Raw genomic sequence first — 72,089 nt, 5'->3', positions numbered from 1 at the left:
CAATTTTACTTTTATGCATTTACCCAAGAGAAATGAAACTTGGGTCCACTCAAAGACTTGTACACAAATATTCACAGCAACTCTAGGCATAATAGCCAACAACTGGAAACAACCCAAAACAATTGATCAACAGGTGAAGGGATAAACAAATTGTGGTATATTCATACAATGGAATGTCACATAACATCAAAAAGGAATAAACTGCACATAAACAACATGGATGGATCTCAAAATTGTTACACTGAGTTATAGAAGATGGACACAAAAGAACATGTACTGTGTGATTCTATTTACATGAAACTGTAGAAAGAACAAATCTAATCTACAGTGACAAAAGCAGATAAGCAGTTGCCTGAGGCTAAGGGTGTGGGGAATGGAGAGAAGACTGACTGGGATGGGGCACAAGGGAACTCTTTGGGGAGATAGAAATATTCTGCACACTGACTGAGGCAGTAGTTACACAGGTGTATAAATCTGTCTAAACCTGTTGAAATGTACACCTAAAGTTTATGGATTTTATTGTTTGTAAACTGTTCTTCAGTAAAGCTGATCAGAAAAAAAAAAAAAAAAAAAAGCAGCAGCACAAATTGTTGTGATCCCAGCATGCTCAAACACTTCTCTTCACAAATCATTTGTGGATTGCAATCACAGCTGTTCTGTGGTAGCCTCTGGAACTGGATTACAGCCAGCAAACATGCTCCCAGATGCTGGAACATCAGTCATGCTGGAGAGGTCATATTTCAGGTCTTTGGGGGATTTGATATATTCCCTGACCTTAAACAGACCGCTACCACCTACAATGGAATACTGCATTCTACAGATAAAGAACTGGAGAATGATCTATTATCTTACTCTCTTATACAGTTTAACATCAATACTTTTTCTCCTGTTATCAGACAAAATACAAGGCTATAGGAAAGCTATGCAAGATAAAGATTAAAAATGAGGAAGTGTACCCAGATTAAAGGTGGCTGATTACCTCCAAGACAAGTCATGCCAAAGAGACAATCTCCAAATTCCAGTAAGAACAGCTATAACTCAAGCTCCGTGGCTAACTGAGCTTCACCAATGCACACAAGAAAAAACTTAGCAGTTCTCGAGACAAATCTGTTCCAAGAACTCCCTACTTTCTCCTTGCTACACTCAGCAAACAAGCATCATCCAGAGTCAACAATTTGTCTTTGACTAAATAGGCTTTATTCTTTAGTTATTACCATTTTATCCTCTCAAGGGTGAAGTGATGAAGCAAAAATCTTTGCTAAATAGACCATAAAGTTTGTCACTAGTCCAAGGATTAGACACATCAACAACCTAGACAACATTACCTGTTTTGTTTTGTTTGTTTTTTTTTTAACTTACATGAGATCTGGCCTGGGGCCAAGAAAATGTTATTAAATTGGCACAGCATTAGGCCATGGGAGGATGGCATTTAAGAGAAGAGGGTTGGCAGAGAGGTTGATTAAACGCTTACTGTAGGCTTACTTCCCTAGAATCCAAATACCTGAAAATTCACATAACAGAATTTTTTGCTCTTTTGTTCAAAGATGTCTGATGTTCATACTACAAAGGCAAAGGTATTTCAAGAGAGTAAAGTGGTGTCTGAATCAAAGGAAAGCTTAGATTTGGTATAATTTAACATTGAATATATTTATTGTGCTCTAATTCTTTGAAAAACTCACGTTTTATGATAGTAACTCTCCACAAACCAGAATATTCAATTGATTAATCTAGGAGCTCCTTACAAGCAGGAACTATATAACTCTTATTTCATCCCAATACCTAGCACAGTGCCAAGCACAAAATGTTCATTCAGTGAATTTTAATTGAAATAAAATGAAAACATGCAATATGGTTCAATCTGTTTAAAAAAGAAAAGAACTCCATATATATGTTCATATATTCATATAAACATGAAAGAAATATGGCAAGATGCATGCCAAACTTTTACAAAAAACTACCTCATGGATTTGAGGCAATAAGGAGAGAATTTAACATTTCCTTTAAAACATAGCACAGTAGTCAAGATCATACGCTTAGTAGTCAGACTAGGTTCAAATCCCAACCCTACCACTTTTTATGTGTGTCACTGGGCAAGTTCCTAACCTCTGTGTGCCTTGTTCCCTCAACTGTGAGTGGAGATCATAAGGCTTCCAACCTCACAGGGTTGGGATGAAGATTATCTCAATCTTCAGATAATATAATACACTTCAGAGTGCTTAACACTTAGCAACTACTTGATTAAGGTTAGCTATCATTAGTATTTTGTTTGATCTCTTACAGTGATCAAGGAGTACTTTGGAAATAAAGGGAAAATATTTCACAGCAAAAATAATTTTAAAGGAACCAAAGTATAATACAAGAAGGAAGAAGAGGAGGAAGGAAGCAAAGGAGGCAAATGGGGAGGGGGAGAAAAAACAGCCATTGGTTTCATCCTGAAGAAATTTTGCCCTGAGCCCTCCAACTTGCTCCAAGGATGGGCTGGTTGCTCCACGCTTCCTGCACAGCTATCGTCTTGGATTTTGCTTTCACCTTCATCTTTAGGATTTCTTTTGTCTATCACTTATGTCAAATCACATTTTCCTGGGTCCCAGATTTTCACTTCTCTTTATACCTTCTCATTTTGGTAAGTCATATTTACCATTACCCTCTTAAGAAGGGGTGCATGACAGTTAAGCTTTTTGAGATACAGCATGCCTGGAAAGGTCTTTATTATACACTCATGCTAAATTATGTTTGCATGATTAGGTGTAAAATTCTACAGTGGAAATAATATTCCTTCAGAATTTTAAGACATTGTCTTTTAGCTTCCCGCAGTCCTATAGAGAAGTTTGATACCATTTTATTCGTATTCTTTGTTTCAAACTTCAGTTTTCTCTCTGAAAGCTTTTAGGATCTTCTCTTTGTCCCATGTGCTCTGAAAGTTCACAGTGGCTGGACTTGGTGTTTTCATCCCTTGTGTTAGGCACTCAGTGGACCTTTTGGTCTGGCAACTCATGCCCTTCAATTCTAGGAGATTTTCATAAATTATTTCTTTGATAACTTCCTCCTTCCTCCTCTCTGTTTTTGCTACTCTTTCTTTGGAATGTTGTCTGTTTCTGTTATTGTTGTTCTCCATTGTTGCCTATTTTCCATCTCCTTATCTTTTTCCTTTATATTTTGCAGAAATTTAAACCATATTTTCCAAAATTTCTTTACAGTTTAAAAAAATAGCTTCTATAATACTTTGAATTTCTGAGAGCTCTTTTTTGTTCTCTGTATGTTCTTTTTTACATGGCATCTGTAGGCTTGCTTCACAGATGTAAAATATTCTCCTGGATCTTTGAGAATATTAATATAAGGTAGTTGTTTTTTCTCCGGTTTTCTTCTCCCTGTATCTTCTGTTTCCTCCAATTAATATTTTTGTTTTAGGTTCTTTCATATTAAAGGGTTTCCTCAAACATCTGGCAATCCTTCTATGTCTGTTCATATTTAAAAGTGGGGCACTAAAAAGTTGATTAGATGTGCCTGTTTATTGTGGGTTTTCCTGGAAGATGATATGGCCAGACCATGTCACTGGGGACTCACTGGTGTTAGTATCTCTAGGTCTTTTCTCTTGAGCCGGCTAGAGTTTCCAGAAAAGTACCCTCCATTTCCTGCCTCAAAGAAGCTTGAGCTCTGGGGGCTAGCAGGGAAAGAGAACCAATACTCTCAACACTCAGCATATAAACTTTTAGTTGATACAGCACCAACCTACAACAGTTACTGGTGTTCCCAGGCCAGAAATCCATTGTTCCAAAGAATAAAGCTCTAGTCTTTTTTGGGACGGCGATGATCAGGAAAGGCAACTAGGGTTCCAACTGCCTTAAAAAGACTTACAAATTTGCCTTCTCTTTAATCCTGCCTTCACCCACACTTTTTGATGTACCTTGTGCTTCCAAATTTCTGGACCATTGAGTTGCTTGGAGATAAAAAAAAAAATTTAGACGCTCTTAGGATCTCTTTTGCTCTTGGCTTATAGTTTAGCTTTTACAGGGATGTGCTAAATAAGTTATCATTTATCATGTACTGTCCAACTTGTAGTTTTCTCCTTTTCCTGTCTTGCATGGGGTTTTACCTTTTAAAACATAACTTGGCTGCCATTTTAGTGGCATTTCAGAAAAGAGATAAATGCATGTACCCAATCAACTTTTCATTCAGAAGTCACCCACAATGTTATTTTCAAAGGAAAAACTTCAGCAGGATTCAGTGTTGGATTGTCTATAAGAGGTGAAGAAAGAAATCAGATATAAGTCCAAGATTTCTAGTCTGGGTGATCAAGAAAATGTGATATCGTTTACAGAGACAGAGAAAACTGGAAAGGGAACAGATGGGGTAAAATGTAGCAGATGATTCTGTTGGTTTAGACATATTGAAACTGAAGTGATGGGAAACATTCAAATGGAGATGTTATGTAGACAATTGGAAATGCACTCATGGAGCATGGGGAAGGGTGAAGGCTGGATATGTATGTTTGGGAATAAACTGTATTTAAGTCTGTTAAGGTAAGTAAGAGTAGGAAAATATTGAAGAAGTAAGTGCTTAGAAAGAATAGCAGAACAAAGACCTAGCCTTGAAGAATATCAAACAACAGGGAAAAGAAAAAGAAAGGAAGTTTCTCACTGGGGAAAAAAAACAGAGATATGGTTAGAAATAGAAAATAATCAGTATTGTGGGGTAATGTGAAACCCAATAACACTGTGCAAGCTTGGACAGCCACCAGGCCAGGAAGTGGCAGAGTCCAGACAGAACTTCAGGATAGAGTAGGAGGCCAAAAATGGGGTCTTTAAGGTATTAATATCATAACTAAAGCTGAAGAATATGGACTCTAATGGGTCCTGTAGCACTAGTACACTAGACTAAGGGAAAAGGACAGATGAGATCAGAATCCCACAAGTCCGTCAGCACAGAGGCCAAGAACTGATGAGTTCATCCAGGCCAGTGTGCTGGGGAGGAGAGAAGAGCAATAACTGGTGAAGATTCCAACAGATAGGTGCTGAGCGTCTCAGAGATACAGGTACAGTGTTCAGAGACTCAGGCATAGGGGAAGTCAGGGTAAGTTGCTGAGACAGAGAAGGAAACACAAAAGCAGGAGCTCAGACAATGAGTTACCATGGTCAGAGGTGGGACAGCAGCAGTCAGCTTAGGTGAATCTTAAACTGCTGAAGAGGGTGGGAGGGAGGGAGATGCATGAGGGAAGGGATGTGGGAACAGATATATATGTATGACTGATTCACTTTGTTATAAAACAGAAACTAATAAAAAAAAAAAAAACTGCTGAAGTAGGATCTCTGAATAGCCTCCCTACTAGGAACATGCCTTAATCCTCGATTTGAGCTGAGCTGAGCTAAAAGATGAAAGCTAAAATAAAGACAACTAATCTATTAAAATTTAATATCCTATAACCCAGTAAATCCATCTTGGCATTTACCCTAGAAAAATACTCACACCTCTGTCCAAAGAAGCATATTCAAGGATGATCATTAAAACATTGTTTGCAATAGCCAAGACACAGAAGCAACCTAAGTGTCCATTGACAGATGAATAGATAAAGAAGAGGTGGTCCCGTGCTGTGGGGCAACTAAGCCCACGTGCCACAACTACTGAGCTCGCACACCTCAACGAGAGAGCCCCTGCACCACAACTACAGAGCCCATGCACCCTGGAGCCTGTGCGCCACAACTAGTGAGAGAAAACCACACGCCACAACGAGCAAGAAGCCCGCGCCGCAACGAAGATGCCACGTGCCGCAACTAAGACCCAACACAGCCAAAAATAATAAAGAAAGAAGAGGTGGCCCATATATACAATGGAATATTACTCAGCCATAAAAAAGAATGAAGTAATGCCATTTGCAGCAACATGAGTGGACCTAGAGATTATCATACTAAGTAAGCCAACAAAGACAATCATATGATATCACTTATATGTGGAATCTAAAACAAAAAAAGATACAAATGAACTTATTTCCAAAACAGAAAGAGACTCACAGTCAGAGAAAACAAACCTATGGTTACCAAAGGGAAAAGGTGGGGGAGGGATAAATTAGGAGGTTGGGATTAACATATACACACTACTATATATAAGATAGATAACCAGCAAGGACCTACTGTATAGCACAAGGACCTACTCTACTTAATATTTTGTAATAACCTATAAGGGAAAAGAATCTGAAAAAGAAAAAACATATATATATGTATATATATATATATCTGAATAACTGTGCCGTATACCTGAAACTAACATGACATTGTAAATCCACTATACTTCAATTTTTAAAATTAATTAATTACTTAAAGGGAACTGGATCTAAATTAGGGGACAAAAACAACATTGTTTGCAATCAAAGAACATGTCCATCAATAAAGGCATAATTAAATATGTGTATCCATACTGAAATAATACACAGCAATCAAAAATAATGAGGTAGTTCCTAGTGACTGACATGGGACAATCTCAATACATAATGTTGAGTTGCAGGGGTAAAAAAGTGGCACAATATTATGAAATATCTGAAACTGTTCATGTTTTTGAGAGAGAGAGAGAGGTCTGACAAATGTAGAGGGTCCTTCAGGGATGACACCAGCCACTGTAGATCATTACATGTTAACATAGTCCATACTGCAGAGATGCTGAGTCAGGGAAGAAGTAAGAAAAGGCAAATGGGTTTGGGTGGAAGGAAGTCATCACCAACCTTCATGACAGCACTACAAGCTGAGCAGTAGAGGTGAGAAAAAGACTGCAGAGGGAGGGAGATGATGGGTGATTAGTGGGAGTGGTCACTACACCTTCTAACTTTAAGGACAGGAGAGGAATACTGAAGCTGGCACAGACAGAAAGGTGCAATGAAGAATTTTTAGGCTAAGGGCAATCTGGGCATATTTGAAGTTGGAAGGGGAAAGCCCTTGGAAAGAGAGAAACTGCAGATGTTGTCGAGAGCACAGGACCAGAGGGCAGTGGGTTTGTCAAATGTTAGGGTCTGAAAGGAACCTCAGAGCCGCCTTGCCCCCTATTTTATAGTTGAGGAAATTGGGTCTAGGGAGGTGTTGTGGGTAAGATCATGGTTTGGAATCCAGACTCTATCTCTTAGTAGATTAGAAACTGCTTTGAGCCACCAATTCCTTATCTTTGAAGTAGAAATAAAAGCTGCCTATTTCATAGAGTTGTAAAGCTTTATTTCCATCATCATCATTATTACTGTTATTATTACTTAACACATAAAGATTTACCATGCCTGTCACTCTTCTAGTGCTTCACACGTATTAACCTTCTTAATAACACTGTGAAATAAGAAGCATTTTTATTCCCTTTTTACAACACAGAACTGAGGCATGAAGAGACATTAAGTTACACAGCTAGAAAGTGATAGAACCAGGATTCAAAGCAGGCAGCTGGCTTCTCAGTCTAAGCTCTCAATTATTCACCTCCTGCCTCTCAATCAGGTCATGTGACAAGAAGAAACGGCCGCTGTTCCCACAGAGGAAGCCAGGACCCAAATGACTCAGAATGAGAAATTCTCAAGCATAGGGGCCTCATGGCCCATAGATCAAACCCTGTCTCAAGGGATATTCCAAGCTCTTTTGTTCTATTGGAATGGGCTGAGACAAGTATTGCTTAATACAGGGGGATCATGATTCACCATTTGGTAGTTTTTCCAGGTGTGTGGAGATATTTTACTCAGTTTGATAGTTGTAACACAATTGATTTTATATCTTCCATTATGGTACCCCATCATGAGTGTTCAAACACATGACAGAGTAGCTGCAGACCATGCTGGCTTCCATCAGGCCAGTCCACCAACTCAGTGGCAGCTGGAAATCATCTCCATTTAAAGTGGCATTAACATATATACACTACCAAATGTAAAATAGCTAGCTAGTGGGAAGCAGCCGGAGATCAACTCCATGCTTTGTGTCCACCTAGAAGGGTGGGAGGGAGACGCAAGAGAGAGGAGATATGGGGATATATGTATACATATAGCTGATTCACTTTGTTATACAGCAGAAACTAACACAACGTTGTAAAGCAATTATACTCTGATAAAGATGTTAAAAAAATAAAATAAAATAAAATAAAGGCTGCAAAGTGTACTGGAACACTCCTTCCCCTTCTAAGTGAGGAAGTCTCCCTCTCAACATAATGGGTGTCCTCATCAGCAGACTTGATGAAAGGGCCAGAGATGGGAGTAAAGGTTGCAGCTGAGACCTGGATGCAGCAATGGATGCAGCACAGACCACACACGGGAAGGGAGTGGTCCTTCAGCTTTCTGGGTAGGGGGCATGCCCCAGTCCTTATGGTATATTCCCTCCAACACGCATCTTGGCTTTTAAAAAGCAGCTTCTGGGGCTTCCCTGGTGGCGCAGTGGTTGAGAGTCTGCCTGCTAATGCAAGGGACACGGGTTGGAGCCCTGGTCTGGGAAGATCCCACATGCCGTGGAGCAACTAGGCCCGTGAGCCACAACTACTGAGCCTGCGCGTCTGGAGCCTGTGCTCCGCAACAAGAGAGGCCACGATAGTGAGAGGCTCGCGCACCGCGATGAAGAGTGGCCCCCGCTTGCCACAACTAGAGAAAGCCCTCGCACAGAAACGAAGACCCAACACAGCAAAATAAATAAATTTAAAAAAAAAACAAACAGCTTCTGCATCCAAGATTTTCTTCAAATGGAGGGGCTCAAAATGCTTCACTGGAGTCTTCACGATGCACGTGACAATAGGGACAATTATAGATCAATAGCTGCAAGACCCAAAATGGTCACTGCTGTCTATTTTGTGCCTATAATAAAGCTCATTAGGAGCTTAATGAGAATTTAAGGATTTTTTTCTTTATGTTAATTTGAAGACCTAGCACTAATTAAAAACCCAGAATTCTTTCCCCAGAGCCTAGTGCAGAGGAGAGGGAAAGTCCAGTAATATATCCATTCTTCCAATAAACACTTACACGGGCCTGTTATGTAGAAGGTTCTGGATTAAGTATGTAGACAATGGAGGTGAGAGATGGTACAAAGATGAGGGTAGGGTAGACATATCCCAGTGAATCCACGCCCTGGGACTCTGGATGAGTGACTTGGTCTCTCCAGGCTTCCATTTCCTCACAGGTAAAACAGGGACAGTGATGGGACCATCGTTGCCAGGTTGTTGTAAGAAATAAAATAATGCATAAAAGAAGTTTTATAGAAAACAGAAATAGAGTTACAGATGTAGAAAATAAACTTATGCTTAGTGGGGGGTAAGGAGGGGAAGGATAAATTGGAAGATCGGGATTGACATATATACACTACTATATACAAAAGAGATAACTAATAAGGACCTACTGTACAGCACTCAATACTCTGCAATGGCCTATATGGGAAAAGAAGCTTAAAAAGAGTGGATATATGTATATGTATAACTGATTCACTTTGCTGTACACCTGAAACTAACACAACATTGTGAATCAACTATACACCAATAAAAATTTAAAAAACAAAATAGAAATTAAAAAAAGTTTTGTAGAGTCTCTAGTACATAATTGAAGCTCATTATATGCTAGTTATTATTATTGTAAATAACAAAAAGCAGATAAGAATCACATTAATCATGATATCCATAAACATGAAATTCAGGGTTTTGAATAGGAATATACTTTGAAGGGTTTGGTCCCCCCTACAAGATTAGAAGTTTCAGAAAACATTTGACAAGAACGAAAGCTATAAGTCCTCCCAAAATAAGGACTACCCATCTCTTCAACGTTACCTAAAGTGCAGCCCATCTCTAGATTGCTACATGTGCTAACCCCACTGGGTCTTGCAGCTGGCCACTCTCTGTTCTGGATCTGACTTTGTGGGCTTGTTTTCTAGGGCCCTGTCCCTCCAAATGCAATAGCAGTCCCCCTGGATCTTAATCTTCTAAACACCACCTTCCCTGTTCCCCTGCCCACACGGCTGCCTATGCCAGTTTTCCACTGTTCACACTGCATCCTCATTCAGCCTTAAAATCTTTTTTTCTTCCTTAAAAACTTGCTTCTTTCATGCAAACTCTTTTCCTGCCCTCCAGGAACAAAAGAAGATCAGAAATGTGACCAAAAGTCTCGACAACTACTCTGCTCTCTTAAAGATCTTTCCACGTGTCTTTTGCTGACCTGGCAAGATTAGGGGGTGAGAGAAAGTCTGTTAGGAATCCCTTCCAGGTGGGGTAGCCCAGCACTCACATGCTCCAAACTCATGTGCTTGCCCTTTAGGGCAAACCACATTATTACTGATTGCATCTCACTTTTTAAGAGCGGAGGGGTCCGTGAACTTTTTCCCTGGACCCAGATGTCAAGCGATAGTGCAGGAAAATGGGAGGCCCTGCCAGAGGGGACTGCCTCAGGGGCCCCAGGGGAGCAGCGGGAGCAACTCAGCCTTGGGCTCTCCCTGTAGAGTTCCAGCCCCCAGGACACATCTGGATGTTGTAGGGCAGCTCACCAGGCCAGGCAGAGTTAATGAGAGCGGAGTGTGTGGGAATGTCATCAAATCACTTGGTGCTTTGGGGTTTATTCTGGTGCTCAATCAGATCTGATTGCATTAATAGGCCCATTTAACATAATTGGAAGTGGAAGCTGGCAGTTTCTTGGCTTGTTTGGGGCCTGTGGTGGCTGGCATGAGAGACGAAGAGGGGCCCAGTGTCATCTGGAATGAATCTGGGCAAGTGCAGGAAAGGGGGAGGGGCTGCCCCTACTACTCGGCAAGCCCTGGAATGACGGCAAGAGGCACGCTGGTATCCTTGGCCCCAAGCCAGCCCCTCCTGTCCTACCTCCTGGGACTCAACCTCTGCAGCCCTCGAGGGTCTCATTGTTATCTCCACCTGAAACCTGAAAAGATCAGGTCTAGAGAAGTGAAGACAGCCTGGCTCTTCTCCATTTCTTTTCAAACAAAGGCCAAGGCTGTCTGAAGTCTGAGACTCCTCTGTCAGGTCAGGCTGGCACCTTGGTGGGATCAGATCTGGCATCACCATATCTAGTTTGAAACTTTGGGGTTGAGACAGTTCTACTGTATTATGGTTAAGAGCACGGGCATTGAAAGTATCACCCACAGACGACTCACTGATTGTAAGCGGCATCCTGAACCCACTGATTAACCTTAGCTCCCAGCCTCCCCGTGGATGCAGTATGCTGTGTACCGGACCAGCTAGAATCGGGGTCACTAAATGATGGAACCTGCGTCTAACGAGCCTTTAGACCTAACTCCCGGTTTACAGAAAATCCAGGGACTGGAGGGACAAGTTAAATGACACCAGGAAGAAACAATCAGATCCAGAATATGCACACGCCACGGGACAACTCATTTTTTTCAGCAAGTTAGTGGCATGTAAAAGGCGGGGAGATTCCTTTAGATGAAAAGATTTGACATTTTAGGGATATAACAACCAGGAAACAAACAAAAACAACAAAAACAAAAACAGAACAATACAAAGGGCTGTGGAGTCAGACCAGCAGGGCTTACTTACATCTGGTCTTTGCCACGTATAGTCATGCGGCCTCAGACAAGTTGCTGAACTTCTCTGAGCCCTATTTCCTTACCTGCGAAAAGGGAATAATGCATTCTACTTCACAGGGCTGCTGTGAAGATTAACTGAGAAAAGGCACAAATGCTTTTAGCATGGTGCATGGGCATACTGAGTACTCCAAAGCAGCAGCTACTAGTATCATAGCAGAGATCCGCGGATGAACTGAACTGATCCTGGGGCGTAGGCGTGGCCTACTGGGCCTCCCTACTTACCGCTTAGCAGCTGCTTTACTTAATGATGTCTGACCCATCCTACCGGAAATATCACCTCCCAAACACAAAGCCCCCTCATACACTACCTGTTCCTGAGTTGAGGCTGGAAAAGGCACCAGAGGGCTGCTTGTGTAGGAATATACAAGAGCCTGTGGAGCAGACGGTGCCCCACCCCAGTTCTGGGGCCTTTACCATTTCAGGGCACGCTGCCAGCACGCATCACTCTGTCCCAGGGCTTTCTTTCTTTCTTTCTTTCTTTTCTTTTCCCCCCTAGGGCTTTCTTTGACTGCTAGAACCCGCCTTGACCTGAGGCATACGGCCAGCTGGAAGTGCCAGGGAATGAACAACCCACCCTGCCCTCCCCTCAGCAATTCTCCATCAGAGACAGACAGGAGTGGAGGTATAAATATCCCAGCTCCCTTGCCTCTCTGCTGGGATATCTCTGAAGTATGTGTTCAACACTGTTTCCCAGAAATCCACAGCAGGCCTAAGGTGTACTCAGCACAGTGGAACAAGCTAAATTATACAGCCCCTCTTATTAGCTTTTTTCCCTCCCTGAATTAGATCCCCACACACCACCCGTGAGTTCTAGGACCACTCCCAAATAAACCGCTTATGCTGGAAGCTTTGTCCGAGGGAACGCAAACTAAGACACCACATAAATGAGTTTGGATTTTACCCTAAGGGCAGCAGGAAGCTGTTGAAATACTCGCTAAACTGCAAATAGTCGTATGGTTCTAGAGATCCAAGCTCTGGCCCAGTCCTTGAATTTTCACTACCAGTGCTAGATGTTTTATCCAGTAAGACTAACAAGGGCTGTGTCCCATTCATGTGAGATACTCCCCACGTAGTGCCCGTCACAGTGGACTGCCTCCACCTTCTCCTCCTTGACAGCATCCTCCCCACTCTGCTTCTCAACAGAAGCAACAGGCACGGAAGCTGGAGATAACCCGGATCTTGTTACGCAGAGCTCGTGCATTGTAGACACCATGGCTGCAAACAGGCACATGGAAATTAACTGCTGCCTTCCGCTTGGAGATGTCTGAAGTTTAAGAGTAAAGTCCTGCAGAAGACATCACGCCAGTTGTAGCAAGAAACATCTGGAAGGGATGCAGGTCTGAGGAAGTATCTGGTGCCCGGGGACCTACCTTCCTCGGGATAACAGAGAGAGCCCTGGAAAGACCCGTGGGAAACTGCACTGTTCTAATAAAGAGAATCCTAAGCCCGCTGTCCTACTTTGACAGCAGTGCCCACAGGCATGCTGATGAGACCAGAATAAGCCATGAGCAATAAGATCAGGCAGCTGGCCAGCGTGCTGTCAAGGCTTTGTATACAGTGCTTGGAACTACTTCAGAAAGAGTGGATATTATGATGGAAGATCCTTGCAAAAATCTTTCCAGTGGAACCTAAGATAATCCCCCCAACACTTCTGGGTAATAATTTTTCCCTTCTCGCGAGAAGCAGATGGAATAAACAGACTAAGTTTATTGTTCCATTATTCTACTGTTGTAAAGCAAGACACTCCATGATTTGTATCTCGGCTACAAACTGGTAGCAAGGAAGTAAACTTAAGATTAGGAAATCCTTTGCCTCTATCTCTTTGTTTAGCAATCATGCCGATTTGTTTTCTGTTTATATTTTCAAAAAAGAAAGAAAGAAAAGAAAAGAAAGGCCAAAACATGCCTTACAAGAGCCCCTAAAGAGATCATAGAGTTAAGACTGGGTGGCATCATGGACATATAATTTCTGCCCCAAGGAAAGTAATAAAGGAGGTCAGGGTGGTCACTGGACTGCATTGGCAGGGGCTCAGCCCCAGGTAACAGGAAGCCCTCTCTCCTCACTGCACCGCCCAGTGACCTAAGCCAGATCAGGGTTCCTGGGACACCTGGACAGGTAAAGAGTCTGTCCAGAGAAGTGAGGGTGCCTCTCAGGATTGCTGGGTATCACATTTATTAAAAGTAACAAAAGGGGGAATGAGGGAAAGGGAAATCTTTAGGGAAGGTCTCTTTATTTGGTGTCCCCTAAATTTCATCTCATTACAGTTAAAAAAAAAAAAATCAAGGTACAGAGTTTCCCAGGACAGGGAGACATCCCTGATTTGGGCGTACCCCAGAGTAAATGCACCTTAAAACACATGGCTGACAACTGAGATTTCTGAGCTGGGTCACTACTCTGGCCGGGTAGCATTTAGTTTGATGACACCAGCTGAAGTGACACTTGGGACCACTTTGGCCCACCCTGAACTTTGGGACATCTGTTTCACCACGCTCCTCTCTACCCTGTTCTTATGCACCTTGAAAGATAGAAAGAATCCCACGTCTTCACCTCTGGGTCCACAATTTTAATTTCTCAAAAACAGAGGAACTCCATAATTTGTTTTTAGTAGACATTTGCAAGAGTAGGCTTTTTGCCTTAAGGGGGAAAACAAAATGCATGTTAATCGATTTAGGCCTATATCCTGAGTGACTCTATCTGGTTTAGACCAGATAGAGACCATGTATTAAAGGTTAAATTTCAATGTACATTCTTGAGACAAACATCTATGGATTAACAGTTAAAATGTAATCTTATTTCAAAGAAGGAAGAAGAGAAAAAAGATTTTCTAAAGATGTCTTAAAAAGGATTATTATAACCAAAAGCTGATATTCTCCCAATGAGAGATAAAATATACAAAAATTCTTTGACCTAAGTTAAATCCACTACCAATGCATTTTAAGAAACTCATACACTGGCTGTCTTCAGAGCAGCAGGTATGTGATGGTTTGGTTTTAGCATTTAATTCAGTGATGCACTTGTAGATTGCATTTAAAGTGTAGAGATATAAATTTGATTCAACTGATCTCATTTAACAGTTTATACAAGAAGCCTCAATTCACATTTTTTCCATTTGCTTTGCTTTAGAATTTCCAAACCAAATAGGTCTGGTTGGACTGTCACCCTCACACCAAATGTATGGATAAATATAGAGGGAAATAATCACTGGGAGGAAAACTAAGGTTTGGATCATACATCAGCTCTGTTTAGTTGGCATCCAAACACATAATTCACATGGCTGAAAAGCCTCTTGTGATTGCTTATTCATTACAGATCAATTGCAGAAAAGACTATAACTTTATTAAATGCATAATTTAGGAATCCTGTAAACATTTAGGATTTAAATCCCACTTACTGAATGGCCAATGCATAGTAATTAACCCATGTGTGAAATTAAATCCAAGCCTAAGGAATATTTATATACACGTTGTTTTTAATCCTGTCGGAAATCTTTCCAAGAAAATACTACACTGAAGGATCAAAAGGCAATTTAACCAACCTGACTCCAGATCACCACCATCCTATTCCAGGGAATATCACCTTCGCATTCACCATCTGCTTAATATAAAACATCCAAATGGATATGCCCATAACCCATTAAAAAAAGAAATTCATTTGTCCAACATTAGGTTGTATAAATTTTAAAATTTACTACAGATTACTATAAACAGCCACTGAGCATTTGTATGGTTTTCTATTTGTCTGTAGCTTCTTAGAGCCTACTGCTACTGCAGTCACCACTTGCTGCTTGATTCACATAGTACCTGGTGAGCTACCTGTGGGAAATCTACCTTTCTTCATGGCAGCCTCTTAATCTCCAAGAGGTGGGGGGACAAGAGAGTGTGGATGACCCTGGGAAGTCCATCAAAACTATGGCAAGTGCTATCAAATCACAATCCTATGAACAATGTAGGTAATGTCTCCACACAAGAAAAAAATGCTCTAGTCTTGCTGGCTCTGAGGAGATACTGTCGTGTGAATCGGGCTGGAAAAGGTTGTAAGGAAACTTAGAGGGCACCTAACCTGCTCTCTGTTGCCCAACTCAGCTCTCTGTATTCACATGCAACATTTTCTCTTATTAGAGAACGGGAAAATCCACCTATCTCCTATGAATGTACATTGAGTTTCTATAGAATTTAAATTCACTAAACAAGACTCCTTAACAGTTTTGCTCAAGTTAAGACTGAACCAAGAACAAAAGCAGAGATTTCTGGCTGCAGAAAGCAGCTTTGTATTATAGCATTTGCCTCTCCTTCCTGTCTTTAGATCTAATGCTGAAGAGGAGGTGAGGGACAGGGTTAGTAAGTTCATGGGAACTGTGTGGTCAGGTTGCCCACGGAGCCGCCTGAAGTTGGGGCTTCCATACCTCACATGTGGAAATGGCACCCTTGGCTATGGGTCCCTGCCCCTCTCCATCTCCTCCGGCACCTCACCACCTGCTCTGTTCTCTGTGCCCTCTGCCTTAATAAAGTTCTCTCCGGGCATTATCTTCAGCTTTAGAAAAGTTTAATCCCTTCTCTGCCTCATCTTAATAGATTTATATACTTATATTCTCATCTCATATTCAAGAATTCTGAGTATTACAAATAACATATTTAATCATCTTTACACACTATCTTGCATATTCATAACCAGTCTTGAACTGGGGAAGAATCATTATAAAGCATCACTGACAGTCTGAGGAGTAGTCAAGGTTTTGTGAATGAGAGCTTTTTAATGTTTTCCAACTCTTGTGGTTAAGAAATTGTATCTTATATATAACTCCATAGGTGAGATTAACTTCTCCTTTTCCTCTTTTAATGAAATTGAAATTATTTTTCTCTGTCACTCTTAAAAACCCTTTTAGCACATGATGACTTTTAAAATATTAGATCTTAAGCATTGTTTGTTTTCCCAGTTAAATAGGCCCAATTAATTTACCCTTCCCTCACTGGTCTTTTCCATACTTAGGTATAAACTCCTTTAGACAGGAATATGTCTATTTTAATGGATTATGACCAATAGGTGATAAGGACTATCCTATTACATGTAGCAGTACTTCCTCAGGAGGACAAGTGTATTGGCTAATGTTTACTTCAAGCTTGCTGTATGTCAGGTACTATTCTAAGAGCTATAAGTGGAATTAATTGATTCATTCCTCATTAAGTATTTTTATTAACCCCATTTTACAGATGAGAAAATTCAGGTATGGAATGGTTAAGTAATCTGCACAAGTTTCAAAGCTTGGAAGTGGCTAGTGATAAATGGAAACAAATGTGGTATAAATCTTCATTTCTTTCATCGTTTCCTCAACAACTAACCAACTTCCTCTACAGAGGCTCATATTCTCTACAGATATGTCTCTTGAAATTAAATAATGATAAGGCAAAAAACGAGAACTGAATCTTTCTCACTGGTCCAGATCCATGAAGTCCACAGTTTCCAGTATAATTTCTAGTTCATTTGTCAGTTTGCAATACTTTTGCCTGCCCTTAGAAATACTTAAACTGATTGTATCCAAAAATAAACCTGACTAGATATTGTTCAAGTATTTTAATCTTTATAATTAAACTAGTCTCTAGTTACCAGAGGTAGTTTTGTTTGCAGATACTATTAATATATGATTATTTCTTACAAGTCTTTCTGCCACAGAGAAAATTGTGTGTAAAATGCAAAGGGAATAAGTAGGAGAAAATTAAACTCAGGCTTCTTTTTAGAAGACCTCTATTGGCTTACAGGAATTTCCAAACCCATATTAGCATCTTAGAAAATGAATTTTACAAAAGTGAAAAATACATTTCTTTGAACTTCTCTCTATCCCTGTATGGACATGATGAAAACATAAGCAATCTGTGGTCATGAACAATTAAAACTTGAAAGTGAGTTCTGTTTCTAAGTGTCAATATGAAGAATAAAATAAAAATCACCATAATCCCAACATTCAAAAATCACTGCTCAACATTTCAGCACATTGCTTTTCAGTCTTTTTTTTTTTTCAATTTTTTTAAACATAATAAATAGGCTACCTTTGAATAGGCTATCTTTGAGTTTTACTTGAACTATTTATTCAAGAAGTTTGTCCCCTCATCCCCAGGAAAAAAGTGCTATTGTCTCCCTGCCCTCCTGTAATGTATTCATCTCCTTCAAAGGCAATTCAAATTATTGACAGAAAAATTATTTTAGCTACTCTGCTGTTTTCTTTCCTATTTGGAAGATAAATTCTTCAATTAAGATTAAAGATTAACAAAGCCCTAGATGATTAGTTCCTGTCATTTCCAAAGGTGACTTAGCTCTTCTCAGTTGGTAATTCTTATAGGTGATGTTTAAAGGTACACACAATGAAAGGGTCCAATTTAAGACCTCTGATCCCCTGCTCTCCATCTCTGTTAATGGCCTTCCTGGTGTTAGAGATTTGTTTAATGATCAATAGTGGTTTCTCTTTCTACCACTGAGTCTTTCAGAAAGTAGCATAACCAAGTCAATGTTTAACTGGATTCTTTGGGTCTGAAATGGCAAAGTAGGAGTTGAAGGGCAGTCTCCATGGAAACCAGCCTCCCAGGAAGTGGCCAAAGTGTTAGTGTGTAGTGAAATAAAGCTACACAGATGTTATGAAGGAAACGACTGCTTTAGAGCTGGGTTAACTTTGGAAATCCCTTGATTAAAACAAGCTATATTAAAGGCCCCAAACCACTAACCTCATGGTTTTACACTGAGTGTCTTTAATGTGAAATGGGCCTGAGCCACTCTAAGGCTCACCCAAGGGTGACCAAGGTAGCACCTTTGCAAAACAAAGAGGAAGAGACTCCCTCAGCCGGCCCTGTGGACTTTGTATTCACTGAGAATCCAGAAGAAAAGAGTTCATATTCATTTGCAAGACTGCAGGAACGGAATAAAGCTTTGGAAGGGCAGTTGCCACCTCTAAGAGAGACCTGGTATGGAAGATATTCTGCAGGTAAATGTAAAACCCAGAGTGAGATTTGTGGATTTGGGCCGAGGAGTGCTATTGATAGATTTACCTGTCTACCTCTATAATCTCTGAAAGTTTCTAAATTACTGAAATATTAGAGAACATCCTTCAAAGGGAGACAATGTTTGTCAGTTGTAAGTATTCTGGGCACATTAGAATAGGTGTGTAAACTGTGTACTAAGGGCTTTTCACCATTCCACATGAGAAGGAAAAAATCATTTTGTGTCAGCTTGGTTTATAGTGCTTTGGATGTTTATACCTAGCTTTGCCAGGCAATTAAAATTCTATAGATAAAGATGGGATAATTAGGACAATCATATGTTTCAGTTAGATTCTAAATTTAAATCATTCTCTTCAGTACTGTTTCGTGCATCAGGCTTTGTTGTTTTGCAAGCAGTACTTTAGGAGTGAATCCATTGTGATGTGAATTTGGAAACCACCCCAAACTGAATCGATTTATTGCAGTACAGATGAGCGGATGGGGCACCCTCTCCCCAGCCCCTTATGCTTCATGGTCATATGCAAAACTAAGAGAATTTTTCCTATTATGATTGGAAGCTCTGAGCCAGAAGTGGCTATAAATTCTCCTGGGATATTTTACAAGACATAGAATGTTTTATGACAACCATGATGATACTTAAACAGATGATACTTAAACTGACATTCTAACTTGGGAAGAGATACATGCATATATATATATATATATATATATGTATATATTATATATATATACACACACACATATATATGCATGTTGTTTTTTCTTTTCTTCACATTCTGGATTATTAACACAAATAAGTTCCCATTATTGGCCATAAAGCCATATATTCCCTTTCAGCACCTAGTAGATCTTACCTAGAATGATTTTCATGGCTACTTTCTACAGAACTGACAGCATTTGACTAGTTCTATACGGCCTTTTTTTTTTTTTTTTTTTTTAATGTTTTCAACTTCCTAAGCATGCGAGTAGGAATATTCCTCTTAGTTTCACTGAATAATTCCTTTTTTACCCAAACCTTCCATCTAGAGTTTTAAGATTTTGGTAACTGACAGGTAAAAGCTGATTCTAATGTGTTAAGAGTCCCATCTGGGAAATGTTCTTATTTTTGAAATTGCAAAATCTCATTAAAAATAAATAACAACGGATGGTAAGCATTCTGAACACTATTTTCAAGGGGCCCATATTCTAACCCCAGCTCCACCAAATACCAAATAGTATGACTTTGGTCAAGTTACTTCATCAATATTCTTCACCTATAAATCAGGGGTAAAAGTAACACAGCCTATGCCATTTCAGCAGTATCAAATTAAATAACGGGGTGATATTATTCAAATCATGGCATAAAAATAAGTAGTCACATTGCTGAAAAAAATTTTGCTGAAAATATTTACATTTTTAAATCCAACATGTTTTTGGTCTTGCTCAATATACTGGCATCTCTCGAAAGAAAATAAGGACATAGAGAAGTTCTTAAGGTGATCATTCAAATGTCTTAAGGATAGAAACACATAATTACCCATGGATTTTTCCATTTAAAATGCACAGTGGCACTATAGGATAGTCTACACAAAAATCTAGAAATCAGAATGCTTCCAGATTGTTAAGAGGAAAGGACAAGAACATCATTCATGTAGCGTTGGTCATGGTAGTAGTCCCAAGGGCCCAGGATAATCAAACTGAAAAATGAAATCCATATGGATCTCTTGAGCTTCTCTGTTTCCTAATGAGGCTTAACTCTGTAGCCCTGGATTATTTTATCAGGAAAGAATACTGATATGTTGTATTATAGTAGCAACTTGTGGGAATTCATTTCCCTAGTTGGGGGGACTATTTAATTGGGAACATTCAATGCTAAACATTGCATACTCCTATTACACACTCAAGCTCCATTTCTTTATCATCTCTCTGTCTAATACCTATCCATCTATTTATCTATTTTATCTGAAAAGAGAACTTATTTTCATTTCTTACAGCTATATGTTTTCAGATTTCCTATTTACTTGAGGGAGATTTCATGAAATTAAAACAAATCAATAAGTTTCTATTTTCCAAGCTAAATTCTATGTCTGAATAACACTTGCACTCAATACGTTGTTAATTGTGCAGCTCTTCTTCTAAATATTAATCTGGGGAGGAAATGATGAAAGCAGAAATTAAGTCCTGTGTCTAGGCTAATATTTTATCATTTGCAGTTATGTAGGGCCCCTGCTTTATGTGTTTCATTTCCACATTCAACCTATCGGTTAGACATATAGAACTGAAGATACAAAATTGTGTTAACAAACTCTAATAACTAATGACCAGTCTAATTTAATAGTAAGTTGTTTTTAATGGTTTGTTTTTGTTTCTCTCCAACCCTTCAAGGACCGAGGGCCATGTATTTTGACATCCCACTGGAACAGGGAGAAACAAGTATTATTAAAAGGCATCCACCTCGAAGACTTCAAGTAAGATGCATTTAAAAGGCTTCATAAGGAATTTCTTGGATTTAATGGTAACATCCCTTTTTAACTATAATCATAGAAGAGGGATATTGACAATGACTAAGCTAATGAGAATGACAGTGTTGTTAAAGAGAATGTTGTCAACGCAAAAGCCATATTTCTTTAGGATTTCCTTTTGTAATGATTTCATTTTTAAGACCACCACCAAAAGAAAGAAGTATAGTACTAAAGACATAAATATAATGGGGCACAGAGGACCTGAATCTTGCACTTATTAGTTGGATGACTGTAGGGAAATCACTGTAATAAATAACAACAGTAACAACCACTACTACTATTCAATTACCACCTATTACAAGTCTGATACACTCTAAGCAACAATGATCTACATCATTCATTTAATCCTCATACCCCTCTATGAGAAAGGAAGTATTATCTTTGTTTCGTACATGTGCTTCAGAGATTAAGTAACTTGCCCAAGGACAACAGGAGCCACATATCAACCAGGCCTCCAAAGCCTGTGCTCTTAACCATCAGCATAGATGATCTCAACAACCCTTTTATCCCTAACTTTTCATTGTTTTAAATGTTAACTAGTTGTCTAAATTGAGGACATTGGATTTCAAGGCAGCAAAGCAAGAGCTTTAAATACATTCACCTTAATAAATATTTAATGAATTCCCTGTAGAGAACTATAAATTTTAAGAACTCTCATCCTAGAAGGGGAAAGAGATCTGAGTGGGTCCTTAAAACTGAGCATCAGCTAAAAGGAAGGTTTGGGGCTCTCTTGTGAGCAGGATTTATCACTGACCTTTGAAAAGGGAATTGGAACTAAACCCCACCTGCTACACAACTCACCCAGGTGTCTGGACTAATCCCAGGGGTATTTGAGCTCATTTGTTGGGGATTATTTCTTTTAACGTTAGTTTTTATTTACCTGTCTTCTCCAGAAGCTCACAATCATTATTTGAAGTGATTATATCTTTTGGTCACACAGAAAAAGTATCTTTTCCCAAAATATTAGAAACCTCAAAATATTGCTTAGTTACTGGAAAATAAAGTGTAATTCTATCAAATTGATATCTAATTTTTAAATTTTTGAGCATATCTCTAGCTAAAGTGGCAATTTAAAAAACTTATGTTTTATTCCTAAATCAAAGATATCCTTTCAAAGGAGTTCATTTAATATATATTCTTGTGAAGACTCTAAGCTGGATAACTCAAATAGAAGATATCACTATAACCAGTGAAAAATATTTGTGTACCAGCCTATAGTTCACAAAGTACTTTTTTATATCTATCAACCCTAAATAAGCTAAAGTCAGGCTTTGATTCTCTCAAGTCAATCAAACTCAAAAAGAGAAATTTGGTATTTCAGAGTCAAAGACTGCATTCCCCACACCTCAGCCAACCACCTTAAAAATGAAGAATCAAGATGAATTATTTGAGCATAAAAACAACATCTCATTCAGTGTTACATATTTAGTTACTAACACTTAATATGTATCCCTCAAAAGTTTATGAATAAAGGAATGAATGAACAGATGAATGAATGAGACACATTATCCCTGGTGGGAAAAAAAATCAAAGTGAGCTCCCTGCTATTTCAGATCTGTAACATCACGGTATAAGAAGTCAAATGGACGAGCCAAAGCAACAAATGTGATAAATTATAAGGATATAGGGGTGTTTTAAGGAACTCAAAAGCTGGGAGGCATCTAGACTTCAGGGAAGAGCTATGTCTTGGAACCTGAGAGGCAGAAGAACTCTCTCTGTGCATTTGCTTTAATCTCTCCTTGCAGGTCGACTTTCTCTGGTCCTCAAGACCGCTTGGTGAAATATGGCCACCTTGAATTTGCATCTTATAATTCCAGCCAAACAGACTAGTCTGGCCCTCTTTGGTCTAATTCAAAATTCCTGGGAGAAAAGATGCTATTGGCTCAGTTTTGCTCATGATTCTAGCTCTGTTCCAATGAGCTATGACAAGAGAATATGCTCATGCAGTAGAAATGTGGGCAGGGCAGCCCTCCCCCCACCACCAAATGCCACTTCCCACCAACTGCCACTCCCCATAGATTCTAGAGGCAGCTCCCAGAGAAAAGGGAAATCACTGGGAACTTGGCAGACGCTCCCAAAGATATAAACTATAATTATCTTCACAAATGAGGCTCAGCACATTTCCTACCAAAAATGGGTTTTTGAGAGAATAATAAATTCTGGGTTCCCATGACATGCTAATTAATAGCCTAACCTCTGCCAAAGAAAATTCTAAAAATATTTTTAATTATTAAACCAAATCTAATTGCATCCTAAATAATTTGAGTTTCATATTTGGCATACTCCACTTCCTGAACATCTACTCCTCAAGTAAACAGCAGGTCGTGAACTAAGGTTCTCCAGCTCAGAGTGGCTAAGATCTGAGAAGCTCTGCCAGGGAACTCTGAATCAAATGTACTTGCCCCATGTTGAAGAGTTGATCATCACCGTCCCTTCTGGATGATTCACCTTCTCATCCAACCATCTCAGGTCCAGCCTAAGGTGGAGACGGTCCCCCACTCCCACTGCACCCCATGTATAGAGTTTCCTCAGGTGATCCCCTTGGATGACTCCCTCATCTCCAAAGATTTTCTTAAAGCTCACTTTCCCTGTAAGGCTTATATGACAGCCTATTGACAACTGTAGCCCTTACTCTGGCACTCCTGATCCCCTTGACCCTTCACTGTCTTTTCTCTGGAGTGCTTATTTCCATCTAACACACCAAGCAATTTGCTTATGTGTTAAGTTCATTGTGTGTGTGTGTTTTTTTTTTACCACCTGCACACTCCACCTCAATGCTAGAATATAATCTTCACAGGGGCAGGGATTTTTGTCTGTCATCTTCACTAATATCCAAGTGTCTAGAACAGTAGCTGGCACATAAAGGGTGATCACTAAGTATGTGTTAATCAGTGTTGAAAGAATGAATGGAGAGAAGAGAAAGATGAGTGTAAAGACGGCTGGTGACGGATGAGGAGAGTGATTCTGACCTGAATGATCTCATTATACTCTTTGAGGTATTAGACAATTTGTCACAAACTTATTCTCTTTCCTTACTTATCCTAATCCTTTGCCCGTTTTCTATGATCTCTTTCTTTATGATCTGTGACAGTTCTTTATATATTTTAGATGTAGTCCTTTGTTAGTTATATGTGTTACAAGTATCTTCAATCTATGGTTTGCCTTTTCATTTTGTTGTGTGTATGTGTGTGTGTGTACACAAAGAGTTTAATGTCAGATTTCTCAATCTTAATCTTTATGTTTTGTATCTCAGATTTTGTCAAGGAAAATTTTTAATTCCCCAAGTTCATATAGATATCCTTATTTATTTCTAAAATTTGTAATCTTTAACTTTTCACATTTAGGTCCTAATCCATCTTAAGTTCATTTGTATGCAGGTGTGAAATTGGAATCTAATTTTAAGTTTTTTCCATTTGATTATTCTATTGCCCCAGAACTCTTTATGGAATCATCCATTGTGACCACTGATTTGAAATGTTACTTCTGTCATGTATCCAATATCCAGATCTTAATGAGTCTGTTTCTGAGCTCTCTCTTCTGTTGCACTGGCCTACTTGTGTATCCACAGGAATTCCATCCTGTCCTAATTATGTACCTTTAAGCTAAGTCTTAATATCTAGTTTGGCAAGTCCCTTCACCTTATTCTTCTTCAAAATTGTCTTTGCTATTTACAGTCCTTTGCTCTTCCATGTAAAGTTTGGATCTTCTTGTCAAGTTACACAAAAAACCTTGTCAGTATTCTGATTGGAATGCATTCATAGATTAATTTGGGGAAAGTTAACCAAGTTTACAATACTGAGTCTTTTAAACCATGAACATGACGTAAATCTCCATTTAGCCACATTTTCTTTTAGATCTTTCAATAATGTTTCATAATTTCTCCACAGGGGCCTTGTGTGGTGTATTTTTAGGTTTGTTTCTCGATACCTGTATCAGTCAGGGTTCAACCAGAGAAACAGAACCTATAGAAGGAGACATATATTAAGAGAGATTGCAAGGAATTGTTTACATGATGGTGGAGGTAGACGGGCAAGGCAAGTTTGAAATCATAGGACAGGCCGTCAGGAAGGGCAGACTGGAACTGTAGGGCATGAGGTGAAGCTGCTGTCCACAGAAGAATTTCCTCTTCTGGAAAACCTCAGCTTTGCTCTTAAGGCCTTTCAATTGATTGAATCATGCCCACCCAGATTATCTAAAATAATCTTCCTTAAAGTCAACTGATTATTGGCTTTAATCACATCTACAAAAGAATTTCACACAACACCTAGGTTAGTGTTTGAATAACTGGACACTGTAGCCTAGCCAAGTTGACACATACAACTGGCCATCAAAATATCTCATTTGGTTTTTACATCCTACAATGAATGAGGTATTTTTCCCATTTAATTTTCTAAATGATTATTATTGGTGAATAAGAAAGCTAATAATTTTTGTGGGGACTTCCCTGGTGGCGCTGTGGTTAAGAATCGCCTGCCAATGCAGGGGACACGGGTTTGATCCCTGGTCTGGGAAGATCCCACGTGCCGCAGAGCAACTAAGCCCATGCACCACAACTACTGAGCCCGAGCTCTAGAGCCTGCGAACCATAACTACTGAACCCATGTGTCACAACTACTGAAGCCTGTGTGCCTAGAGCCTGTGCTTCACAACAAGAGAAGCCACCACAATGAGAAGCCTGTACACCTCAACAAAGAGTAGCCCCTGCTCACCGCAACTGGAGAAAGCCTGCACACAGCAACAAAGACCCAACACAGCCAAAAAGAAAAAAGAAAGAAAAAAAAGAAAGCTAATAATTTTTGTGTATTAAATTTTGTGTTCCACAACTTGATTGAAATACCTTGGTAATTCTAATTGTCTATAGATTCTTCCTGACTTTCTATGTAGACAATATCTTCTATAAACAGAAATAATTTCTTCTCTTTCTTCCCAATTGTTCCTTGTACTGGTTTTCTTGACTTTTGCATTGACTAAAACTTCCCTTGCAATTTTGAACACAAGCAGTAATAATGGACATCCTTGTCTTATCTGTGATGTTAACGGGACAGGTTCTAAAGTGAAATACATTCACAATAGGATTTTGATAGATGCTTGTCAGAGTCCTGAAAGGAAACAGATGGTACGTTTGAATTAGGACAACTCAGGGAAGTTTTCTTTACAGGTAATTGTACTGAGGTTTGGATGAAGGGAACCAGAGGGGGAATTGCAATAACCACTAGTGGCAGTAAGAAGTAGCTATATCTAGGCCAAGGGACTTCTAGAACCTGGAAGGGAAGAGTGAGGTAGAGGGAGCTGCTCTGAGGGTAACAGTGGGACACAGCCAACCCAACATGCCTTGCAGGGAGGAGATAGAAGAAGAAATATCCTGACCTCATTCTCTTTCTCCTCTCAGATTTCCTACCAGGATTCTTTAGCGGTTGAACCCAATAGGAAGCCAGAAGGCAGGAGAAACTGCTTACTCGTTATAGGCAGAGAACAGGGTAGAGAAATGTGATAAGTGGGTCTGGAGAAACAAATGGAAGATATCTGTCACAATGCTGTTTACTAAATTATGGACATTTCTCTTATTCCTGGTAGGCTAAGAGTTTTTCCCAGGACCGAGTGTTAAATTTTATTGATGTTTTTCCTCCATCTAGTAAATAATCTATTTAAATGATCTTACGGATTTTCTTTTTAACCAGTTGACCTAATATATCACACTAATAGATTTTATGATGTGAACCATGCTTGCATTCTTGATATAAATCCTACTTGGTCATGAGATACATATATAAATACACTGCTGAATTTTATATGCTTAGGATTTTTGTACCTACTGATATTTTCATAAGTGGAGTTGTTCTATAATTTCCCTATGCTGTCTTTTTCCAGTTTTTTTCTCGAGGTCATACTAGTTTTACAAGAGGAGTTGATTACCTTTCCCTCTCTTCTGTTCTCTAAAACATTTGATTTAACATAGTTCTTATCTGTTCCTTAAAAATCTAATAAAACAGGCCTGTGAAACCATCTTTGACCACCTGGAATTTTGGGGAAAGAGAAATTTTCCTGCTTACTTAATTAGTAAAAGAATGGTTCTTAGTTGATTTAGATATCTTATAGGTATCTTATTTCTTCCCGAGGCAATTATGTTAACTTATATTTCCCAGAAAATTATCCATTTACCTAAGCTTTTAAGTTTATTGTTATAAAGTATAAAGTCTTAACTTCTTATTCAACTTTTTGATAATGCCTGTAAAACAAATCTTCCGGCTTACGTTTTGATGCAGCTCTTGGACTGGGGAAAGAGGTGAGAACAACTCAGCCCCTGAGTTTAAACTCAGGGCCCTGTGAGCCTGGCTCTACTTTCCCTTCTTATATGGAGCATTTTTGAGGTCTCCTTTAGCCTACAGAAATAACTCACAGCCATCAGGAGCTTTCATATGCCTTATGAATCAGCTTCCCCCAAGTTTTCTGTTCCATTTTCTGGTCCAGAGAGATATTTTTCTTGTATTAAAGCCTGACCACATCTTTTTTGGTTTATGTTTTGTTTTTCATTGCTGGTTATTTGAATCAAAGAATGTTATTGAAATGTGAACTCACTGCAATGCCTTGACCGGAAATTCTTCCTTGGCCTTATGGTTTCTTGCTCCAATCTGTCTTGGACACCTTTACCTTCTTCCCAGAAACTTAAAAGACACATTCTTAAGTCATGATACCAAACAAACTTTACAGTTCTTCGAATTGCTCCTACCCACCTTTCTCTTCCTGCTAGTAAACAGAAGCAACCACCTCAGGTTAGTGGTTGTCACCAGGCTCTGTGCCTTATGCTTGATTTAATCTCCTTTCCTGAATCTCCTAGCTGACACCAACTGATTATCCTGACTATTTGTTTTGTTTGAGGAGCCAAATAATCCAGAAATCTTTAGACAAATATCATTTTTTATATCATGAAATAAAAACAGGCATCGTTCTACCAATTCTCCTGTAATTCCTCCCATTGTATTCTCTCCAAAGATGATGAAGTGAGGCATCTTGCTTCCCAGGCAGGGAAAAGAAACACTGATATGAACCCAGAATTCTGAGGCAATTTCATTTGACTGGTTTGTTTGGAGATGCCAAATTTCCAACACTTTTTTCTGCAGTGCTTCTCAGGGCAAGTGCAGACGATTTAACCAGGGGATCCTATTTGCAATGTTAGCTACTGCCATCTAGTGCCGTTTGTGGAGGAATGGCATTCTTTAGGTTCTTATCAAAGGCCAGAAAGAAAGTCATTGCCTGGAGAGAGTACTTAAAGATACTTACTACTTAACCATTATCAGAACTGAAAATGAGGCTGAAAATAGAATCATATATATTCATAATTTCAAAGAAAAAGCTGGCTCTAGAACTTATGGATAGACTATTTTAAATAGCTGAAAATATTTAAATAGCAGGCTTCTTCAGACTCAATTTTTCAATAATGCTCCAGAAACAAATCCTCCCTGGTCTATTTTGATGTAGCTCCTTTACTGAGTGGAGGAAGTCTGGAGGCCAGTGGACACCACCCTAGGAAATCTTCAGAATCCTCTGGAGAGTTTTGAAAAATACATATTCCAAAGAAACAACTGATAAGCTCGACTTCATTAAAATTAAGAACTTCTGTTCTGTGATAGACAATGTCAAGAGAATATGAAGAGAAGAAGATATACAGATGGCAAGTAATCATATGAAAAGATATTCAACACCATATGTCATTAGGGAATTGCAATTAAAACGACAATGAAATACTACTACACACCTATTAGAATGGCCAAAGCCCAGAGCACTGACAACACAAAATGCTGACAAGGATGTGGAACATTAGAAACTCTCATACATTGCTGGTAGGAATGTAAAGTAGTACAGGCACTTTAGAAGACAGTTTGGCAGTTCCTTACAAAACTAAACATATTCTTACCAGACAATCTAGCAATCACTTTTCTTGGTTATCTACTCAAATGAACTGAAAACTCATATCCACACAAAAGTCTACACACGAATGTTTATAGCAGCTTTATTCATAATGCCAAAACTTGGAAGCAACCAATATGTCCTTTAGTAGGTGAATGGATAAATAAACTGTGGCATATCCAGACAATGGAATATTACTCAGCAATAAAAAGAATTGAGCTATCCAGCCATGAAAACACATGGAGGAAACAAAATGCATATTGCTAAGTAAAAGAAACCAATCTGAAAAGACTACATAGTATATGATTCCAACTTTATAACATTCTGGAAAACGTAAAACTGTGTAGACAGTAAAAATATTAGTGGTTGCCAGGGGTTTGTGGGGAGAGAAAAATGAGTAGGCAGAGCACAGAGGGTTTGGGGGACAGTGAAACTGTCTGTATGATGCTACAATGGTGGATATATGTCAGTATACATTTGTCCAAACCCAGAGAATGTACAACGTCAAGAGTAAGCCCTAGGGGCTTCCCTGGTGGCGCAGTGGTTGAGAGTCCGCCTGCCAATGCAGGGGACACTGGTTCGTGCCCCGGTCCCAGAAGATCCCACATGCCACGGAGTGGCTGGGCCCGTGAGCTATAGCCGCTGAGCCTGCACGTCCGGGGCCTGTGCTCCGCAACGGGAGAGGCCACAGCAGTGAGAGGCCCACGTACCGCAAAAAAAAAAAAAAAAAAAAGAGTAAGCCCTAATGTAAACCATGGACTTTGAGCAATAATGATGTGTCATTGTAGGCTCAATGACTGTAACAAATGTAGCACTCTAGTGAGGGATGTTGATAGTAGGGAGACTGTATGTGTATGGAGATGGGGGTATGAGAACTCTGTACTTTCTGCTCAATTCTGCTGTGAACCTAAATCTCTCTAAAAAATAATTTGTATTCATCAAATATATACATGTAAATATATATAAATATTTATAATACATATAAATATATAATACATATAAATACATACATGTGTATATATATTTTTTACATCTTTATTGGAGTATAATTACGTTACAATGGTGTGTTAGTTTCTGCTTTATAACAAAGTGAATCAGTTATACATATACATATGTCCCCATATCCCTTCCCTCTTGCATCTCCCTCCCTTCCACCCTCCCTATCCCACCCCTCTAGGTGGACACAAAGCACCAAGCTGATCTCCCTGAGCTATGCGGCTGCGTCCCAATAGCTATCTATTTTACGTTTGGTAGTGTATATATGTCCATGCCACTATCTCACTTTGTCCCAGCTTTCCCTTTTCCCTCCCTGTATTCTCAAGTCCATTCCTTAGTAGGTCTGTGTCTTTATTCCCATCTTGCCCCTAGGTTCTTCTGACCATTTTCTTTTCTTTTTTTTTTTTTTTGTTTAGATTCCATATATATGTGTTGGCATACGGGATTTTTTTTTCTCTTTCTGACTTACATCACTCTGTATGACAGACTCTAGGTCCATCCACCTCACTACAAATAACTCAGTTTCATTACTTTATATGGCTGAGTAATATTCCATTGTATATATGTGCCACATCTTCTTTATCCATTCATCTGTTGATGGACACTGAGGTTGCTTCCATGTCCTGGCTATTGTAAATAGAGCTGCAGTGAATATTGTGGTACATGACTCTTTTTGAATTATGGTTTTCTCAGGGTATATGCCCACTAGTGGGATTGCTGGGTCATATGGTAGTTCTATTTGTAGTTTTTTAAGGAACCTCCATACTGTTCTCCATAGTGGCTGTATTAATTTACATTCCCACCAACAGTGCAAGAGGGTTCCCCTTTCTCCACACCCTCTCCAACATTCATTGTTTGTAGATTTTTTGATGCTGGCCATTCCGACTGGTGTGAGGTGATACCTCACTGTAGCTTTGATTTACATTTCCCTAATGATTAGTCATGTTGAGCATCCTTTCATGCGTTTGTTGGCAATCTGTATATTTCCTTTACAGAAATGTCTGTTTAGGTCTTCTGCCCATTTTTGGATTGGGTTGCTTGTGTTTTTGATATATTTTTTTGACAATATAATAATTTAATTCTGTTTCAGAAAAAGCTGTCACATGAATTTGGATTAGAAAACATGACAATAAGAGGCTTGGTTTTTCTGGAAATGCAAGGAAGAGAAATAATCCTTAATAGGTTCAATGATAGTTTTCTGGATCTTCCTCTTGCATCAAAAGCTATATATCTTCTTCTCCCCAAAGCATGTGCTCCAAGAGCCAACTTACTCTCTTCATCTCCCTCTAGCCAGGACAGGCTAATTCCCCTCTACCCCCACCCCTCTTCTTTCAGTCACACTGTGTGGGTGTTAAAGACCCTGGGCTGACCAATTAACAGAATTGTCCTTTAAGCCAGCAACCCACAGGCAGTGGCAACCCAAGCCCCACTCCCAGTCCCCATGGCAGAGGCCACAGAGTGGCATTGTTTCTACTGTCTTAGGAAGAAGAAGCCAAAAGCTGACCCTCAGCACAAATCAAGGCCTAATATGGAGAGAGAATGAGGGCTCCCAGGCCCAGAGTAGGCTGCAAGCTGGGGGCAGGAAAGGGGAGTCTTTACAGTCATTCCATCTTTAGAAATAAGGAGAAAACTGGATCCTTTTCCACTACTCTGGTTCTATAAGGTACTCTTACTGCTGAGCTCCAAGGGGATCTGCAAGCACAAAAGGGTCTAAACAAATCAAGATAACTTTGCCCTGGCTTAAGATAAGAGTAACAAACAGGAAGATGGGTCAATGCAATAACTGGTAGGAAGATGATGCTGGGAACGTCGGCTCTTCACATGGCTGCCAGCCCTACAGAGGACAACACGGTAAGAACCAAGACAATCACTCCAGACTGGTATAGCTGGGAAATCGTCAGGCCTTTTCCTAGGTCCCACATCAAGTGTCGGATCCCATTCCAGGTATGATACGTGAGAGGGAAGACGAGTGCAAATTTGGCTGTGTGGATCAGCGCTGGCCCCAAACACAGGGACTTTACAAGTTCCATATGAGACTCAAAGCTCCCAGGGATCAAGAGGGCTGACAAGCCAAAAAGAGAGACCCCTGCACTCAAGGCAATACCAGTGCCACGGTGGCAAATGGACATCAGCATGGGAAGAGACCATCTGTAGATAGTGACATGGGGAGACAAAGGACGGTTTGAACCAGTGTTCTTATTCCAGAACCTCTCCATCTCTTCTTTGGCTGTGGTTCCCAAAGGGACAGCATTTCTGATACAGAGCAGAGGACTAAGGTGGGCACGGAGGCAATGACGGCCAACACGTCTCAAACAGAGTGCAGCCATCTTGGGTTCCGGCCTGGACGGAAATGACGCCGACGGCCCCACCACCTGTGGGCGAGGGGAGGGCGTGTTTTTGATATTGACCCCCATGAGCTGCTTATAAATTTTGGAAATTAATCCTTTGTCAGTTGCTTCATTTGCAAATATTTTCTCCCATTCTGAGGGTTGTCTTTTGGTCTTGTTTATGGTTTCCTTTGCTGTGCAAAAGCTTTGAAGTTTCAGTAGGTCCCATGTGTTTATTTTTGTTTTTCTTTCCATTTCTCTAGGAGGTGGGTCCAAAAGGATCTTGCTGTGATTTATGTCATAGAGTGTTCTATCTATGTTTTCCTCTGAGAGTTTTATAGTGTCTGGCCTTACATTTAGGTCTTAAATCCACTTTGAGTTTATTTTAGTGTATGGTGTTAGGGAGTGTTCTAATTTCATTCTTTTACATGTAGATGTCCAGTTTTCCCTGCACCACTTATTGAAGAGGCTGTCTTTTCCCCATTGTATATTCTTGCCTCCTTTATCAAAGATAAGGTGATCATATGTGCATGGGTTTATCTCTGGGTTTTCTATCCTGTTCCATTGATCTATATTTCTGCTTTTGTTCCAGTACCATACTGTCTTGATTACTGTAGCTTTGTAGAATAGTCTGAAGTCAGGGAGCCTAATTCCTCCAGCTCTGTTTTTCTTTCTCAAGATTACTTTGGCTATTCAGGGTCTTTTGTGTTTCCATACAAATTTTAAAAATTTTTGTTCTAGTTCTGTGAAAAATGCCAGTGGTAGTTTGATAGGGATTGCATTGAATCTGTAGATTGCTTTGGGTAGTAGAGTCATTTTCACAATGTTTATTCTTCCAATCCAAGAACATGGTGTATCTCTCCATTTGTTTAATATCATCTTTAATTTCTTTCATCAGTGTCTTATAGTTTTCTGCATACATTTCTTTTGTCCCCTTAGGTAGCTTTATTCCTAGGTATTTTATTCTTTTTGTTGCAGTGGTAAATGGGAGTGTTTCCTTAATTTCTCTTTCAGATTTCTTATCATTAGTGTATAGGAATACGAGAGATTTCTGTGCATTAATTTTGTATCCTGCAACTTTACCAAATTCATTGATTAGCTCTAGTAGTTTTCTGGTAGCATATTTAGGATTCTCTATGTATAGTATCATGTCATCTACAAACAGTGACAGCCTTACTTATTCTTTTCTGATTTGGATTCCTTTTATTTCTTTTTCTTCTCTGATTGTTGTGGCTAAAACTTCCAAAACTGTGTTGAATAATAGTGGTGAGAGTGGGAAACCTTGTCTTCTTCCTGATCTTAGTGGAAATGGTTTCTGTTTTTCACCATTGAGGATGATATTGGCTGTGGGTTTGTCATATATGGCCTTTATAATGTTGAGGTAAGTTCGCTCTATGCCTACTTTCTAGAGGGTCTTTATCATAAATAGGTGTTGAATTTTGTCAATAGCTTTTTCTGCATCTATTGAGATGATCATAGGGTTTTTCTCCTTCAATTTGTTAACCTGGTGTATCACATTGATTGATTTCTGTATGTTGAAGAATCCTTGCATTCCTGGGATAAACCCCACTTGATCATGGTGTATGATCCTTTTAATGTGCTGTTGGATTCTGTTTCCTAGTATTTTGTTGAGGATTTTTGCGTCTATGTTCATCAGTGATATTGGCCTGTAGTTTTCTCTTTTTTGTGACACCTTTGTCTGGTTTTTGGTATCAGGGTGATGGTGGCCTCGTAGAATGAGTTTGGGAGTGTTCCTCCCTCTGCTATATTTTACAAGAGTTTGAGAAGGATAGGTGTTAGCTCTTCTCTAAATGTTTGATAAAATTCGCCTGTGAAGCCATCTTGTCCTGGACTTCTGTTTGTTGGAAGATTTTTAATCACAGTTTCAATTTCAGTGCTTTTGATTGGTGTGTTTATATTTTCTATTTCTTCCTGGTTCAGTCTTGGAAGGTTGTGCCTTTCTAAGAATTTGTCCATTTCTTCCAGGTTGTGCATCTTATTGGCATAGAGTTGCTTGTAGTAATCTCTCATGATCCTTTGGATTTCTGCAGTGTCAGTTGTTACTTCTTTCTCATTTCTAATTCTGTTGATTTGAGTCTTCTCCCTTTTCTCCCTGATGAGTCTGGTTAATGGTTTATCAATTTTGTTTATCTTCTCAAAGAACCAGATTTTAGTTTTATTGATCTTTGCTATTGTTTCCTTCATTTCTTTTTCATTTATTTCTGATCTGATCTTTATGATTTCTTTCCTTCTGCTAATTTTGTGGGGTTTTTTTGTTTTTCCTTCTCTAATTGCTTTAAGTGTAAGGTAGGGTTGTTTATTTGAGATTATTCTTGTTTCTTGAGGTAGGACTGTATTGCTATAAACTTCCCTCATAGAACTGCTTTTGCTGAATCTCATAGGTTTTCAGTTGTCATGTTTTCATTGTCTTTTTTTTCTAGGTATATTTTGATTTCCTCTTTGATTTCTTCAGTGATCTCTTGGTTATTTAGTGGCATATTTTTTAGCCTCCATGTGTTTGTATTTTTTACAGTTTTTTTAATTTAATTAAGTTATTTATTTCTGGCTGCGTTGCGTCTTCATTGCTGCACGCGGACTTTTCTCTAGTTGCGGTGGGCGGGGACTACTGTTTGTTGCCGTGCGTGGGCTTCTCATTGTGGTGGCTTCTCTTGTTGTGGAGCATGGGTTCTAGGTGCACGGGCTTCAGTAGTTGTGGCTCGCAGGCTCTGGAGCGCAGGCGCAGTAGTTGTGGTGCACGGGCTTAGTTGTGCCACAGCATGTGGGGTTTTCCCCAATCAATGCTTGAACCCGTGTCTCCTTCATTGGCAGGTGGATTCTCAACCACTGTGCCACCAGGGAAGCCTGTTTTTTACAGTTTTCCTATAATTGATATCTAGTCTCATAGCGTTGTGGTTGGAAAAGATCCTTGATATGATGTCAATTTTCTTAACTTTACCAAGGCTTGATCTGTGACCCAAGATACGATCTATCCTGGAGAATGTTCCATGAGCACTTGAGAAGAAAGTGTATTCTGTTGTTTTTGGTTGGAATGTCCTATAAATATCAATTAAGTCCATCTTGTTTAACATATCATTTAAAACTTGTGTTTCCTTATGTATTTTCATTTTGGATGATCTGTCCATTGGTGAAAGTGTGGTGTTAAAAATCCCCTACAATGGGCTTCCCGGGTGGCGCAGTGGTTGAGAATCTGCCTGCCAATGCAGGGGACACGGGTTCGAGCCCTGGTCTGGGAAGATCCCACATGCCGCGGAGCAGCTAGCTCTGTGAGCCACAATTACTGAGCCTGCATGTCTGGGGCCTGTGCTCCGCAACAAGAGAGGCCGCGATAGTGAGAGGCCCGCGCACTGCGATGAGGAGTGGCCCCCACTTGCCGCAACTAGAGAAAGCCCTCACACAGAAATGAAGACCCAACACAGCCATAAATAAATAAATAAAATTAAAAAAGAAATCCCCTACTATGATTGTGTTACTGTCAATTTCCCCTCTTATGGCTGTTATCATTTGCCTTATGTATTGAGGTGCTCCTCTGTTGGGTACATAAATATTCACAATTGATTTATCTTCTTCTTGGATTGATCCCTTGATCATTATGTAGTATCCTTGTCTCTTGTAATAGTTTTTATTTTAAAGTCTATTTTGTCTGATATGAGGTAGCTACTCCAGCTTTCTTTAGATTTCCATTTGCATGGAATATCTTATTCCATTCTTCACTTTCAGTCTGTATGTGTCCCTATGTCTGAAGTGGGTCTCTTGGAGACAGCATACATATATATCTTGTTTTTGTATACATTCAGCCAGTCTGTGTCTTTTGGTTGGGGCATTTAATCATTTACATTCAAGGTTATTATCAATATGTATGTTCCTATTACCATTTTCTTAATTGTTTGGGGTTTGCTTTTGTGGGTCTTTTTCTTCTCTTGTGCTTCCTGCCTATAGAAGTTCCTTTAGGATTTGTTGTAAAGCTGGTTTGGTGGTGCTGAATTCTCTTAGCTTTTGCTTGTCTGTAAAGGTTTTAATTTCTCCATTGAATCTGAAAGAGATCCTTGCTCAACCAAGAGTAATCTTGGTTGTAGGTTTTTCCCTTTCATCACTTTAAATATATCCTGCCACTCCCTCCTGGCTTGCAGAGTTTCTGCTGAAAGATCAGCTGTTAACCTTATGGGGATTTCCTTGTATGTTATTTGTTGCTTTTCCCTTGCTTCTTTTAATATTTTTTCTTTGTATTTAATTTGTGAAAATTTGATTAATATGTGTGTGGGCATGTTTCTCCTTGGATTTATCCTGTATGGGACTCTCTGCACTTCCTGGACTTGATTGACTACTTCTTTTCCCATATTAGGTAAGTTTTCAACTATAATCTCTTCAAATATTTTCTCAGTCCCTTTCTTTTTCTCTTCTTCTGGGGCCCCTCTAATTCAAATGTTGGTGCATTAAATGTTGTCCCAGAGGTCCCTGTGACTGTCCTCAACTCTTTTCATTCTTTTCTCTTTATTCTGCTCTGAGTAGTTATTTCCACTAGTTTATCTTCCAGGTCTATCTACCCGTTCTTCTGCCTCAGTTATTCTGCTATTGATTCCTTCTAGAGAATTTTTAATTTCATTTATTGTGTTGTTCATCATTGTTTGTTTGCTCTTTAGTTCTTCTAGGTCCTTGTTAAACGTTTCTTGTATTTTCTCCATTCTATTTCCAAGATTTTGTATCATCTTTACTATCATTACTCTGAATTCTTTTCCAGGTAGACTGCCTATTTCCTCTTCATTTGTTTGGTCTGGTGGGTTTTTACCTTGCTCCTTAATCTGCTGCATATTTCTCTGTCTTCTCATTTTGCTTAATTTACTGTGCTGGGTTCTCCTTTTCACAGGCTTCATGTTCTTAATCCTGTTGTTTTTGGTGTCTGCCCCCAGTGGGTAAGGTTTGTTCGGTGGCTTGTGTAGGCTTCCTGGTGGACTGATGCCTGTTTTCTGATGGATGAGGATGGATTTTGTCTTTCTGGTGGGCAGGACCACGTCTAGTGGTGTGTTTTGGGTTGTCTGCAAACTTATTATGATTTTAGGCAGCCTCTCTGCTAATGGGTGGGTTGTGTTCCTGTCTTGCTAGTTGTTTGGCATGGGGTGTCCAGCACTATAGCTTGCTGGTCATTGAGTGGAGCTGGGTCTTAGCGTTGAGACTGAGATCTCTGGGAGAGCTCTCACTGATTGATATTACGTGGAGCCAGGAGGTCTCTTGTGGCCCAGTGTCCTGAACTTGGCTCTCCCACCTCAGAGGCTCAGGCCTGACAGCCAGCTGGAGCACCAAGCTAGTGTTGGAGGGTCTCCTGCAGAGGTTGGGGCTGGTTGTGGCTCACTGCAGGGACAAGGACACTGGCAGCAGAAGTTCTGGGAAGTACTCCTTGGCATGAGGCCTCCCGGAGTCCACAAGTAGCCTCAAGAAAGGGCCTGTAGCTTCCAGTGCTGGATCACCTCAGGCCAAACAACCCTGTACTTTATATATATATATGTATATATTCCCTCCTGCCAGGACATATCCCAGACCTATTGAATCTCAATCCCCAATGAATAGTCTAGGAATTTTTTTTTTAATCCCATGAGAGTCTAACAATAAACCAGGTTTAGAAACAAGTATGGAGAAAGGAACATGGGATTTGGAAGTGGACAGACCTGAGTTTGAATCCCAGAATCAGCACTTTCTAGCTCTGCAAACTTGCACAACTCATTAACCCCTGTGAAACAGAGAATCACCATAATTATACACAGTGTTCACATGGGGATTGAATGACATATTGTGAGCGTGGCATGATGGACGGCAGTGGCTGCAAAGGCATATGGGCCTAATCACCAGACAGAACCAAATCTTGAACCAAGTCCAGGGGACGGCACAAACACTTCCTTGTTCTCTCCTCACCCTGAAATCCCCCTCAGTCATTGCTGAGTCTTCCTCGCATAGGTTCCCGCATATCCTTTCCTCTTGGTCTCCCTCCCCCTTCCTTTTCTTCTCCATTCTTTCAGGGTTCTGACTTGATCAGTGGCTGCTTCCTGTGCCAGCAGGTGTCATTTACCCTGCATCTTTAGGTTCTGCAGAGTTGAGAGACAGGACAAGAAACAAACCTCTTTCTAGCTAGTATTAATTACCTCTCATTACCTCATTGCTAAGTTATTATGTTAAAAAAAAATCCCTCACTTCCTCACCTGAGGTGAGACCGGGACAGAGAACCACTTCCTTCCACAAATGCAAATGGCCTGGCACATCTAACACAGAGATGAGTTCTTGCCACTTTGTCTCTCCTTCCCATCTCCACATCCTTTACCTTTCTTTCCTTCCTTGCCAGCTCAGCTTTGGGCTGCTCTACCAGAAAGGGCTGCTGGTTGTTCTCCCTAGAACAGCTCAGGCCCAGCCCAGGGACCAGGAAATTGTTCTACAGGGAAGGAGTAGGAGGCCCCAGTCATGCTCCCCCTTATGAGTGCTGGATGCTCGGCAGCCATTTTCCATGGTCTCTTCCTCTCTTTTCAATCTGGTCATCTTGAAGAACAAACTGGCTTCCAGGCCTACCCCTTGATAAGGCAACCAATCAGACTACAATGGAAAATACTTTCAAAATATATTAGGATTTGCTTTTAGTGTTGGACTAAGGTGGATGTGGTGCTTACACTGGTTTCTGTGGCATGGCGTCCTCCTGGTTTTCCTCCTGCTTCTGAAGCAATCGTTCCTCCATCTCCTTGGCCAGCCCATCCCCATCCACCAGCTCTCAGTGTTGGAATATCCTTGACTCTGCTCTTCTCACTCTGGACCTCATTCATCCTATGGTTTCAGTTATTCTCTACCCAGGGATGATTCCCAAGCATGCATCTTCAGCACAGACCTCCCCTCTACATTCCACCCAAACGTGGCCCTCTTCCAGGATTCCCCACCTCAGCAAATGACAGCACTATCCATCCCTTGTATCTGGATGTCATTTGGACATGTCACTCTCCTTCAATAACCATCACGAATCTTGCTTGGTCTGTTCTAAACATTTGTAGAGCCCATCAATTTCCCCCCACCATGAGCCCCCAGCCCATCATCTTTGTCTTCCTAAGTGCTCACCTACATCCACAATTGCTCTTCTTCAGTATAGTTCCCACACTGCAGCTCGAGTGATCATTTTTTTAAGCAAATGTAGTCATGTTCATACTCAGCTGAACATGTGTTGATGGTTGCCTGCTCCTCTTAAGAAGACAACGTCTTCATGATGCCCCATCAGGCCCTTCATGAGCTGGCCCCTGCCTACCTCTCCAGTCCCATGTGAGCCACTCTTCCTCTCACTCTTAACTGCAGCTAACTGACTTCTTACAGTTCCTTCAAGAGATCATGCTCTCTCCTGCCTTGGGGCTATTGCCCATGTGATTCCCTCTGCCTGGAGCTCCTGAATCCCTGAAAACTCCCAACCTTACAACTGCTGCTAAAAAATTACTTCCTCAGGAAACTTTCTTGGACTGCCTCCTGACCCCTCTGTCCCTTGAATTAGTTTTCTAGGGCTGTGGTAACAGAGTATAATAACTGTGTGGCTTAAAACAATAGAAATGTATCATCTCACAGTTCTAGAAGCTACAAGTCCAAAATTAAGGTGTGTTCAGGGGTGGTTCCTTCTGGGGGCTACGTGGAAGAATCTGTCCCATGCCTGTCTCTTAGCTTCTGGTGGTTTGTTGACAATCTTTGACATTCCTGGACATGTGAAAGCATCACCCCAACTGCTGCCTTTATCTTCACGTGGTATTCTCCCTGTGTGCATGGCTGCATCCAAACTTCCCTTTTTTATAAAGATACCAGACACATTGGATTGAGGGTCCACCCTATTCCAGTATGACTTCATCTTAACTAATTATATCTGCAAGGACCCTATTTCCCAATAAGGTCGCACTCTGAGGTACTGGGGGGAGGTGGTTTAGGGCTTCAACATATGAATTTGGGGGGAACATAATCCAATTCATAAAACCCCTCATTCCCAAGGTGGAGTCCTCCTGTTATATCTTGTCATAGTCCTACCCTGCAGATTTTTTCTTCAAAGCCCCAATCGCAGTTTGTAATTATTCATCGAATAATCACACAAGCAAAAGTGTACTTGTTTCCCCATAGATCGTAAGCCCCAGGAGGGACCATGTCCATTTTTGTTGAGCATTGCATCCCAATGCCTGGCCGGTAGCAGTCATTCAATAAGTAATCACTGAGTGAACAAATAAATTCAGGTCCCTGATTGCATGTCAATGTGAAGAGACCAGCCCTTGTCTCCCAAGCCTACTCAGTCACTTCCTAGTGCTCCAAATTAAGTCATCTAAGACAGGTAGAGCTGGCGGCAAATCACTAGTTCATCAACTGGTGCCTAGTCTTAGTGACCGCTTGAAACTTCAGCATCACCTCCCCAATAAAGCCAAGGCCCTGCTGGAAAAATCCATGTCTAAGATTTGTTAGCACAGTGCACTTTCATTGTCAATGTGCCTCATAAGCACCAGTGAGGAGCACCTCTGAGGAGGCTGAGGGAGCTTCTCTGGAGAGCTTAAAAATAGGTTACTTCCCTAAGGACCAGAATAGTTTAGCTGGGTGGTTAAGGGATAAATAAAGTAAAGGAGCTTCCTGGCACCTCTTTCATCTCTAATATTCTAAGACCCTTGTTGTTTGATAACTGTGGACATAGTCCCTCGATGCAGACAGAAAATGATTCTTAATCCTTTAACTCTGTGACCAATATTTAGATCAATGAGTCACTGGCAACAGTGCAAGAGAACACTGAAGAACCCAGATAGGTCAAAAAGCCTTTCACACAGATACAGCTGTAATCCTGTAGAAACTGCCTTCCCTGTGTGCTCTCATGAATATGTGCAGAGTGTTAAGATAGTTTAATATCTGGCTTTTATGTTTCATCATCTCATGGCATGAGGAATGCTGAATACTCTAAATGTTGGACTTCCAGAAGTTTGAACCCATTGACCTGCCACAAGTAATTACTTCTGAAAGGCTCCTGAGCCAGCAAGAAGTTGGGAGGACTCACAAAGCCAAGGTGAGCGGCAGAAAAACCTGGAGGGGGTGGGGAACTGGGGTGCTGGCCATCCTTTTCCTGTACTCCCCACACAGAAGACCTCAAAGGCAAAGAGAGCTATTAAGTCATTCAGAGCTAGAACTTTCCAAAGCTATCCATTCTCTTCTGGGCCTGCTTCCAACTGGCGATTACTCTTGCCTCTCAGCTGAACTCTGAGCCCTTCTCTGCAGCCTGGTGAAAACAGGGAGATGTAGATGAGAGAGGGGAATTTTATTTGGAAATTGGTGATTCTAGAAGTGTTCGAATTTGTGAACACTTTCCTCCCCTGATTCATTTCAGAGTCATCTAGATGCTGCCATCCACAGATGACTGAGTTGATAAAAGATGTCCAGGTACTTTTAGATCCTCAAGGCCACGTTTGTGATACTGACAGTGCCCATAGAGATGGGCCCCTCCCTGAGGCTCATATAGCCACCACAGTCCATGTCCACAGGGCAACAGAACAGGGATCACTGAACACATTTGGCTGCATGTCCCTTCCCCTTCCTGGCCACAGCAAGTGATGAATGAGGGTATATTCACCCTTGGCTGCCCCATTAACTGTTCACATTGTCTCACTGGAGTTTATGATACACCAGGGGAGATCACCCAAGTCACAAATAATCAATTTTAAATCCTTCCTAAACTGCAGTGTACTAGGGCTTATAGTGGAATATGGGAGTAAACCCTACAGAAATAGGTTGGCCCCCCTCTAGTTTCGTAGCCAGACAATTACTCAATGACAGAAGAAGCAGGGAGAGAGAAGCAGGTCTCATCAAACCAGAACACATTTCTGGGAAGATAGTTAAAGCAGCTGTTGACATGGAAAGTGATATCTTGTCAAAATGAGATATGGTAATATATTTCCATTCAAGGTTTGCAAAACTCTACAGGGACCTTAAAAATGATATGATACACATGGCAAATTGCCACTTCATTCACTGATAGCTTCACTAAGAACTGGTCAGGAAGCTGCAATGGTCCATCTCTGACGTCACAAGAGATCTCTGTGGATTATGACTGATGATTAAGATCTCACTCTGTTCCAAAAAGGATTTCAAGTTGTGATTGCAGAGTCAGAAACTAATTACCCCATGCTAACGAGTGCGTCATCTTTCATAGCAGGAACTGGAAAAGAAGATGCAAACTCTAATGTATCCTTCTGGGAAAAGACAATATTTACATAAGATGCAAATGCTGGAAATGAACCGTAAAAGACAAGAGGTAAATATGAGAAGAAGAGGGTCATATTTACCAAATGTACTCTACATAATCACTGCCCTGGCACATGAATATAGTTAAGCATTCATCTCCAGTCTTTACCTAGCATTTTAAATTTAGTCATTGGAGATGAAGTTTCAACTACTGGGGTTGAGAAGAAGCAGGAAGATCCCTTCTGTTACCAATTCTGTTGAGTCTTTCCTCTGTTTTCCATCCTCTCAAGGATGTATCCATGTCTCAAGTCTCCCTTTTTTTAACTGTTGCTTCTATGACATTCTGGCTCCAGCAGGAAAATGAGGTTAATTTTTCTTGGTTTAGTAAAAAGGAAGAGGGTGGTGAATTGGTCTGTATTTTGATACCTAGGCATCTCTCTATAATTTAAGCCATAGAATCATTTTATAAGCAAGATCTCTTGTAACAAACCCCTTCACAGTAATGTCTCCTGTAAATGTCATAACCCAAATTCCTCACTCTAGTGAATAAGCCTGAAGTCCCTGTCTTCTGCAAATCCAAATATATCATCTAGCCTATGGTGAAATGGTTTTACAAAGGTCCTCACTGTTTTGAGATTATAGGCATGCTCCCCTTTCTCCTAACAAACCTGCACGTGAAGAAAGTTTCCATACCTTCTAAGAGGAAAAAAGAGAACCGTGTTCTATTTAGGGGACCACAGATGTCTACAGATAAGCACACCATTTGCAAAGCACCTGATCTGTTGACCTACTCTGGTGAAAGTAGCTTGAGGAGAGAATACTAACTGTTTTAGCTGATCAATTTCAGTCCCAAGTGGAATTGAAGACAAGTCTTCACAAGGAGGCAAGAACTAATAAGCAGAAACAGAGGGACCATAAAGTCAAGAAAATCCTTCAAAGCATCCCAAGAAATGATGACGGTGACTTTCTAACCTTGTTGCCTGATGAAACCTTGAACAGAAGTCCAGGTGAGGCACACAATTATTTTAGTAAAATATTTCAAGCATTTTAAAAACTTCATCAGATAAACTTCTGATGTGGAGTGGGGAAGGACAGAGCTGCCCTCGGGTTCCTGTTGATATTTTACTCCTGGAATATAATGGGCCTGCTGTCATGTAGTTTTGGATGGCTGGGAAGAAAAGGCAGAAGCTTCAGCACTGTGGTGAGATGACTCTTTTTAGAAATGTACTGTACTTTACATGCATGATTGCAATCCTTGCACCATCCCTATGAGGAGAAAAGGCAAAAGGGCCTCATCTTGTGGTTAAAGAGAGTGAAGCACGTGGAGATACATTAAACAGCAAACTGGTATCCGCCGGTTTGGTGCCACATGCAAACACTCTCTCCCCACCCACGCGTTCCCCTGCAGCCCTCTTCGGCTCACTCAGAATGTCTAAAACTGAATCCAGCATCACTGCCCTCTCCAGGCTTGCTCATGCTGCCTCTACTGTCTCAGTGGGTGTGGCCTCCCTGTTCTCTGTCGCTCTGCCGGAGACCTAGCACCTTTCCAGCCCTGCTGCCCCCTCTCCTAGCAGATGGTCAGTCACAAAGTCCTGCTGGTGTCACCTAGCGCTGAAAGCTTCCTCCCTCTCCCATTCCCCACACCACCCTCAGGTCAGCATGTCACCCCAGGGCTATTGCTACAGCCTCCTGATGGTGATCCTCCCTCAGATCCTACCCTCCTTTCATCAATCCTCCACTTTGGTAGTCCTCAGTAGGGTCCCCAGACCACCAGCATTAACTGAGAACTAGTCAGGGCTCCAACCAGAGTGACTGAATCAGAAACTGTAGGGATGGGGCCCAGCAATCTGAGTTTAACAACCCCTCAGCCCCCATGGTCCCAATGCTCCTAAAGTTGAAGAAACACTGCTCTACTTGGTAATCAAAGCATTGCCCACAGACCAGCATCATCTGTATCACCTGGGAGTTGATTAGAAATACAGAATTTCAGGCCCCATCCCAGATCTACTGAATCAAGACCTGAATTTTATCAAACTCTCAAGATGATTCTCAAGCACAATAAAGTTCTAGAAGCACTGCGCTAATACCAGAATAATCTTATGAAATGCAAATCTGACCATATCACTCTCCTGCTGAAAAAAAAAAAAAATCCTTCAGTGAGTCTCCTTGAGCCTGAGGACAAGGTATAACTCCTTGCCCTGATACTCTAAGCCTTCAGGATCTACCCTCTCCCTACCTTCCTGGCTTCATCTCCTGCTATGATCACTCCCAGCCCACACACTGCAGTCAGGCCAGGTTGCTCAGGGGCCTCAGATGGCTCTGTGATTTCCAACAGACATTTTGCTCATAAGCTCTGTGTTGTGTCGCCCCATCAATTAGCATCCCATTAAGTTTTCCCTGTCTGTACTCCCCCAGAGCAAACCCACCACTGCAAATGCATGGTATTGTTCACATACAGAACTTACTGTGCTGTGGGTCAATCCCCCATTAGCAAGACTGACCACTTAGAGATCTACAGAAATGCTGGCCATGTCTCTGGAGGTCTTGAGCTTCTAAGATGCAAAGTTACCAGCTGAAAGAGACACTGCCCCTGCTCAGAGGAACGAGATGCTTAATCAATAAGTTAATTAAATAAGAAAAGGCTGAATAAATGAAAAATCTACTTGGGACATCTATTTAACCTATACTCCCACATCCCAGAATGAAATATGCTGTGTAGTCACATAGAAAAACAACTTTTACCATTTAAAAAATATTGGCAAAACCACCAAGAAAGGTACCTCAGTTAAAATTAGACACTTAGAGTCATTGCTTGAGATCAGGCCAAAAAAACCCTAACATTTGGAAGATGCTCCAGATCTGGAGAGGCCAGGGGAGACTGAGGCACATGGAGAAGGGGGTTCTCCTCTGCTCTCCTGATACTTTTTAAAGCTGTTTCATTTAGTTCCAGCTAAGGTTTCTTGAGTGCTTACTCTAAGCCAGGCACCGTGGTCCACCCTTAACATGAATTATCACATTTAAGCTTCACACCTATAAGACAGGAGTTAATATTAGCCCCCATGTGACAGAGCCAGGATTCAAGGCTGGGTCTTTCTGATTCCAAAGGGTGCACTCCCACCCACCCCCTCATATAGCCTCATCAGGACTCCAGCGACTCAGAGCTGTGTCCAGGACAACCTTGGGAAAGTCTGCAAATGTAGAGGTTATGACTCCTCCAATTTCTCTCTCAAGAGAAGGTTTCCCTCTGCAAAGCCTTATAGACCTCACCACTCTGTAGGCATATGCTCAAGCAATGGTTCCTTTTTACATATTCCCAAGTAGCATCTTTGATTTCCTTCTTTGTCTTCTAAAAGCAGTTCACTTTGCTTTCTCCTAAAAATGAAACGTCACTAAGATCATAGACTTCCATGAGCATTCTGCTAGTTGGGTTCTGGTAATTAAGGTTCCTCTGTACCCGGTCCCTCTTATTTAAGGCTTTATTTGTCCATTTTTATTCCCTCTTTTGGAAGGTGGGATGAGAGTTTCAGCTCTCTTGTGAGATAAAAATCAGTCTTTGTTTCTTGCTGCCTCTTTAAAATGAAATCACACATGCCTTACATATATGTTATAGATATTTACATGGTAAATTACATATATCTGTGTAATACATGATAATGTATAACTTACACAAAGTGAACATTGCTCTTTTAGGTATACAATTCTATGAGTTTTAACAAGTTAATGTGGCTCCTACACTTCCCAGAAGCCATATGAGTCTAGTGAGTAGAAAAAGCACTGGACTTGGAATCAAAGTCCTTTACTTGAGCCCTGACGCTACATTCACTAATTGTAAGCTCCATGGGAGCTAGGATCTTTTCTTGTTCCTAGAACAGTGCCTGGTACATAGCTGCTCAATAGTACCGCTATTAGAATAGAATTAGAATAATAGAAGCCCGAATAGTACCACTAAGAGTAGCCACTCAATAAATATTAGCTGGGCTTCCCTGGTGGCGCAGTGGTTGAGAGTCCGCCTGCCGATGCAGGGGACATGGGTTTGTGCCCCGGTCCGGGAAGATCCCACATGCCACGGAGCAGCTGGGCCCGTGAGCCATGGCCGCTGAGCCTGCGCGTCCAGAGCCTGTGCTCCGCAACGGGAGAGGCCACAACAGTGAGAGGCCCGCGTACCGCAAATAAATAAATAAATACATAAATAAATATTAGCTATATATTTGTTCATATAGCTTTATTCTACAGAGAGATTATAGCTAACTTCCAGTTGTCTAACCTCTTTGAACCTCAGTTTCCACATCTATAAAATGGGAATAAAGCATTGTGTCTACCATGTAGAGTTTATATAAAATTCAAATGATGCGTGTAAAAGCTCATATAAAATGTAAAGTATCATATGGATAGGGACAAAACTGAAGAAATATGGAACTGATGTCTTATAGTGAAAATAACTACCTGCTTCAGGGGAAGTGTCACTCCATATACATCATTTGAATGTCACCTTCACAACTCTGTTCTTATCTGGTCACTTGTACTATTATTTACTTAGTATTTTCCTTTAAGGTATCTTGCTTTGTTTTATTTTTATAATTTAGCCTTGCCTGTGAATTACCTGTGACATTATGGGTTCGATATAGTGGTAATACATTTTTCTAAAACACATATTATAAAATACATAGCCATCAAACATTTTTAATGGTTGGTATGATCCTTGTACTACCTAAAATCACTCCCTATTTTTCCCACACTGGCCTCTGTTTCTTTCCTCTCTCCCCAAATTAATTTTGAAGTAGGATACACTTTCCTCTACTCTGCTCACCCAAAACACATTTAGGTTTTAAAGGTTGTGTTTTTCTTGTTTTCTTTTTTCTTTAAGTCTAGCAACCATAAAAAATCAAACAGATTTATCAAAATGTAACAAGTAATAAGACATCTAGCTCAGAAGTTCTCAGACTTTAATGCTTAGTATACAAAAATTTGTATATAGTGCTTTGTGAGTGACTTAAGGGATTTTCAAGGATAAAACTGAACATGTGACTTTTGCCTCACATACTAACTTTAGAGTTGAAATATCATAACACCAAGAGCGTAGTGAGAGTCAAGCTATTGCTAATATTACATTAGATCCCACCATTAACAAATGGTCTCTTCCTGTTTCAAAGCTCCTGCCTCTAGTCTGCAGAAAATCCCTGTTCTCAGTCTGAGTGATGCTTCTAATAGTTCTGGGCTCATGTGTAGATCAGAGATGATTGACACGCTCTGGCCCCAATGAATGAAGTCCTTCCCAGGTCCCAGTTACCAATACTTCCCACTTGCCAAAATTTTCTGATGGCTCACTTGTTCATTCCTTTACTTATTTACTCTTTCAACAGATACTGAACTGAGTAGATGTGGTACTTACAAAATAGCACACACAATGAACAAAGGAAAGTCCAATGAGAGTATAACTGAGAGACCTAATAATCTGAGGAGTTGGACAGTTTCCGTGAGGAAGTGATATTTAAATTGTGACAGGAAGTAGCTGCATGAAGGGAGCGGGTGAGCACGTGAGCGTAAGGAACAGAGTCCTGGGACATCCTAAACTGTGATTGATAAGAGCATGTGCAAAAGCCCTTGAGTGGGAAGGAGCCTGACAGATTCCAGACACCAGATGGAGAAGAGACATTGAGATAGAGAATGATTGGAGATGGCTCTGGAGGCACAGTCAGGGCCCAGGGCACACAGGTTCTCATAAATCATGTCAAATAAAGACTTTGAACTCTATCTTAAGATCAATGGGAAGCCACTGAAAGAGCAAGTAAGTGAACTATTGGGTTTATATTTTAAATATTACTCTGTCTGAACTGTGGAGCATGGATGGGAGAGGAATGCACGAGGATGTGGGGAGACAGGTGAGAAGTACATAGCAGTAGTGCAAGAGAGAGGTGGCATCTGGACCAGCAGAGAAGGGTGACACAGAGGAGGGAGAGAAGGAGCCAGATATAAGATATTTAGGAGAGAGAACTGGCAGAACCTGGTGATGAATTACACATGGGTACGTGGAGAGAGTGAGGTGGTCAGGAGGATTCTTGGGTTTCTCCTGAAGAACTAGGCAGATGATGGAACAAAGTTACGACCAAGTGCTGGCCTAGGGTAACTGGGAGAAGAGGCAGGTTTAAGACAGAAAAAGAAGGTGGAGCTGACATATTGCCAGGAGACATCAAAGAGGAGGTGGACAGTTGTACAAAAAATGTATCAGAGTTCAGGAGACAGATTAGGGCTGCAGGATAAATTAACTATAGTTTTCTGTCGGGGCTGTGTAAATAGATAATGCTAGTAAGTACAGTAACATTCAAGGGGAGAGCAGGGTAGCCCCTCAGTGAGGCAGAAAGGGAACTCGTGAGTCACAAGGCATGAATCCTCACATTGAAATGCTTGATTTTCTTTTGTAACCATATGCAAATTCAGATATCAAGGGCCTAAATAAAATATGCCTTAAGATTTGATAAACAACTATCATGAAAACAACATCCATAAAATTACAGCTGATTCCACCAGACTGAGGGAAAAATCTGGACTTTGACCCAGGATGATTTTCCAAGCTTGAAAATGGTCGTTAAGATTTTGTTTTCTTAAAAGTCACCTTCCTTGCATAAAGCCGTGTTGTTCTGAAGTGCATTCTAAAAGGACACTGGGTACTACTTAAATAAAAAGCTAAAGTAAAGACATACATGCACAAAATCCCACACCAAAAAACAAATTAAATCTCTTCCAAAAAAAAAAAAAAGAAGGTAAAATAAGTGCCTGACCCTTTGAGCTCCCTAGTTCTGTAGATCTGGCATCTGTGTCTCTGAAAAGCTCCATAGGTGATTCTGCTACGAAAGGCAGAGCTGATGTGAAGGTTAAGAAAAGTGTATAGTATGTGCCTAGCATGTAGTAGATGTTCAATAAGTAGCTCCAGGCAACATCACCTGTGCAATATTCTTGCCAAAACCACTTAACCTTAATTTAATCACAAGGAAACAATCAGAGAAGCCCAAATTTAGGGCCATTCTACCAAACAATTGACCTGGATGCTTTAAAATGTCAGTGTTAGGGAAAAAAAGAAGATAATGAAGGTGGAGGAGGAAAAGAGCCAATGAGAGAGTTGGGGAGGGGGAGAGAAAGAGAGACGAAGGAGAAGAAGAAGGGGGATATGGGAGGGGGATAGGAGGGGAGGGGAGGGGAAAGCGAAGAAGAGAGGGAGAGAAGGAAGGAAGGAAGGAAGGGGAAGAGAAGAAAGAAGAAAAAGATAGGAGAGTGTTCTTGAATTAAAGGAGACTAAGAGACAAGAAAATAAAATGCAACACATATTCCTAGATTGGATCCTGGATCTAAAAAATAAAACACAAACAGACAAACAAAAAGCCATTATAAAGGGCATTACTGGGACAACCATGGATATTTGAATACAGGCCGTATATTAGAAAACAATGTTGTCTCAATGTCATATATCTTAAGTGTAATAACTGTATTGTGGTTACATAGGAAAATTGCCCTTGTTCTTAGGAGACTTGTGGTGATGTATTTTGGGAGAAAGTGACTGCAACTAATTCTCAAATGGTTCAGCTGAAGAAAAGCGTGTGTGTGTGTGTGTGTGTACATATATGTATAAAACAATACTGTGACAAAATGTTGTTCATGAGTTAGGGTATACAAGTGTGTACTGTGCCATTCTTGTGACTTTCAGAAGATTAAAAAGTTTTTTAAATAGCAAGGAAAGCATTTTTAATGCTTACAGAAATACCAGTTGAAATCCTTTATGTGTGTGTGTGTGTGTGTATTTTTTTTTTTTAAAGAACACGAAGTAGATTATTTTGTGTTCCTAAAAACCTAAGCACTTAAACAAATACATCATTGTCAGGGGAAAAAATAAATTAAATGAACTTCTAATTCTTTGTAGAAAACACACAGAATGCAGAATTTCTGGAACATCAAGCAAGTAATGACTATTGTGCCCAGAAAATTGGCAAATTGGAAACATGGCTCCGTGAACAAGAGGCTCGTGGACAGCTTCTCTGGGACAGTTCCAGCTCTGACTCAGATGAGTCGGGGAAAGACGAGAAGAAACCACGAGCACTGGTGAGGACCAGGACAGAGAGAATTCCACTTTTTGACGAGTTTTTTGATCGAGAATAATAATACTATTCACTAACCTAGATACTGAGTGCATTGAAAGCTTACCTTCCTTTAAAAATTCTCCAAGGTAGTATATGAATTATTTTGAGGACACCAATTCACTTTCTTTTCATTTTGAAATCCTAAGATTAAACATGTGAGATATATTGTTAATTATACTACATAACTAACTGCCTCAAAACTTAAGGGCTTAAATAACAGCCACTTATTGTCCAACTTTTCTGTGGGTTGCTGGGCTCAGTTGGGTGGTTCTTCTGCTGGTCTCTTTTGAAGTTTTTCATGCTGTTGAAGCCAGGTGGCAGCTAGGACTAGAGTCCTCTGGAGGCTCAACAAGGACACTGAGACAGCTGGACCTCACCCCCTCTCTGTATCATCCCAGAGCCTCCTCATGTGGATTCCCCAAGTGCTCTCTCCTGCAGGGTAGTGAATTTGCTTTTATGTCAGCCCAGGGCTCCCCAAAGCAAACGTTCCCAGAGGAGGAAAAGCTGCCCATCCTCTTAAGTCTAATTCATGGAACGGGCCCCAAATCACTGCCCCCCAACACACACTCGATTGGTTACTACAAGTCATAGGCCAGGTCACAGGCAATGAAAAAGGGGCTACACAAGGCATCAATTCCAAAATGTGGTCTATCAGGGTCCATCTCTGAGACATGACACCCCACTGTTTTAAAAGCAAATTATTTCTTATAAAACAAATAGATGAGAGAGTAAATTTGATAGAAATAAAAATGACTTTTTAAAGAAAAGTCACAGTGATGCTACAGCAGACAGTAAGCTCACTTAAGTCACTTTCCTGTGAGTTAGAATCTTGTTATCTCATAACAGAGAGGCTATAGGAAAAAGGTAAAATAATGTCGAGTGTGGAAGGTCCCTGTGAGTTGAAGCTCAAAATTAAATGAAGATCCCTTAGATTATGGTGTAGATCTTAGAACTCTTTAAAAGGAAACTTAGAAATGTTCAGTCCAAAAGTGATTATATTTACAAAATTTAGATTTTTTTTTACCCTTCAAGCAATCTACTTTATTCAGATTTTACCAGTTACATGTACTCGTTTTTGTGTGTATTTAGTTCTGTGTAGTTTTGTCACGTGTGTAGATTCATGTGAGCAACACCACAATCAGATACAGAGAAGTTCAATCACAAGAATCCCTTGTGCTATCTATAGGGGCCCCCAAAGTAGATTTTTAGGCAATTTTAAGAACTTCTTTTGTATAAAATTTGACTCCACTTTTAGCATAACCTAAAAATATTTTTAAGCCATCCAGAAGCTTCTAAGAATTTAGTGAACTTTAAAACAAAGTAAAACAAAAATACCCTTTTAAGCCTTCTCTAGGAAACTTCCAAAAAGAAAGCAATAGGAACACCCCCTGAATTTGACATTCAGTGCATTCGGATCAGTCACTAAGAAGATAAAAAGACTGCTGTGTCAAGGGATGAACATTCATGTTTCTTCCAAGGACAGAGACAATTAATTAGGTCATCCCTGGGCATTTTTACTCCCAGTTCTTTGCAAGCAGTATTCTTACTTTTTCTTTGGTAGGTAAAAAGCGTATTTCCTACAAAGGAATGCATAGATTGTTTGACCAGTCAGCCTGTTTGGAAAAGTAAGACCCTTCTCTTTTTTTAATTGAAGTACAGTTGATTTACAATGTTGTGTTAGTTTCAGGTGTACAGCACAACGATTCAGTTATATATATGTGTGTGCATATATATATATCTATACACATGTATGTGTATACACATGTATGTGTGTGTATATTTATATATATATATATTCTTTTTCTGATTTTTTTCCCTTATAGGTTATTACAAAATATTGAATATAGTTTCCTGTGCTAGACAGTAGGTCCTTGTTGGTTATCTTTTATATATATAGTAGTATGTATAGGTTAATCCCAGCCTCCTAATCTATCCCTTCCCCAGCCCTTTCCCCCTTGATAACCATACATTTTTTTTCTATGTCTGTGAGTCTCTGTTTTGTAAATAAATACATTGTATCTTTTCCAAAATAAACAAATGGGACCTAATTAAACTTAAAGGCTTTTGCACAGCAAAGGAGACAACCTACAGAATGGGAGAAAATATTTGCAGATGATGTGACAACTGAGAAGGGATTAATTCAAAAAACAACCCAATCAAAAATGGGCAGAAGATCTAAATAGACATTTTGGTAAAGATGACAAACAGATGGCCAACAGGCACATGAAAAAATGCTCAACATCACTAATTATGAGAGATTATGGCCATTCTGACCAGAGAAAGGCAAATCAAAATCTACAAACAATAAATGCTGAAGAGGGTGCAGAGAAAAGGGAACCTTTCTACGCCATTGGAGAGAATGTAAGTTGGTGCAGTCACTATGGAGAACAGTATGGAGGTTCCTTAAAAACTAAAATAGAGTTGCCATATGATCCTGCAATTCCACTGCTGGGCATATATCCTGAGAAAATATATTTTTAAAAGACACATGCACCCCAATGTGCATTGCAGCACTATTTACAACATCCAAGACATGGAAGCAACCTAAATGCCCATCGACAGATGAATGGATAAAGAAGTTGTGGTATATATACACAATGGAATATATGCACAATGGAATATTAAATGCCCATCGACAGATGAATGGATAAAGAAGATGTGGTATATATACAATGGAATATTACTCAGCCATAAAAATGGATGAAATTTTGCTATTTGCAGCAACATGGATGGACCTAGGGATTATCATACTGATTGAAGTCAGACAGAGAAAGACAAATATTGATATCATATGATATCACTTATATATGGAATCCAACAAAAAAAGGAAAAGTAAGATCCTTCAGAGGAGAAATGAGTTCAACCTATTCTCAACATCCTCATATTATGGTTGACCTGGAAGGTTTAAAACAAAGTGGGGTGGGCAACTCCCAGCACTGAAAATAGCAGGGCCTATGAAGGTGTTCATGGCTCTGGTCTGTGACTTGAACTTGAACAACACCTCCTTCTACACGTTCACTGGTCTCTAAGCTACATGAGGGCTCGGCCTGCCTCCTCCCTGTAGTATCCACACCCTACACCGACCCCCGTTTCCTAGCATGACATCTGGCACCGAGTTTATTATTAAATGTTTGTGGAATTCATTAATTTATGTGTTAACTAGTCAATTAGAGGGGCACTTGTTTCTCTCCAGCTATGCAGTTGCTCACTCTCACTTTCATTTCCCAAGAGTCTTAGTTGTATAAGGTTGATTATACAGTTTAAAAAAAAAAAAGATGGGGGGATTTTTTTTCCCCTAGATCTTGGAATTTATACATCTAAATGGATGGCACAAATTAGACATTGTCTTGAGATACAGGAGTTAAGACATGTATGTGTACCAATGAGGATGCCATAGCTCAAAATATTTCTTGAAATTCAATCAGTGTGTCAGCTGCAAAAGAAAGTCAATCATAATGCCTTCTCTATTTTCCTGCTCCATGTGGAACTCTCCTTCACCCAATCTTAAACTCAAGAATTTGAAATTATAATAATAATAATAACAGTGATAGTAATAACTGCTAATGTGCACTGACTGCTTATGGTGTGTCAAGCACTCTCCAAATGCTTTACGTATATAATCCATGCAATAATTTTGTGGGTCACCCGTTTGACAGATGAGGAATCTGAGGCACAGAGAGGTCAACTAACTTGCCAGAGTCACCCAGCAGAACTGGGTGTTTTTGAGTAGACCGCTGCTTACAAGAAGGGGCCTGATGGGAGCCAGAAGCATGTGCCTCCTCTCCCTAATTTTACCTCAACTCACCAGTTACATTCTGGAGCATTCCACATTTCTGTTACATGTTTTTTGTTTGGGGAGTGGAATACTATTACACTGGAAATGGTGAGAGCTTTCTTTTAGCAAGAAAGAATTGCCGTGGAGCCTGAGTGCTTAAATGCGGGCACAGGGCAGGATAAGAGCACCTGAGAAATATGTCAGGAGGGGAGTTGTCAGGGGTGGGGTGAGGGGTACAGAAAGGCAGATGAGAGACTAAAGATAAATTTAACTGTCTTCACAATTTGGCCTGCGAGCAGGATCAGTGAGCAACCCCACCAGACACCCCATCCAGGATGGAACTCAGGTGCACACTGTATCCTGGGCCAGAGGGCGGTGGTTCTCAGAGCCACATGTTGGAATCAGCCAGCGAGTGATCAAACACCTAATAACAAGTAGGATTTGTGTTCCCGCCTTTTGATTTATTTGGGTCAGGGTAGAGTTCGGGCACTGGGTTGGTGTTTTCCTGCTTTTAGCTCCCAGGTGAATCCAACGTGCAGCTGGAGTTGAAAACCACAGCCTCAGGGCTACAAACATTCTATTACAGCAGATATACCAACTTCTATCTTTAAAAGCAACAGCTTCTGAGGTAATTTTTAAAGGTAAGGACATGAGGCCTGGAGCTCCACACACAGTAAGAGATTGTTCGTTTGCCTGGTAATTATCTGAGAACACCAATCCTTTACTTAATCTTGAATTTGTTCAGAGGCAACGCAGGGCCGTCAGTAAACACAGCTGCTGCCCCTGGTAAAAGCTATAAAATTAAGCCTCAAGGCAAAGTTGTCAGTTTTCTCTAGCTGAAAATCTCCTCAGTTTTGGGGGCGGGGGGTGGAGGGAGTGGGGGGAGGCTTGTCTATGGCCAAATACATGCTTTCTCTTGTGAAAATAACATTTTCTTTCTTGCTCTGAATTTTTCATGAGAAAAAGAAGACTTTTTTCTGGTATACTTTTGGAAATATGCTTTTCTCGATTATTTTTTTCCAGCAAAGGGCCATGCTTCTTCATCTATCTATTTTGACGATAATTCTGAGTTACTGTACTGGGAGTTAAGTGTAGATGATTCTTGCAGGAGTCACCTATGAAATAGTTTCGTAAACAAGAAGATAATCTTTGCTGCTCACACAGAGCCTTTAAAGACAGAAAACAAATACCAGCTCTTCATGCCACTTCCCTTCTCAGCAGGATCATCAAATCATAATTAAAGTCAAATATTTCCTGCCTCAAATGAAAAACAAAAGCCTATTTCCACATATTACTGCAAAGCCTAATTGAGAATACTATGGGGAAAGCTTGAGAGAAAATATGCTAAGGGGTAGATTAGGGAAGTTTAGACCATGAAAAATCTGAATTACATCTCACTTTAAAAGGAATACTATTATACTATTTATGTGCAAAATAAACAAAAACATTTTAAAACAAAGTGAAGAGTTCAGGTTTATTTTCAAATGTGTACTTCATAATAAGTCTGCAGCTCACTCTCATTCATTTACTTAATCAAGCATTTAGCCAATAGGTTTTAAGTGTCTACTAGATGCCAAGCACTGTTCCAGATGCTGAAAATACAGCCATACAAGCAAAGTCCCTGGACCCATGCGTCATATTCCAGCTGTGAGACCTGGAGCAGAGAGTCAAATACATGATACAATTTCAGGTAATATTGAAGAAAATAACGAAGATATGAGGACAGGCACAATGGAATGGACTGTTTCAGGCAGGATGCTCAAGGAGGGGCTTGTTAGGGAACCAGGTTTGTTTTCCCTGACACACAACAAGCAAAAACACTGCGATGATAAGGTTTGCAGCAAAGAGAGGGGTATTCTCAAGACAGACAAGACAGGAGAACAAGTTTCAAATCTGCCTCCCTGAAGGCAAGGGGCTTGGGTATTTATAAGATAAAGAATAAAGCAGCAGGGTGGTCTGAGGCATGGGGGTGTGGGGAGTGTGGGGAAAGGTGATTGGAAAAAGGTGCAGTAATTGTCCTTCTGTGCAGGTGTAACTAAGCTACAGGCCTTGGCACATTCAAATATGTAAGTGCTTAACACCATCTGAGGGTGGAGTTTTCAGCCCTCTGACAGCTAAAGAATACTCAGGCATGCCCAATTGGAGGGTCAGTGGTCCCATCCAGTCTTAACTGGCTCGGCTTGAACTAGACACAGCTGACTGCAAGTTCCTGGAAAACAACTTGGGCTATGCGCTGGTTGGAGAACAGGCAAGTCTTTTGTGGCAACAATGAAAATGACCTTGATTAGTAAAGCAAGGTGAAATGGATTTGACCCATGGTTTTAGAATCTCTGAGGAAGAGACTTGAATAAAGTGAGGATGGAAGTCATGAGAACACCTATGAGAGCAAGTACAAAGGCCCTGAGGTGAGATGAACTTGTAATATTCAAGGACCAACAAGAAGGCTGGAAAAGTGAAGTGAGCAAAGGGGACACTGACAGGGATGACCTCAAAAAGGTCATCAAGACACAGATGGTGAGGAGCCCAGAGGACCGTGGTGTGATGATGGGTATTAAGTGTAACAGAATTTCAGAGACAGAAGGGGATGGTGCTAGTCTAGACTGACATCTCCAATGTGATCATGAACAGAGGCAAACAGACTATGGCCAACACTAACGTCATATGGTCATAGCTGACTGTCTAGGACTGACCCTTGACCCAAATGAGCCAGTCAGAGAGGACCTCAGTCTCTGCTGGTGGCAAGAACCTCAGTGGGTACATTCAGGATTGATGGATAGTAGCATTCTGCCCTATGAGCCAGAGATGCAGGAACACAGACTTGCAGTAAACAGAATCAGAGACAAGGGATGCACTGAGACCCCACAGCACATCTCTCCCTCATTCCCAGCCCTCCTAAGCCCTGTTGCCTCCTGGCCCTTCCTTCTAAGACTGTATCTTTACAGTAAATTCACCTTTGGCTTGGACCAGCTCCACCTGGTTTCTATTTCTTGAAGCCAAAGAACCTCAACCAACAGGTACCTTACACAGCAACCACCTCCTTGCCTTAGGATGTAATGCTGGAGGCTGAGGAGTGCTGGAATTGCTTAGTGTGGCCAGTTCTGGTTCCCAAGAGGAATTATGATAATCTCTTCCCAAATCCATATTCAGTGATACCACATCAACCATGGTGGGAGTAGTTACACCACAAAAATTGGCAAATGTTGCCAATGGAGGCTTTTTTTTTTTTTTCAGAGAGCAGCATGTTAAACATTTACCAGCACACCTGTCAAGAGGTAAAGAACAATAGGCTCTAGACTCAGAATTCACAGCCCGGCTCTGCAACTTCCTTATGGCCACATAGAGGTTAAATAACTGAAAGAAATTCTGAATCAGGCATCAATAGTTAATAAAAGCTGTGTATTTTTTAATGAGTCTTCTGTGTATATAGAATTCCTGATCCTAATTCCATGATAGACGTTATCATTCTCGATTCTGAAAAGGGAAAACTGATGCTAATAAAGTGTATGAAATGTCAAAGCCCAGATATTTAATTGGAAAAACTGCAATTTCATTTCAAGTTTGCCTGTCTTCAAAACCTCCTCACTGTAAAATGGAAATTATAATAGTGCCTATCCTCACAGTGACAGAAATAAGGTCATACAAGTAAAGTACTTAAAACAGCACCCAACAAACATAGAGACTGAAAGTGAGGGGATGGAAAAAGATATTCCATGCAAATGGAAATCAAAAGAAAGCTGGAGTAGCAATATTCATATCAGATAAAATAGACTTTAAACAAAAGAATGTTACAAGAGACAAGGAAGGACACTACATAATGATCAAGGGATCAATCCAAGAAGAAGATATAACAATTATAAATATAAATGCACCCAACATAGGAGCACCTCAATACATAAGGCAAATGCTAACAGCTATAAAAGAAGAAATCGACAGTAACACAATAATAGTGGGGGACTTTAATACCGCATTTATACTAATGGACAGATCATCCAGATGGAAAATTAATAAGGAAACACAAGCTTTAAATGACACAATAGACCAGATAGATTTAATTGATATTTATAAGACATTCCATCCAAAAACAGCAGATTACACTTTCTTCTCAAGTGCACAAGGAACATTCTCCAGGATAGATCACATCTTGGGTCACAAATCAAGCCTTGGTAAATTTAACAAAACTGAAATCATATCAAGCATCTTTTCCAACCACAATGTTATGAGATTAGAAATCAATTACAGGGGGGAAAAACCGTTAAAAACAGAAAAATGTGGAGGCTAAATAATACATTACTAACTAACCAAGAGATCACTGAAGTAATCAAAGAGGAAATCAAAAAATAACTAGAGGCAAATGACAATGAAAACATGATGATCCAAAACCTATGGCATGCAGCAAAAGCAGTTCTAAGAGGGAACTTTATAAAAATACAATCCTACCTCAAGAAACAAGAAAAATCTCAAATAAACAATCTAACATTACACCTAAAGGAACTAGAGAAAGAAGAATAAACAAAATCCAAAGTTAGTAGAAGGAAGGAAATTATAAAGATCAGAGCAGAAATAAATGAAATAGAAACAAAGAAAACAATAGCAAAGATCAATAAAACTAAAAGCTGGTTCTTTGAGAAGATAAGCAAAATTGATAAACCTTTAGCCAGACTCATCAAGAAAAAGAGGCAGAGGACTCAAATAAACAAAATTAGGAATGAAAAAGGAGAAGTTACAATGGACACCTCAGAAATACAAACCATCAAAAGAGACTACTACAAGCAACTCTATGCCAATAAAATGGACAACCTGAAAGAAATGGAGAAATTCTTAGAAAGGTTTAACCTTCCAAGACTGAATCAGGAAGAAACAGAAAATATGAACAGACCAATCACAAGTAATGAAATTGAAACTGTGATTAAAAATCTTCCAACAAACAAAAGTCCAGGACCAGATGGCTTCACAGGTGAATTCTATCAAACATTTAGAGAAGGGCTAACACCCATCCTTCTCAAACTCTTCCAAACAACTGCAGAGGAAGGAACACTCCCAAACTCATTTTACGAGGCCACCATCACCCTGATACCAAAACCAAAGATACTACAAAAAAAGAAAATTACAGGCCAATATCAGATGAATATAGATGCAAAAATCCTCAACAAAATACTAGCAAACAAAATCCAACAACACATTAAAAGGATCATACACTGTGATCGAGTGGGATTTATCCCAGGGATGCAAGGATTCTTTAATATATGCAAATCAATGTGATACACCATATTAACAAATTGAAGAATAAAAACCATATGATCATCTCAATAGATGCAGAAAAAGCTTTTGACAAAATTCAACACCCATTTATGGTAAAAACTCTCCAGAAAGTGGGCATAGAGGGAACCTACCTCAACAGCATAAAGGCCATATACAACAAACCTGCAGCAAACACCATTCTCAATGGTGAAAAACTGAAAGCATTTCCTCTAAGATCAGGAACAAGACAAGGATGTCCACTCTTGCCACTATTATTCAACGTAGTTTTGGAAGTCTTAGCCATGGAAATCAGAGAAGAAAAAGAAATAAAAGGAATACAAATTGGAAAAGAAGAAGTAAAACTGTCACTGTTTGCAGATGACATGGTACTATACATAGATAATCCTAAAAATGCCACCAGGAAACTACTACTTGGTAAAGTTGCAGGATACAAAATCAATGCACACAAATCTCTTGCATTCCTATACACTAACAACAAAAGATCAGAAAGAGAAATTAAAGAAACAATCCCATTCACCATTGCGACAAAAAGAATAAAATACCTAGGAATAAACCTACCTAAGGAGACAAAAGACCTGTACTCAGAAAACTATAAGACACTGATGAAAGAAATTAAACATGACCCAAACAGATGGAGAAATACACCATGTTCATGGATTGGAAGAATCAATATTGTGAAAATGACTATACTACCCAAAGCAATATATAGGTTCAACACAATCCCTATCAAATTACCAATGGCATTTTCTACAGAACTAGAACAAAAAATCTTAAAATTTGTATGGAGACACAAAAGACCCCAAATAGCCAAAGCTATCTGGAGGGAAAAAAACAGAGCTGGAGGAATCAGACTCCCTAACTTCAGACTATACTACAAATCTACAGTAATCAAGACAATATGGTACTGGCACAAAAACAGAAATATAGATTAGTGGAACAGGATAGAAAGCCCAGAGATAAATCCACGCACCTATGGTCAACTAATCTATGACAAAGGAGGCAAGGATATACAATGGAGAAAAGACAGTCTCTTCAACAAGTGGTGCTGGGAAAACTGGACAGCTACATGTAAAAGAATGAAATTAGAACACTCCCTAACACCATACACAAAAATAAACTCAAAATGGATTAATGACCTAAGTGTAAGACTGGACACTATAAAACTCTTAGAGGAAGACATAAGAACACTCTTTGACATAAATCACAGCAAAATCTTTTTTGACCCACCTCCTAGAGTAATGGAAATAGAAACAAAAATAAACAAATGGGGCCTAATGAAACTTAAAAGCTTTTGCACAGCAAAGGAAACTATACAAGATGAAATGACACCCCTCAGAATGGGAGAAAATATTTGCAAACGAATCAACAAAGGATTAATCTCCAAAATATATAAACAGCTCATGCAGCTCAATATTTAAAAATATCAAACAACCTAATCAAAAAAATGGGCAGAAGACCTAAACAGACATTTCTCCAAAGAAGACATACAGATGGCCAAGAGGCACATAAAAAGCTGCTCAACATCACTAATTATTAGAGAAATGCAAATCAAAACTACAATGAGGTATCACCTCACACCAATTAGAATGGGAATCATCAGAAAATCTACAAACAACAAATGCTGGAGAGGGTGTGGAGACAAGGGAACCCTCTTCCACTGTTGGTGGGAATGTAAATTGATACAGCCACTATGGAGAACAATATGGAGGTTCCTTAAAAAACTAAAAACAGAATTACCATATGACCCAGCAATCCCACTACTGAGCATATACCCAGAGAAAACCATAATTCAAAAAGACACATGCACTCCAATGTTCATTGCAGCACTATTTACAATAGCCAGGTCATGGAAGCTACCTAAATGCCCATCGACAGACGAATGGATCAAGAGGATGTGGTACATATATACAATGGAATATTACTCAGCCATAAAAAGGAACGAAATTGGGTCATTTGAAGAAACGTGGATGGACCCAGAGACTGCCATATACAGAGTAAGTCAGAAAGAGAGAAACAAATATCATATGTTAACGCATATATGTGGAATCTAGAAACATGGTACAGATGAACTGGTTTGCAAGGCAGAAATAGAGACACAGCTGTAGAGAACAAACATATGGACCAAGGGGGGCAAGTGGGGTGATGGGGGGAGTGGTGGGGGGACGAGTTGGGAGATTGGGATTGACATGTATACACTAATATGTATAAAATAGATAACTAATAAAAAAACAGCGCCCAGTGCCTAATAACTGCTCTATACATGTTTGTTAACTAGTAGCTTTATTCCTGTTGAAATTAGAAATAAAATAAGAAGAAAAAATTTTGTCGTTCTAGGAGTCTGTTCTGTTCAAAGAGACATGAAACAAAAGCCAGAAGTACATAACTATGGAATTATGAAAAGAGATTTACCATGATTCACAGACAATGTGATTATATGCCTTGACTACCCAAAAGAATCAGCTGAAAAAGTTTTAGAATGAATAATGGAATTAAAAATAGGTGTCTGGATAAAAGATATATTTAAAAATCAGCAGCTTTTGCAAACCATTTCTCAGAAGTTAGCCAACAGAAATAAAAATATCAGTATGCAGAGACAAAAGTTCAAGGATGACTGGGGCTTCCCTGGTGGTGCAGTGGTTAAGAATCCGCCTGCTAATGCAGGGGACACGGGTTGTAGCCCTGGTCGGGGAAGATCCCACATGCCGCGGAGCAACTAAGCCTCTGCGCCACAACTACTGAGCCTGCACTCTAGAGCCTGTGAGCCACAACTACTGAGCCCATGCCACACCTACTGAGCCCATGCCACAACTACTGAAGCCCACACGTCTAGAGCCTGTGTTCCGCAACAAGAGAAGCCACTGCAATGAGGAGCCAGTGCACCGCAAGGAAGAGTAGCCCCTGCTCACTGCAACTAGAGAAAGCCCACGCGCAGCACCAAAGACCCAATGCAGCCAAAATAAATAAATAACATAAAATAAACCATGATAATTGTAGAAAAAAAAAGATGACTGATAAAAATTTCCAAATATAATTTTTTAAAAGTTCAAGGATGAATAGTGGGTTCACAAATCATAAGGGAAATGTCTCAGGGTATACTATCTTGAAATGCTGTTCCTCTCTCTGTAACTCTAGCTCTCAAGCTCCCATTCCCATCATTGTCCTCTCACCAGTTCAAAGTACTTAGACCACTTATGGCTTAAAATGCATTTGCTTAAGATTCTCCACTCCTGTTTCTCTCTCCCCAGCCAGGGTCCAAGTTTGGGGGAAGAAGCTCAGGCCTGCTTACGGCCCTGTCCTTGTGGGGTGTGAGGAATAACTCATCAGTGTTGTCCTCTGTCCTCTCTGGCCTTGACTGAAAGATATTCATCTTGATGATCTTGGGCATCTACATCCCTCTCCTTAGCAAAAGCCCCAACCCCATCCCCAGCTATGTTACTTCCTGCCATACCCTCGGCACTGGCCTTGTGTAGTGACTGCTTACAAGGAAGCCCTGCGGTTTTCTCCTGCTGTTGGGCCCCATCTCAGTTTGGAGGGTGTTACTCATCCTCCAAGAATCAACTATGTTTTCTATACAGTCCCTGGGGTGGGCTGTCCATCCCACATACTGTGCAAAGGAGTCCCCAGGGCTCTCAGTTCTCAGCTCCCTTGCCTGCTTCTTTGGAGGCCATGGAAACTTTTCACATATTCCTTGCAATACCTGCAGGAGTCGAGGCTTGGGGGTGCAGGTCCTTTCTACTGAAACATAGCTTGTTGCCATTATTACTCTGCTGCAGCCCCCAGATGTTGCTTTAAGGCAGGTTCATAATTTTCATTCTTTTTCATAAAGGGCACACCCCAAAATATATGTTCCTATCCACCCTGCAGATAGAGATGTAGCTTTCCGCTTTTAAGTCAACAAATCTTCCTGAAGACGGCAGGGGATAGTCAAAATATTTAACTATGCACAGAGCATGGGCAGTAGTTAGAATGGCTCCGGCAGGGTCCTCTAAACAGGACGCACTAATGAGAATCTGCCCGGAGTCTCTACATGATCCCACCTCCCAGGTTTTCACACCAAAGGACAGGCCAGGGAGAAAGCCCCACATAAGCTTCTCAGCTCTTTTACTTTCTCCTCTCAGTTTCTTCCAAGATACTTGCCTCTAAGCCAAGGAGGAATTTTCTTTCTTCTTTATGTGGTTGACAACCTGTTCCTGAGTCATCACCTTTCAACCTCTTATCCCATGTCCAGAACACAAATGCTACGTTCTCTCTGTTCTAAGACTTATGGGATCTGGCTCTTAACATCTAAAGGGAACTTTTTAAAGCGCAAAGGTCCCCTCCTCAAGAACCTGACCTCATTATTGAAGACAAAGATCTCAAGGTTATTGCAGCCACATAAAATTTGAAATAATATTAATGTCTATCTATAGTGGCAATTGAAAAATTATAGTATGGAACCTCAATAAAATCAATGTAACACTTTAAGGTAGAGAATTTTTTTAAAGGATTGTCTTAGGCGTCCATGATATATTACTAAATGAAAAAACTAAGGCAAATTACAGGGTAATGTGTATAGTGTATAACTTTTTTTCATGTTTATGCATGTCCTAGAAGCAAGAGAAAAGTATAAGACAAACTACTTCAAATTAACAGTATTTATGGTAGGGTGAAATAGGAGCATATCTTAGGTCAGGTTCCCCAAAGCAGACCCTGAGGTGACTTGAGTGCAAGTTATTTTTTAAAGAAGAGAGTGTCAGGAAAAATCAGTTAAGGGAGGGGGGAATCAGGACAATGAAGGGGAGGAACCCAAATAAAGGTGCAATTTCAGGCAAAATTCTGAGGAAGGTAATTTATCTCACAGGAGACCCTGGAGTATGATTGAGATATCAGAGTTGTTGAGACCGACACCAGGAAGCTCTTCATAATCCTGTAACCTCTAGTCATTGGCTAGGGATGATTGGTGGAGAGTAACTGCCTGGCACCTCCAGCCCTCTGTTCATGGGGGTAGTGAGCTCCACTAGCCCAAAGCAGTTTGCTGAAGATGAGTCTCAGGTGAGGGTCATTGAAAGTGAAAGGAATTTGCCCCAAAAGAATTTGCCCACACCAAATGGTAAAATGTATGCAAGAGGATCTGAAGGAGCAACAGTATATGCCATGGAGTAGAAGGGGGAGATGATCCAGTGCAATTATATATTTTACATAGTTTGTATCATTGCAAAGTGTAGCAAAACAGACATTCCTGCCATATTCCAGATATATCATATACACTCAATTACTGTTATTTTGAAGTAGTGGATAGATGGATGATTGTGGCAATTTTACTTTTTCAGGAAGCAATCTAGAAGCTTCCGAGAAAGTCTTCAAAATTAGTTGTTCTCTTTGACCCAGTATTCTATGTATAGGATAAATTCTTAAGGATATGAACATGTAAACAATTATTTGAATAAAAAACATTCAATGCGGGCTTCTCTGGTGGCGCAGTGGTTGAGAGTCCGCCTGCCGATGCAGGGGACGTGGGTTCGTGCCCCGGTCTGGGAGGGTCCCACGTGCCGCAGAGCGGCTGGGCCCGTGAGCCATGGCCGCTGAGCCTGCGTGTCCAGAGCCTGTGCTCCGCAACGGGAGAGGCCACAGCAGTGAGAGGCCCGAGTACCACAAAAAAAAAAACATTCAATGCAACATTACAAAAGCAAAGAACTTTAAAATAAATATATTAATTTCACAGAGATAAAATAGGCTGACAAAAACAAGTGTCTATAAATATAAACAGGTGAAAAAGACAATGTGAAATCTTGAAAATGTAAAATACAATTTAAAAAATAGCTGCTCAATAAGTGAGCAGAATTGCATAATTGACATTGAAGATAATTTAGTGAGCTAAAAAATTTGTTCAAGGAAATCTCCAACAATGTAGAAGAAAGGGGTAAACCATGAAAGATGGATCTAATAATTCCCCTTCCTTAGAAAAATAAGACGACATACAGCGGAACAAAGATGGCAGTAGACTTTTCATCAAAAACTATACAAACATCTTTAAAGTACTAAAAGGAAATAAAAAACCTGTCAACCTAGAATTTTATACCCAGAGAAAATATATTTCATAAATGAAGACAAAGTGAAGACTATTTTAGACATTCAAAGCTGAAACAATTCATCATCAGCTGACCAGCATTGAATGAAAAAAATGTCAAAGAAAGTTCTTTAGGCAGAAGGAAAATGCTATCAGAAGGAATTATGGATCACCCAAAGGAATGAAGAGCACTAGAAATGGTAAATGTATGTGGCTAAATATAAAATACTTTTTAAAAATTTTCAGAACCTCTGTAAAAGTTAATTGACTGTTTAAAGAAAAACAACAATGTATTATGAGATTTCATATATATTTATATAGTTATATATTTTAATAATATCAGTATACATTATTATATATTACATTTTATTTATATATATCTTTTTTACATATATATGTAAAATGCATGTATTGACATGTGTTGACATCAACAACATAAAGGCCAGGAAAGAGGATATGGAAGTATACTGTTGTAAGGCTTTTCCACTATACATGAGTGACTTAATATTACTAAAAGGCAGACTGTGATATATAAATAAGTATACTACAGCAACCACTTAAAAAAAAAAAAAGAAAGAGGAGGAATGGCTAATACACCAGTAAGGGGAGATAAAATCAAATCATAAAAAATACTCAATCTAAAAAAAGCAGAAGAAAGACGAAAAGTTGGACAAAAGAGAAAATACAAAAACTAGATCCAAAAACCAAGGTGTCCTAATTAAACCCAGCTTGTCAATAATTGTATTAAATATAAATGGTCAACAGCACAATTTAAGTGCAAAGATGGTCAGATTTGATAAAAGAGCAAGAGTCAACTCTATGCTATCTTCAAGAAACAAACTTTAAATATAAAGACACAGATAGGTTAAAAGTAAAAGGATAGAACAAGGTGTACCATTCCAACATTATACGATACAGAGTAACCGTATTAGTGTTGAACAAAGTAGACTTCAGAGCATGTAACAAGCATCATCACCATTAGAAGCCAAAATTATATATCCATCCAGTTTAGCAAGGACAGAAATAAAAGACTGTATTGAATCCCTCCCACCCTTCCCGCCTGCATGAAACTCAAATCCCCGAAAGGAATCTGAGCGCCATGCTGAATCACACCCCCACTCTTTGGGAAAACAGGTCCAGATGATTGAGAGCCTCACAGAATCACATGAACTTGAAAAAGGGTAGTTTCCCAAAGAATAGATCCAAAGACACTGAAGAAAAGCAGCAGATGTGAAGCAATTATACTCCAATAAAGAGCTATTAAAAATAATAATTTTTAAAATGTTCAGGGACTGTCTACTTTCCTAACACATCACACAGGTATAAAGCATAGCAATACTATGGTCCTATCCAAGAATAACTTGACAGTGGTAGAGGAGAATGAGAGAAGTTTTTAGGTGCTTATTAGTTCTGAAGACAATGCACACTAGTCTCTCCTTATCCATGGGGCATAGTTCCAAGACCCCCAGTGGATGTCTAAAACAGTGGATAATACCAAACCCTACATATCAGTATTATTTGTAATCTCAAAACCCTATACATATATATTCCCTTATACATACATATTTGAGGTACGACAGCAAAACTAGCACAAATTTCTTCTTTCGTCTTCACAATTTCGTGGATAGAAAATTTGTTCTTACCATTGATCTCAGCAATCTCATTATACAACTTTTTTTTTTTTTTTTTTTTTTTTTTTTACTAAGTCAAGAACTTTCACCTTTTTGTATAAAGGAAGCACTTTACAGCTTCACTTCGGCATATCCGAATTGCCAGCATCACTACTGTTGTGCTTTCGGGCCATTACGGACAGTAAGGGTTACTTAACACAAGCACTGTGATACCTCAACAGTCAATCGACACAGTTACTAAATGACTAACAGGTGGAATATACTGGACAAAGGGATGATTCACGGACTGGGCAGGAAGGAGCAGGACTATCACACTACTTAGAATGGCACACAATTTAAAGCTCATAAGTTGTTTATTTCTGGAATTTTCCACTTAATATTTTGAAACCACAGTTGATTACAGGTAAATGAAACCATGGAAAGCAAAAACCTTGGATAAGGAGGGACTACTGTATTGTCTTTTAACCAGAAAATGACTCTCCAAGAGAATGAATGAAGAAATAATTTTTCCCTAGAATTTATCAGCATAAACTTAAAACTTTGAGAATCTCAGGAATGACAAAAATTGTTAACATTGAATCCAAGTTTTCAGTAAAGAAACAAAAGGTGATTTTATAGTCTCCTATGTTTTGTACTCCACTGGACTTACTCAAATGTTCCTGTTATCCTTCAACGTTTCCCCAAAAAATTTTCCTCCAAAACTATAATCGAAATCTTATCCCACCATGTATACTTGGGAACTCTCTACATCTGCTTCCAGATGATAAAACCCCAGGAGACTTATGGAGAGCAGGTAAGATTTAGGTCAAGGTGGAGCATCTCAAACCACAGATGACTGGAACTGAAGGGAAATTTAGGAACTTTCTATTCCACCCTCTCTCCCACAGGGACAGAGATAACCACAGCACTCATAGATGACCTTCAGGACAGGTTGGTTGACCAACTGATTTTGTTACATACTGATTTAGCTTAACTGGCAAATGTCTTCATAACTATTTGAAAAGAAACTTATTTTTGATTTAGTACGTTTTACAATGTAACACACACACACACAGCCCACTATCACCACCCATCCCCCCCAAAAAGAGGCACAAATCCCCAATATTTCTCTAGGAGGGGATCTACCCATTACGGGCCTTCTTCAGCCTAAGGGTTGTAGAAGTTTGCCACCTACTGACCTTTCACTGAAGTACTTTGTCCTCCATGAAATGGAGATTGCTAACAGCAATGTCAGCAACATATACTGGGGCTGTAGCATTGTGCAACTATTTCCCAATAAAATGTGAAGGGTTTTTTTTTTATTTTCTTAAAAAATAATCCAATAGGAAGGAGAATCAAAGCTCAAAGATCCCACTTGAATATTAAAGTGTTCATGTTTATCTGAAGGCCCTCTGCTGGCCATTCTCATTATATGTATTCTTTAATATAAAAAGAAAAAAAGTGAAATTAATCACAAAAATTGAGGGGACAGTGAAGATTTTTTCCAACATGAAGCATTTCTTTTTATTGCTCACGCTCCTCACTGGAGTTTGAAACAGCTGCCAGGAATTCCTTATTACCCATTTCTGGAAAACAGGTCTAAAGATCTGACCCTGACCTTCTGTCTTGTTCTGAGCTGGCTTCAATTTTTCCATTATTCTTTGCAAAGCTCCTGTTATCTAGCTTTTGGCTCCTTTCCTGACTTAGTGTTTCAGAGGTGGTCCTAAAAATAGGCTATAATGGACATACCAAGTCTTTAAAATACTATCTAATTACTAATAGACTGGGAGCTCATAAAGGCAGACACATTACACCATCCTCAGTTACTACACAGTGATCCCCTGCAGGCCAGGCTGTGAATGTGTCAGGACAAGACGTATCACCCACCAAATTCTGAGGGCAGAGTCTGTCCCACTATTTATCCTCCCTTCCCCAATCCCATTTTTAATTTTTCCCCATCCCTGTTTCCTCTTAAGAATCTATTGGGCTTCTCTGCCATCTCTTTCCTTTACCCTGCATGCTAGGATCATCCTTGTCGATATTGGAAAATAAAATATGTATTTATTTGTTTAGGGGTAGGATGACCAGAGGATTTTTGAAATCCCTTATGGACATCTGATTCTGTGGTGATAAATCAATCCACCGCAGAGCTGATTTACAACATATTAACACAGATATAAATGAACTGAAAATTTTTTTAGATAAATGAAAACTAGTTAATAAGAATTGGCCTATAGGAACTATGACCTGTGAAGGGATATGACTGTAACCATAATAAAACTGACCATTAGCAAAAGAGCATAGAAATTCAAAAACTAGAAATAGAGAGGCTGTAACAGATACAGACTAGAAAAAGTATTACCAGAGCCAGAAATCTTTGAATTTTGGGTGACAGTCACTGCCACAGTTTCTCAATCTAAATGCTAAGACATTAAGAGAAATCTTTGATAAGACATGGCTACATGAAACTCTGAGCAGAAACTGTTTCTGGTCAGAGATTTAAATTTAACCTAATCTTTTAAATACTTTAAAATATTCCAGAATAAAACTACCTCTCAGTGAATACCTATTATGTTGCTTCTCTATTGCTGCCTATCAAACCACTCCACAATTCAGTAGTTTCAAATAATCATTTATTTGCTCAAATTTGGCAGTTTGGGTGGGGCTTGGTAGGACAGCTTATCTCTGGGCCAAATGACATCAGTCTGGGGCACTTCTACTGGTCCTGGAGAATCCATTCCAAGACGGCTCACTCACATGGTTGGCAAATTGTTGTTGGCTGTCAACTGGGAACTGACAGGCCAGACCTTCATTTCTCTTCAATATGAATCTCTCCATGTGGCTGCTTGGGCTTCCTTATGGCATGGCAACTGATTCCAAGAAGGAAATGGAAACTGCCAGTTTCTTAAAGACTGGGCTTGAAACTGGCACAGTGTCACTTTTGCCACATTCAGTTGATCAAAACAGTCAGAGGCCTAACCCAGATTCAAGAGGATGAGCTGCTATGCCTACAAACTCTTTGTTACTCTCTCCATTGAGAGGTAGGTGTGTTTCCCCATCCTTTTGAATCTTTATATAATATTACATAAAATGTTATATATTATATGTATAAATATATACAAATGACATGTATATGTCTTTTATCTTCAAAACACTATGAAGTGCTAATCAGTTTTTCCACTTTTAAAATTTTCCCCTAATTTTCATGTGTGTAAACTCAGCCTTGGAAATATTAAGTATCTTGACTAATATAATGTAGAGAAATAAGAAAAAAGAACTGAAGAATTTTCCTTTTCCTGAACTACCCAAGACCAATTGTAACTTCTGCTTCACACAGAACCCCTGAAGAAGAGAAGAGAAGCAAAGGGGTACAGGAAGAGAAAGCACAAAGGAGAACTGCAGAGACTATCAAGAGAGTTGTTTCTCCGAACGTGATGCTAAAATGCAAGCTCCATGAGGGTAAAGGTTTCTGTCTGGTTTGTTCAGTACTAGAGACCCAGCACTAGCCCAACACAACGGTTTCACAAATATCTACTGAATGAATGAATGAATATGTGGTCCAAAAAAAAAAACACTTCAAGTTTTAATGCAGCTTAACATAATAGGAAGAGGATTTGAAATTATATAAATATTTTTCATAATTAAAAATAAAATTCAATCAAAAATAAAAATGCAATTCCTAAATATTGAAAACAAAGGAATATAAAATTGGTGGCATAACCACAACCACACAGAGAATCATTGTTTCAAGTTACTGTTCAAAATAGCATTTTGACTCCACATCTTGAGTGGGATATAAGATGAAAACCTAAAGGATAAAAGAACCATGAAGAAAACAATTGTATCAGATATCTTTACTGATAGTGGTAATACTTGAAACTATTTGTACATTGTAAAATAAAAAGTAGATAATTATGAACCAAGATTTTCAGCATAAAAGAAAAGACAGATAAATGTAAAATCAAAGTTCAGTAAAGCTCTATACTCTAAAATTTGAATTGGAAATTTCAATATGAACACATAATTTTTTTCCTTTAAATATATATATATATATATATATATATATATATATTTCTTAGCTCTAGCCACTAAAAAGCCCTGAAAACAATAACAGTGCAGTAGCTGTGAGTACTACCACCACCCAAATTGTGTTCTCTAAAGACCATTTCCTACTAGAAAGAATCAGGGCTGCTTGGAGTAATGACTGATTCCGGTAAACAGCAGGAAAGTGCAAGATGATCCTGGACCGTTTTATTGTGCATGAAAGCAAGAAAATTATCAAATACTATTGATATTATGCTTAAAGGTTATAGTAGCCATGTGAAGGGGTTTCACCTGGTCAATTTGAACATGAAAAAAATTGCAATGGATTAAAATATGAAATATATAAAAATCCAGTAGTTCATAATCACACTCAAAAGATGAATATACTGATTACCTTGGAGATTTCTAGCACACTAACTCATTATTCTTAAAATTGGTAAGTAACAGGAAAGGAATAGCAATTAATCCTGCCTTTCTTATACAAATTGGATTTCAGCATAATCAAATAGTTGATGAAAGAAAATTCTTCTTTATAGAAACATTCCCACTAATATATACAAACAGAGTGTTAGAATTAGAATGACACCATGTCGCAGCCCCTAATAAAATAATGGATCTAAGCAGTAAACACCAACGGCTACTAAACCTAGGTGAAAAGCTGTTGGGAATTTTGTAATCAGATCAGGCTGACACCACTTGAACCTACTGATGAATCTTTTTATTATTTTTTTAAAGTATGTATCAAGAACTGTGAAGGGTCTAAGATTT

The 72,089-nt window shown here is 39.8% G+C and overlaps 2 protein-coding genes across 4 annotated transcripts; one reads left to right on the top strand and one right to left on the bottom strand.

Moving 5' to 3' along the window:
- Window positions 1-18,272: 18,272 nt before the first annotated feature.
- On the top strand, window positions 18,273-50,606 carry CCDC198 (coiled-coil domain containing 198; the record flags this gene model as incomplete). 3 transcript variants are annotated; one of them, XM_079700060.1, is made up of 6 exons in its annotated part: window positions 18,273-18,495; window positions 20,876-20,958; window positions 41,203-41,289; window positions 42,433-42,531; window positions 43,309-43,468; window positions 50,371-50,606. In XM_079700060.1, 6 exons carry the CDS (start codon window positions 18,273-18,275, stop codon window positions 50,604-50,606), a joined length of 888 nt encoding a protein of 295 aa, XP_079556186.1. The 3 variants fall into 3 exon arrangements, with proteins under 3 accessions (XP_079556186.1, XP_079556185.1, XP_079556187.1); XM_079700059.1 differs by having other exon boundaries at window positions 42,430-42,531; XM_079700061.1 differs by lacking the exons at window positions 18,273-18,495; window positions 20,876-20,958 and adding an exon at window positions 20,964-21,005.
- LOC307050199 (succinate dehydrogenase cytochrome b560 subunit, mitochondrial) lies at window positions 31,607-32,240 on the bottom strand (the record flags this gene model as incomplete). Its single annotated transcript, XM_079700064.1, has 1 exon — window positions 31,607-32,240. The coding sequence occupies one exon, from the start codon at window positions 32,238-32,240 to the stop codon at window positions 31,731-31,733; it is 510 nt and encodes a 169-aa protein (XP_079556190.1). The 3' UTR covers window positions 31,607-31,730.
- Window positions 50,607-72,089: the final 21,483 nt, after the last annotated feature.

Source organism: Hyperoodon ampullatus (assembly GCF_949752795.1).
Source record: "Hyperoodon ampullatus genome assembly, chromosome: 3".
NCBI classification, from domain to species: Eukaryota; Metazoa; Chordata; class Mammalia; order Artiodactyla; family Ziphiidae; genus Hyperoodon; species Hyperoodon ampullatus.
The sequence above is the reverse complement of the archived record's forward strand: the minus strand, read 5'-3'. Positions and strand labels throughout refer to the sequence as shown.